Source organism: Notechis scutatus, chromosome 2, assembly GCF_049901735.1.
Source record: "Notechis scutatus isolate UNSWTSFEM ecotype Mainland chromosome 2, rNotScu1.2, whole genome shotgun sequence".
NCBI classification, from domain to species: Eukaryota; Metazoa; Chordata; class Lepidosauria; order Squamata; family Elapidae; genus Notechis; species Notechis scutatus.
Window position 1 is genome coordinate 9930806 of NC_142010.1, and position 64327 is coordinate 9995132.

Genomic DNA, 64327 nt, shown 5'->3' on the forward strand with positions numbered 1-64327 from the left:
TCTCATGTATTCAAAACTATGTTTATTCTTATACCTGTATCTTGTAAGCAATTGACAAATTAAATAAATACTAAATACTAAAAATAAAAGAAAGCATGTTTTGCATACTTCATTTATTATCTTGATTCAAAATGGGAACCTCAGAAGATTCTTGACTGACTTGATAATAAAGCTAAAATCTACTTCAAATAGAAACCAAAATATATCAAGATTAATGTGTGACTCTTTACATACATCCTAAAACTCTCTCTCTCTCTTTTTTGACAATGGTTACCATGAAGATACCCTCTTAAGAACATTTGGAGCCAGGTTTTCCTCAGTGGCCCATCTCCAACGAATGAACCTCCTCTGTGATTACTCTTCTTATTGCTGTTATCCAAATTATATTGATTTAGTTGTTGTCTTGGTACTAATTCTCCAAAGACTTTTCTGGAAGCTTTCAGATTTGACAGAGACAGATATAAATATCTATGTTTTCACCTAGGTTTCACACAAAAGCATTGAGGGCTGAGGCCATGGCATTGGAAATCCATGGGTGCACATATCAGTCCAGAGAGAAAAAGTGAGGCTGAGATCATCTTCAGGGAAGGCAGAAAAGTGAAGACTTGGCTAAATTTTGTCTGAAATACAAAAGCTTTCTTCCACAACATCTTGCTTTTTATTTGAATTACATACAGGATTAAAGATTCCACCAGGAACACAAATCATGTTGCTATTTCAGTTACTTCTATGGGCCCAGGAAATCTGGGGAATGCTTAAGAACAAATGCCTCTTTACTCTACAGAGGGATGTGGTGGATCCAAAGAATCATTACAGGCTAGGAGAGCTTTCCATTGGTGGCATCATCTCTGCAACTCAGGCTCATTTTGAAAGATTACATTTCAAAAGCTCTCCTTTGACACAGGTATTGGAGTAAGTCAATCTTCCAGCATTGCATTAGAGCTACTTCATTTTTGATTTATTCAAAAGTTCCAGCAGATAGATTTCCTTGTCACCTTTGGGGATCTATTTTAGATCCTGCATCTGATGAGGAGTCTCCTTTGAAATTCTGTAGTGGAATCTTCCAGCAGGAATTGGCTGGTTTTCTTGACTATGAAGAACAAACAGCCATTCTCTCCTTAGCATCCTTGGAGCAGTGATGGATTGTGGTAGCCTTGTAAGCCATATTTTATTTGGAAGCTTCAAGGGTGCCACATTTAGTGCCTGGGAATTTGGGAGGGGGGGTTTCATAGAGAGGTAGAAGATTAGACTCAACAACATTCTTCTCATAAAGTTAAGGACAAGTTACCCTGCACCTGGAGAAGAGTGTCTGGAGGAATGTCTCCAGTTGGGACGATGGTTGATTGGACCATGTGATGGACTGGTGGTGCAGGGGATGGAACTTTGATTTTCAATTGGAAAGAGAAATCCCGGAACTCTCACATTCGGGTTATCTCAGATGTGCCAATATGACTTCTTTAATTTTTTTTTTACTTTGATGAACTTTGTTTCTGAGTACTGCACAAAATGGGCAGTTTTGTTGGAATGCTGACAGACTGTGGAGAGAGAGGAAAGGATGGTCCCCCAATCCTTCCTTCCTTCCCCCAATCAAGGCATCAACATAACCCATAAATGCAAGAATGCTATATTTTCCCTCCACTGAAAATGTGACAGTATCCTCCTTTTGGGGGGGGGAGGGGGCTCTTACATTCACTAGTAATATGATTTTTTAAAAAAATCAGAATGTATTATTTCATTGAGTTTGCTTGTCTGTGATTCTGATACCAAGTGCTTTACTCTCATTGATTTAATGTAGATTTAATGATTTAAATGTAGATGAAGTCTCCAGTCAAAAGCTTTCAACATAACTTTTCTTTGCTAAGACTCACAGCATCCCATTCTCTTTGTGAGTTTGTATCTGCATGTGCAGTTAATGATTATGTATACAGAGAAACAGGTCAAACAACTCCAATGTTAAATGCTGGATAATTTATTTAGAGAGAAAAGAGAGAATGTTTAAAGTCAGCCTGAAATCGTATATCAACTGCAAGGACAACCTCAAAAATAAGCCAAAGCTAATAATAAATAGATTCCTTTAGACATCAGTTGCACTAAGAAACTTAAAACAAAATCTCTCTATATAAAAATGGATGTGTGTGTGTGTGTGTGTGTGTGTGTGTGTGTGTGTGTGTGTTTCAGATTTATGCTGGAAGTGTTCCAGCATAACTCTGAAACACTTCGAGCAATTTCAACCAAATTTGGTATACAGATGACTTATCCTCTGGAAACAAATACTATGGGGGTAAGACACCCCTAACAACTCTCGGGGGGGGGGGTGCCTTAAAAACAATGGACTTGCCATGGTAACTCAAGAGAGCCTTGAGAGACAGTACAATACTATGAGGTCCAACTAAAGAATAAGAAAGATAGAGCTATGCAGTAGTGAGATTCAAATTTGTTTACTACTGGTTCTCTGGGCATGGCTTGGTGGACGTGGCAGGGGAAGGATACTGTAAAATCTCCAGTCATAGGTGCTATTTACCGGTTCTCTGAACTACTCAATATTTCCTCTACTGGTTCTCCAGAATTGGTCAGGACCTACTGAATACCACCTCTGGAGCTACTACATCTAGAGCTTCACAGACATGTGAGTCCCAACTACAGGATTTTCCTGTCTAATACAGGATTGGGGTAAATAAATACCCGCGCAATGCCAGGTTATCAGCTAGTGCAGTATAAATTGAAAGAATCCCAGAAATTCAATATGTGAAAGATCTAGTGAAGACTCTTAGTCTTCTTAGGATAGATAAAAGAATCCATTTAATGCCATATGTCATTAAATGCCCAAATCCTTAGAAAATCCTTAATAATATCAAACCTAGAATATGGCATCCAGTTTTGGTCACCATGTTACAAAAATGATGCTGAGACTTTGAAAAAGAGCAACTCAGATAATGAAACGCCTGGAGAGTACGGTTGCAGGAATTGGGTATGGCCTGCCTTGAGAAAAGAAGGACTAGGTGTGATAGTAGCAGTCTTCCACTATTTGAGGGGCTGCCACAAAGAAAAGGGGGTCAACTTATTTTCCAAAGCACCAGAAGACAAGACAAGCAAGATGGAAACTAATTAAGGAGAGAAGCAACCTGGAATTAGAGAGAAACTTTCTGAGGACGATTAACCAGTGAAACAGATTGCTTTCAGAAGTTGTGGGTGCTTCATTACTGGAAGTTTTTAAAAAAAGACTGGACAGTCCCTTGTCTGAAATGGTATAGGGTCTCCAGCTTGAGCAGGGGGGGTAGACTAGAAAACCTCCAAGGTCCCTTCGAGCTCTATTCTGATTGAAATCTTGCTCAACCTGTCACTTATTCATGTAGTGCTGTTGAAATATAATTTGTTAGGTTTTATTATTTGATTTATTATTTATTTGATAGGGAGGCTCAGCCAATCTCATTTTACACATCTTGTACTCCGACAATAAAGGTTTAGATTTGAATTTGAAGTAGTACATGTTAATTTATGTGTTCATGCCATTTTTTTCAAGATTGCTATAATCAATTCAGATTGATTCTTAGGCAAAGATAATTAGAAATATATTTCTAAAAAGGCGTCAAATAAAATATTCTTTTCATTGTATGTTTAATATATTATCTTTGCAGGATGCAATTGACAGAATACTGGAAAATACTATCCTTTGTTTTAGCCATCAGAATATCAACTGGGATTCCCATATCTTACCCAACCTCACCCTAGGCTACAATATCTATGAAAATTATTTCGATTCAGGAAAGACTTCGGATGCTTTGCTGGACCTGCTCTCAGATGGGGAGGCCAATGTCCCCAACTACATTTGTGGGAGGCAGAGAAACACAGTGGCTGTTCTTGAAGGGGCTGAAACCAGCGTCTCCATCCAGATATCATCCATATTGGGCACCTACAAAATCCCACAGGTGAGTCTTTGTTGGAAAGACCAGTTTTTATAGATGATAGATAGATAGATAGATAGATAGATAGATAGATAGATAGATAGATAGATAGATAGATAGATAGATAGGTGGGTGGGTGGGTGGAGGGAGGGAGGGAGGGAGAGAGAGATGATAGAGAGATGATAGATAGATAGATAGATAGATAGATAGATAGATAGATAGATAGATAGATAGATAGATAGATAATTCTTCATTGGTCAAGTATAATTGGACACAAGGAATTTGTCTTGGTGCAAATACTCTCAATGTACATAAAGAAAAGATACATTCATTAAGAATCAAGAATCATAACGTACAACACTTAATGATAGTCACAGGGTACAATCAACAATCAAATCATACTAGGAAACAGTCAATAAAAATAGTTAGCATACAAGCAAAAGGTTACAGTCAGACAGTCATAAGTGGGAGGAGAAGGTGAAAGGAAGGATGCATTACTATTACTATTATTAATAGTAATAGTAATGCAGACTTAGTAAATAGTTTGACAGTGTTGAGGGAATTATTTGTTTAGTAGAGTGATGGCGTTTGGGAAAAACTGTCCTTGTGTCTAGTTGTTCTGGTGTGCAGTGCCCTACAACGTCGTTTTGAGAGAAGGAGTTGAAACAGTTTATGTCTGGGATGTGAGGGATCTGTAAATATTTTCACAGCCCTCTTTTTGACTCGTGCAGTATACAGGTCCTCAATGGAAGGCAGTTTAAAATTTTTGAGAAGGCTTGTTTCGCAAGGACTAGGAATTAATGCTGTAGTAGTAAATTAATCAGTATTCAATTTGAGGGGAGAATATGTGTATAATGTGTTTTTAATACTTCGATTGTTTTGTGTTCTTTTTTGTCTTCTCAGGCTTTATTAAGTTTGTTTTGAATAAAAAATAAAAGCATATGGAAGAAAAAAAAGATTTGGTGCCTTACATCTGCCATAGCTTTTAGATTAAAATACCACTTTTCTTTCCTTTTCAGATTAGTTACAATTTTGTTTCCCAGATTCTGATGGATAAAACTGGGTTTTCTTTCTTCTACCCAATGCTCCCTGCTGAAGGATTCCAGTACTCAGGGGTAGTCAAGCTTCTCCTCCATTTCAGGTGGACATTGGTTGGTCTGCTTGCTCCAGACACTGACCAGGGGCAGAAATTCATGAACACTTTGACTTTAATGCTGATAAGGAGTGGCATTTGTCCAGTTATATCGCATATCTTTACACCAACTATTCAAAAAATATCCATAAAGTTTCATGAGTATCACAAATGGAAGCAAGTGAACACCTTTCTTTATGCTGCAGAGTTGAATTCAATCAGTGCAGGAATAGCAATTCTATATCAGGTAGGGACAGGGTGACTCAGTGGCGAAGACGCTGAGCTTGTTGATCAGAAAGGTCAGCAGTTAGGTGGTTCAAATCCCTAGCACCACATAACAGAGTGAGCTCCTGTTACTTGTCCCACTTCTGCCAACCTAGCAGTTCGAAAGCATGTAAAAATGCAAGTAAAAAAATAGGGACCACTTTGGTGGGAAGGTAACAGCGTTCTGTGTGTCTTAGGCATTTAGTCATGCTGGCCACATGACCATGGAGATGTCTTCAGACAGCACTGGCTCTTTGGCTTTGTAATAGAGATGAGTACCGCACCCTAGATCCAGAAATGACTAGCATGAATGTGTGAGGGGAACCTTTACCTTTACCTTACATTAACACAGTCTTGCAAGTCTGAAAGCACAAATCTCCTGCTTTCTTTTACAGCCTGAGAATTTAGGGGGCATCGCTTCTGAATCTTTTTATGTTCCAATTACATGACTGTGGGCTTTAACCTTTCTTATATGCTCATTCCTAGGCATCAACATCTTTCTGATATACTATTGCATGCCCATCCTGGTATCTCCAGACCTATATTAATGTTAGAGGATCACCTGTTTCTTTTGAATTGGTATACAAGGTTTTGGGCATGGACTTTTGTAGCATTTTTTTCATGATCTCTCAGATTCCAGATAGGTCTTTAATTTATTCAGGTAATGCAAATGTTTCAACTTCCATCTAGAGTTCTGCATGGCCACCACTCCATTCTCTTCCTTCCATCCACCAGAAGAGAGGAAGGTGGAGCTGTCCTGTTCTGTACAGGAAATTACAAATTAAGAAAAACTAGATTAATTTGATGTACCACAGAGGAAGGCCCAAAGTTGCAGATCAGTTTGTTTGCCCTTTACTTCCGTACCACCTTAGATGATAAGATAGGATAGGGTAGGGTAGGGTAGGGTAGGGTAGGACCAGACCAGACCAGACCAGACAAAGAACCCAGGAACACATTCACAAGTCTGCACCTTGCTCAATAGTAGTAACTGTGAGATGGATCTTGGAGTCCTAGTGGACAACATTTAAATATGAGCCAGCCATGTGCTGCATCTGCCAAAAAAGCCACAATCACGTGAAGTGTTAATACCACTTTAAAATGCCTTGGTAAGGCCACACTTGGATCCAGTTTTGGTCACCATGAGGTAAAAAAGATGCTGAGACTCTAGAAAGAGTGCAAAGAAGATTAATAAAGATGGTTAAGGGATGGAGGCTAAAACATGTAGAGAATGGGTATGTCTAGTTTAATGAAAAGAAGGACTAGGGGAGACATGATAGCCGACTTCCAATATCTCAGGGGCTGCCACAAAGAAGAGGGAGTCAAACTATTCCCCAAAGCACCTGAGGGCAGGAGAAGAAGCAATGGGTGGAAACTAATCAAGGAGAGAAGCAACTTAGAACTAAGGAGAAATTTCCTGACAGAACAATTAATCAATGGAACAGCTTGCCTCCAGAAGTTGTGGATGCTCCAACTCTGGAAGTTTTGAAGAAGAGATTGGATAACCATTTGTCAGAAATGGTATAGGGTTTCCTGCCTAAGCAGGGGGTTGGACTAGAAGACCTCCAAGGTGCCTTCCAACTCTATTATTCTATTCTATTCTAAGTTATATATCAGTATATTAAGAGGTAATTTGAGTTCTCCCATTTTCTGCTTTTTTCCAGCTTCATCCCTTCCTTGGAAACTCTGAGTTTTATAATAGATCCATAGCTGGAGTCTCTCTGGATGAGAAGGGATATCTGACAGCAGATCTGGACATTGCTGACTGGCTGTTTCTCAACAGGTCAATTTACAGAATGATGTTTGGCAGCCTAGAAAAACAGGGATCCCTGGATTTCAACTTTATGGTTAATCAAAAGAGTTTGGAAGAGATGCAGAAGCTGAACAAGGTGAGGAATATTCTCCAAGAGGTATGATAAAATATTTGCTTTGATATCAAAGAGTCTGTGAGAAAACATTCTTAACTATTTCAGTAGATTATTTACAAGTCTTTTGTGAAGGCATGTACATTTGCCCCAGTGTAGGTGTGAGTGTTAGACCTTATCCAGTTTGCTCTCTCAAGAAAGCAGGGCTTATGGCTCCATTTAGTTAAAGTAAGGGAACTTTTATTGAAAGAAACTGGTTGCAGTAAAGTCAGGCAAAAATCTGGTGTTCCCATGCAAAGTACAAAGTTATTCTTTCCAACTCCCAATCCCTCCCACCATGATCAGCCCCTGGCCAGCGAATTGTGATGCCAGTATGATGTTTTGAGAAACTCTGAGGTTTGAAACTAGTAGCATTCTATTCTCAGGGAAAACAGCCTTGAAGATCCTGGTACAAGCCGGTTTGGTGATCTGGTCTTTTTCTGTTGTCATTTCCCCCTCCCCATTTCCCACCGTTAGCTACACAAGTGTGGATTGCCCCAAATGCCTCCCTCCTCCATTCCCTTTGATGGCAGGAACCCAGAAAGATGCCACATCAATGATGGAAAGCCTAACAGTGAGTTTATTTCCCCAAAAGAAAAAAGAAGTATTGAACTATACCTTGAGAAATATAGAATGTAAATTTAGATAAAACAAAAAACTACAGAAAAAAAACAGAAAAAACAATTACTACCTACCTGCCTTCCATCGAGGACCTGTATACTGCAGGAGTCAAAAAGAGGGCTGTGAAAATATTTACAGACCCCTCACATCCCAGACATAAACTGTTTCAACTCCTTCCCTCAAAACGACACTATAGAGCACTGCACACCAGAACAACTAGACACAGGACAGTTTTTCCCCGAATGCCATCACTCTGCTAAACAAATAATTCCCTCAACCCTGTTCAACTATTACAAAGTCTGTACTACTATTACTGTTAATCTTCTCATCACTCCTTATCACACACCCACTTGTGACTGTATGACTGTAACTTTGTCGCTTGTATCCTTACAATTTATATTGACTGTTTCCTAGTATGAATTGATTGTTGATTGTACCCTATGACTATCATTAAGTGTTGTACATTATGATTCTTGATTCTTAATGAATGTATCTTTTCTTTATGTACACTGAGAGTATTTACACCAAGACAAATTCCTTGTGTGTCCAATCACACTTGGCCAATAAAGTATTCTATTCTATTCTATTCTATTCTATTCTATTCTATTCTATTCTATTCTATTCTATTCTATTCTATTCTATTAGAACCTAAACCAAATAAGGAAATGTACAAAAATTAGAAAGAAAGAAGAAAGGGGAAGCAACATTCAAACAAGCAGATTGATGATATCTTTATATAGGTTTCACATTTAGAAAAGCAGACCCTTGAACTGAAGATCCCCAAGCCCTTTCTCTTTCACCCCTTTCTGGAAATTAAATTATAACTCATTTTCTGGATGGTCTTCCTCCCTCTGCTCAGCCCCTGCCTCCATCCAGGTGTGTGGAAAGCTGCTGTCCTGGATTCATGAAGGTGGAACAGGAAGGGAGGCCTATCTGCTGCTATGACTATCTTCTCTGCACAGAAGGAACCATCTCCACCATGAAAGGTGGGTGGCACTTTCAAATAATGTTTCAAATTCATTTCTATTCTCCACATTTCCCTTAAAAATCAGAAGTTCCCATAAGTCTTCAGAATGCCTGTCCAATAAGAAGCGATAGGATAGCTGTCCTTTCAAAATGATCAAACTTGGAAGAGACCATTGAGGCCATGAATTCACTCCCTTTCTCATTTGAGGAAGCCAAATTAAGCTTCTTTAACAATTGGAAGACAAGATAACTCTTAAACAGGATATTTTAGCATTATAGCTTTAAAGTAGATGTTATTCTTGCCTTTTTTCAGACACAGAAGAATACAACAAATGTCCAGAAAATCAACATCCAAACAAAAACCAAACTCGCTGTATCCCCAAGATTAGGTCTTTCCTATCTTATCAAGAACAATTGGGCATTGCCTTGACTTCCATTGCTCTGTTCCTCTCTTTGATCACATGCTTTATCTTGGGAACCTTCATTAAGTTCCAAGAAACTCCCATAGTCAAAGCCAACAATCGGGACCTCTCTTATATCCTTCTGGTTTGTCTCCTGCTTTCCTTCTTCACCTCCTTCTTGTTCATTGGTCAGCCAAGGAGACTCACCTGCCTTCTTCGACAAACAGCCTTCAGCATCATCTTCTCTGTTGCCATTTCTTCTGTCTTGGCCAAAACCATCACAGTGGTGCTGGCCTTCTGGGCCACAAAACCAGGGAATAATGTTCAGAGATGGCTGGGAAAGGGTTTTACCAACTCCATTATCCTTTCATGCTCTGGTCTCCAAGTTGTCTTTTGCAGCATCTGGCTGGCTGCTTTCCCCCCTTTACCTGAGACAGATATGCATTCACAATTTGCAAAAATCATTCTACAGTGCAGTGAAGGCTCTGTCGCCATGTTTTATGGGGCCCTTGGCTACATGGGCTTCCTGGCTGCCGTCTGCTTTACAGTGGCTTTCCTGGCCAGGAATCTGCCTGGGTCTTTCAACGAAGCCAAGCTGATCACTTTCAGCATGCTGGTCTTCTGCAGTGTCTGGGTGTTCTTCCTGCCCACCTATCTGAGCACCAAAGGGAAATACATGGTGGCTGTGCAGGTCTTCTCCATCTTGATCTCCAATGCTGGGTTGCTGGGGTGCATCTTCATCCCCAAGTGCTACATTATCATTCTGAGACCAGACCTGAATACAAAAGAACATGTGATGTCAAAATAAAATAGAAAAATGAGTTTTTATGGGTAGGTATGTTATAAAATATCAGTTACTAATTCAGGCCAAAAAAAAATCACCTTTTAATGTTCCTCCCATCAACCCTACCCAGGAAAGTCAGTATTTTCCCTTTTCTTTTCTTTTTTGCAACTGAGTGATCAGAAAAGTACATGAATGGCTATGAATGCTTATCATGGTGCTAGAGCCAGTTTCAATACATGGATGGATTGGAGCTTTGCCTGCAAACAGTGAATCAAATATTGATGCCCTTTCAGGACCCTCCATGCCAGCACTGATGGCTCTTCTGCCAACAGGTTTGCAAAAGAGGAAGAACCCCATAAGCTTGAAAGTCTTGTGCCCTATCAAAGTGCATTATCAGTAAGTCAATCAATCAATCAGAATACTACTGGAAGGGACCTTGGAGGTCTTCTAGTCTAACCCTCTGCATAAGCAGGAGATCCTACACCATTTCAGACAAGTGGCCTTCCAGTCTCTTCTTAAAAGCCTCCAGTGATGAAGCACCCACAACTTCTGAAGGCAAGTCGTTCCATTGGTTAATTGTCCTCACTGATAGGAAGAAGTTGCTTCTCTCCTTGATTAGTTTCCATCCATTGTTTTGTGTCCTGCCCTCTGATTCTTTGGAAAATAAATTGTTCCCCTCCTCTTTGTGGCAGCCCCATAAATATTGGAATACTGTTATCATATCCACCCACCAGTCCTTCTTTTCTCCAGACTAGCCAAACCCAAATCCTGCAACCGTTCTTCATATATTTTAGTCTCCAGTCCTTTTAATCATCTTAATTGCTCTTCTTTGCACTTTTGCCAAAGACTTAACAACTTATTTTGTAGTGTGGTGACCAAAACTGGATGCAGTATTCCAGGTGTGGTCTTACCAAGGCAGTAGTAACACTTCACGTGATTTTGATTCTATGCCTCTGTTTATACAACCAGCGCTTTTGGGCTGCCACCGCACACTGCTATTTCATATTTAAGTGATCATCCACTAGGACTCTGAGGTCCCTCTCACAGTTACTGTTTTTGAGCCATGTTTCACCTAATCTGTATTTGTACTTTTGGTTTTTCCTGCCCAGGTGTAAAACCTTGCTTTTTTCCACATTAAATTTAAAATTGCAGAATTCTGTTCCAGTGTGCTCTGTACTGACAACTGAATCAGGATTTGATAGCAACATGGTGCTTGAGATTCTTTCCATCTCCAGATCATTAATCTGCTCTGAATTAAAAGATGCTCATGGTTGTCAAGGAGGCCACAAGCCTCTGGTCCTTTTCAAATCTATCATGGAAATTGAATGTCTCTGGCAGAAACCAGCTGCAGCAGTCAATGAAAGGATATCACTTAGCAGTCAGTCAGCTATTATATATCAATAGAATCCTCAGCACAGGCTAACATGTTCATACACACACTCTTGATCTCAAGTGTTTCAATGGTATGTAGAGATGCTTCCTAGGGAAAGGTCAGATAAGAGGCAGCCTGGCCCGTAGCTGCAAAAGTGCGTTGAGCAAGAATTTCAAAAGCAATCCTTAGATTCTCAGCCTGTAAAGGTGATGGCAGGGGAATTGTATTTTCAGAAAACAGCAAGTTTCTGTTAATGTAGCTTTATTATAAACTAGATCTAGGTTAGTTAGTTAGTTAGTTAATAGAATTAAAGTAGAGTATAATAATAAAATACAGTTAGTTTTTATGTTTCCGGTCTGATCTCTCTGGATAAATAATTTCATGGACTGCAAAAATCTACAAAAAAGGAAATCCTAGAACAAGACTGACCAAACATATCACTCAAAGCCAAGATTACCAAACCAAGTCTGTCATATTTCACTGTTTAACTAATGTAATCAGTTTGTCAAAAAAAATGATATAAGAGTTGTTTAGCATGATCTGTTTTTCAAAAATCTGTGTTGGGTTCTGGTTATAAATTTGCTTGTTCTAGGTGTTCAGATAACAGATAATCAGAGTTGGAAGGGACTTTGTAAGTCATCTAGTCCAATCCCCCCACCCAAGTAGGAGACCCTACACCATTTCTGACAAATGGCAGTCCAATCTCTTTTTGAAAGTCTCAAGTGATGACGCTCCCACAACTTCCAAGGGCAAAGCTGTTCCATTGGTTGATTGTTCTCATTGTCAGAAAGTTTCTCCTTATTTCCAGGTTAAATCTCTTCTTGTTCTGTTTCCATCCATTATTCCTTGTCTGGCCTACAGGTGCTTTAGAAAATAGCTTGACCCCTTCCTCTCTGTGGCAGCCCCCCAAATATTGGAACACTGCTATCATGTCTCCCCTGGTCTTTCTCTTTACTAGACTAGCCAAGCCTAGTTCTGTAACTGTTCTTTACATGTTTTAGTCTCCAGTCCCCTAATCATCCTGGTTGCTCTTCTCTGTACTCTTTCTAGAGTCTCAACATCTTTTTTGTAATGTGGTGACCAAAACTGGATGCAGCACTCTAGGTGTGGTCTTACTAAGGCTTTATAGAGTGGTATTAATACCTCCTTTGATCTTGATTGTATCCCTCTGTTAATGCAACTTAGGATTGCATTGGCTTTTTTGGCTGCTGCTGCACACTGCTGGCTCATATTTAGCTGGTTGTCCACTAAGACTCCAAGATCCCTCTCACAGTTACTGCCATTGAGCTTAAGAACTGCAGTGATTCATTTAACAACAGGGGCAAGAAAAGTCTTAAAATGGGACAACATTCACTTAACAACTATATCTAATTTAGCAACAGAATTTTTGGGCTCAATTGTGGTCATAAATCGAGGACTACCTATACATCCAGATCAATGTGTGACTGTTCACACACAATTGCTAACACTCTGTCTTGCTACTGGTTTTCATAATGACATTTTCTTAGAAAAGTTTGGAGTCAAGTTCTCCTCTCTCTCACTCAGTGATGCCTCTCCAAAGTTTGGAGCCCACCTGTGACTTCTCTCCCCGTGTGTCCAAATGTTGTCATATCTGAATTACAATGATTTAGTGATTGTCTTGGTGCTAATTCTCAAGAGTCTTTTCTGCAACCTTTCAAAAGGTTTGCAACAACAGCTCATTCACATGTTTTCACCTGGATTTCACACAAGAACCTTGTGGGCTGTCATTGGAAAATGGTGGATGCATAAATGTGTCTGGAGAGAAAGAGAAGCTTGTGATGATTTAGTGCAGGCAAGAAGATTTTTTTTCCCTGTCTATAAAAGAAGCCTTGGTTGATTTCTGCCTGAAATGAAAGCTTTCTTCCATCTCTTCTTCTCGCTCTTCATTGAAATCACCTACAAGACTGGAGGAGTCACCAGAAACACCAGTTATGCAGCTGCTTCTCTTGTTCTTGTGGACCCAGAGAATTTTAGGGATGCTCCAAGCCAAATGCCCCCTGACTCTGCCGAGGAATGAGGTTGACCCAAATAATCATTACAAGCCAGGAGACCTTTCCATTGATTGCATAATCTCTGCAACGAAGGCTTTGTTTCAAATATTAAATTTCCAAATATCTCCTAGAACACCAATATTCTCGTAAGTCCATTTTCTTGTGCTGCACTAAAGCAACTTTATTTCTTACTTAGTTCAACAATTCTAGCAGGCACTTAATCCGTTGGGATCAGTGGTGGGATTCTACCGGTTCAGCCCGGTTCGGCCAAACTAGTAGCTCCGATTATCAGCTGCTGGGTCCTTCCACCCACTCCGACTCTTATGCTGACCTTTATTTCCCCGTTTTCAAGCTTAGCTGCTTCATGAAGCACAGCAGATTCCCATGCATCAGCTGTTTAACACAAAGGGAGATTGCAGGATTGCAGGAGAAGGTCAGTAGAAAACACTCTGTGCGTGTGTGAAGCACATGCTCACCAAACTGGTTGCTACACTGGTTGAATCACACCCCTGGTTGGGATCTATTTTAGCTTGAGCACACAATGCATCTGTCTCCTTTGAAATTCTCAAGTACATACATGTAGCCGAGATTTTCTCTTTTTCTTAACTTTCAAGAACAAACAGGCCCTTTTCCTTGACATTCTCCTCAAAGGAGAATTGGATAGTTCCTCTCTTCTAGCACCCCCTTCCCCCATGAAAGGATTCAAAAATGTAGGAATTCTATATATTTTTCCTTACACTGAAAATGCAATTCCCACTTCTGGAAATTAGAAGTTCCCACTTCTGTTTTTGGATCTTATGTTCATTGAACAAATATCAGGTTAGAACTTGTTATTTCATTGAGTTTCCATGTTGGGTGATTTCCATTTTAAAATAATACCAAATCCCCTAATCCTATAATGATTTAAATGTAAATCAATTCTCCAAAGACTTTTGACAGCAGTCATCAAAATGCAAACTGTGCAGGAATCAATAATTTATTGGTTTTGTTAAGAGTCATAATTCCTCATTCTCTATGTAAGTGTGTGTCCAATTGTGCACTTAATGATGTTATATTTAATATAAAAATAGGTCAAAACAACTACAATGTTAAATACTGGAAAAAGATAACTACAGAGAAAAGAATGAAAATATTCATTCGTCAGTCTGTACTCTTAGACCAAATGCAAGAATACTGACAACTTCAACAATAAGCCAAAGCTAATAGCAAAACCATTCCTTTAGATATAAAGTGCACTGAGTATCTTCAAATGAAATTGAAATAATCCAAGAGCTTTATTAAAATATGAGTGAAATCTGGGGAGATCTCTTTGCCTTCTTAAAATAGGTGGAACAATCTACCCAGATGTCACCAACTGCTGAAACCTGCTCAGCTATCACACGTCTGGTTAGTACTTTTGAAATAAATTGCATTAACAGAGGGATACAATCAAGATCAAGTGAGGTACTAATACCACTCTATAAACGAAAGCCTTAGTAATACCACACCTAGAGTACTGCATCCAGTTGTGGTCACCACACTATAAAAAAGATGTTGAGACTCTAGAAAAAGTGCAGAGAAGAAAAACCAGGATGATTAGGGGACTGGAGACTAAAACATATGAAGAACGGTTAAAGGAACTGGGCATGGCTAGTCCAGTGAAGAGAAGGACCAAGGGGGAGACATGATAGCAGTGTTCCAATATTGGGGGGGGCCTGCCACATAGGGGGTCAAGCTATTTTCTAAAGCACCCAAAGGCCAGACAAGGAATAATGGATGGAGACTGATCAAGGAGAGATTCAACCTAGAAACAAGACATTTTCTGATAGTGGGAACAATCAACCAATGGAACAGAAGTTGCCTTCAGAAGTTGTGGGAGCTTCATCACTTGAGACTTTCAAGAAGAGATTGGACTGCCGTTTGTCAGAAATGATGTAGGGTCTCCTGCTTGGGTGGGGGGTTTGACTAGATGACCTACAAGGTCTCTTCCAACTCTGTTAATCTGTAATCAGATATTTTATTAATGTAATGTGGTTTTTTATTATTTATGGATTACATTTTTTTCAGAATTGCACCAACCCTTTCAACAGAATTCTTTGGCTAAGGCGGTTTTGAATTATTTTGATAAACAGAGATGAAATATAATGCTCTTTTTGTGATTACTGTATGTTTAATACCTTTTCTATGCAGGATGTCATCACCAAAATACTGGAAAATGCTATCCTTCCTTTTTGCTATCCAGGAGATCAACCAGGATTCCCATCACTTACCCAACATCACCCTGGGCTACAATGTCTATGAAAATTATTTCAATGCAGAAAAGACTTCAGATGCTTTGCTGGACCTGCTTTCAGACGGGGAGGCCAATGTCCCCAACTACAGTTGTGGGAGGCAGAGAAACACAGTGGCTGTTCTTGAAGGTACTGAAACAGGCTTCTCCATCCAGATATCATCCATGTTGGGCACCTACAAAATCCCACAGGTGAGTCTTTGCAGAGAAGATTTTAATCATGTGGCTTTCAATCAGAGATCCTCCATCTGTAAATGAAGACCAGGTTTCATTGTGGGAACAATAAACCTATAGACTGATAGTTCAGGTTATTCAAAGAGAGGGAAAGAGTTAAACAAATATATCCCCTTTTACTAAACCTAAGGACATTCTCTTCTCCTAGGATAAGGAGGAATGAATGAGAAGAGAAGGAATGCATGAAGAAATAGGTGAATGGAGATGTCTTTACTGCAAAGAGTGGAACTAAGCCTAATCTACACACTCCCACACATCCTGGACGTAAACTGTTTCAACTTCTACCCTCAAAACAACGCTATAGGGCACTACACACCAGAACAACTAGACACAAGGACAGTTTTTTCTCAAATGTCATCACTCTGCTGAACAAATATTGCCTTCAACACTGTCAAACTATTGTTTTTAATATTTATTCAATAATTTTAAAAAAACATTATCACACTATTTAGTAAGACTGTATTACTATTATTCTTCTCATCCTTCCTATTACCTATCTCTTCCAACTTATAACCTTAACCATGTTGTTTGTATCTTTACAATTTATATTGTTTTATTGTTTCCTAGTATGATTTGATTGCTTATTAGTATCCTATGACTATCACTAAGTGTTGTATCTTATGATCCTTGATGAATGTATTTTATTTTTTTCTTTATGTACATTGAGAGCATATGCACCAAAGACAAATTCCTTGTGTGTTCAATCACACTTGGCCAATAACAAATTCTATTCTATTCTTCTATTCTATGCAGCCTTAAGGATTACAAAGCTAATTTCATTCCAGCATTCCTAATTTCCTTGTGCTGTCATCTGTCTGGGTGTAAAAGATCTGGTCACATATATAACAAATTGCTAGTGATTTGGTCTTAATTTTTTGTTGACACACAAAGCTAACTCTGTTGCTGTTAGAAGTATAATTCTATTATAAGCCTTCATTAGGGACAGAATTGGAATGTTACACTTTGTCTCATATGGGTCTCAGATAACATAACACTTTTCCTTCCTTTTCAGATTAGTTACAATTTTGTTTCCCAGATTCTGAGGGATAAAACTGTGTTTCCTTTCTTCTACCCGATGCTCCCTGCTGAAGGATTCCAATATTCAGGGATGGTCAACCTGCTCCTCCATTTCAGGTGGACTTTGGTTGGTCTGCTTGCTCCAGACACTGAGAAGGGGCAGAAATTCATGACAATCTTGACTTCCATGCTGATAAGGAGTGGCGTTTGTCCAGTTATATCGCATATCTTTACACCAACTTTTCAAAATATCTTTAAAAATTTGCATATATATCACCGTTGGAGGCAAGTGAATGTCATTCTTTTTTTGGTCGAGATTGAATCGGTTGGCATTGGATTGACCATTCTACACCTGGCCCATGAAAGAATTAAGGAACCTGTTGCAGGAAAAGTCCTGATAACAACAGTAGTCTGGGACTTTAGCACTTATTTGTCTGAAGAAAAACTTTATTTCCAATTTGTTCACAGTATTCTTTCTTTTCCTTTGAAGACAAATCAAATGACAAAGTATGGTGGGTTTAGGCCATTTTATTCTTTCATGGAAGGCTTTGCAGAAAAATCCTTTATGTGCTCATACACCAAGGATGCCTTTTCTGTGAAATTCTGGAGACGGTGCAGAGAGAGAGAAGAATTACAGACTCTGTCCCAGGAAAAGATGGATCAGATTCTATGTCTGGACAATTATTTCATTTACAGCACCATCTGGGCTGTGGCCCGGGCCTTACATGCAGCCTATTTGTCCAGGTCCAAGAGGACAAAGATGGAAGGTAGTAAAAGCTTGGAAACTTCAAGACTGAAGGCTTGGCAGGTATTTCTTTTCTGTTACATCCATCCCTCCTGTAGCCAAGAATCCATTTTGTAATGTTAAGAACTGGGGAGCTGTTTTGAAAATATCATATATTATGAGTACAATAAATTAACTGAATTCTTGCTTGAGAAGGGATGTCAACTGGAACACTTCAGAGGTCTCTTCCAACTCTAATATTCTATGTTCTATGAATGAAGTCCAAAATAACCTTGTCTTGATTTTGTAATATAAGGGATATATATATAAAAGTATAGCTCGATACCTGTGCTTCGCTATGAAACTATGTGGTTGGGCTTAGTTTTGGGGGAGGAAAATAAGGGGGCGGGGGAAATTCTGCCTCTGCCTACCAGCATCCATTGGTATTTATCTGGCTAGCATCCTGTCAGTATGTGAGAGATTTGAAAGCTGTTTGGAAACTGAAGCAGTATTTGCTGTGTGAGCAAGCAGGAGACAGCAAGGAGCGTGGCTTAGTTCAACTGTTCTGTACTAAAGCTTCTTGCTGCTGTGAAACTAAAACTGAAAAGGAAACTCCTCTCCTCTGCTTGTGTTTTGCATTTGGATAGATTTCTTTTCAGGTGGGGAGGAGGAGTAAAACTCCTTAGCATCAGAGCATGTTAATAATAATATACGAAATACTAATGCTCTGATGGTCATTTCGAAAAATCCTTTCTGAGTGAGCACCTAGAAGCCAAGAGGAACATATGTGCCAAATTTCAAGTTTGTAGGCTTTTATGGTTCTGGAGATTCTGTGATGATGCGTGAGTGGTATTTCGCTTTTATAGATATAGAAGATGAGATAGGCTTCGAAGTTTCATGACAAACCTCCCAAACTGGAAAGGGCAAGAAGTAGATAATACAGTGATTCCAGAAACCAATTGTATTTTTCATGGCAATAATTACAGGATCCAGAATCTCTGTGAAATTATTTCTCTTCACGGTGCTTGTTCAATTCATATACAGTATTTTTAAACAATAAGTTGGTAAGGGTTACATTCAGTATCGATTAATTGTCCTTTTTCCACACAGACGTTTGGGCATGTCTAAACTTTCTCATATTTTCCTTCCATTCCAGCTTCATCCCTTCCTTGGAAATTCTGAATTTTATAATAAATCCATAGAAGGAGTATATCTGGATGAGAAAGGAGAACTAACAGTAGACCTGGACATTGTTAATTGGCTATATCACAACAGGTCAATTAAGAAACTGATGTTTGGCAGCCTAGAAAAACAAGGATCCCTAGATTTCAAGTTCATGGTCGATCCAAAGGTTATAGCGGAAATCAATAAGCTGAAAAAGGTGGAGAAAATCATTTAACTTTTTGTGAATCTCTTACCAACAGGTTTGCTTTCTTGGGTCACAGAGTGATTTTGAATGTCATTTACATCCTCCATGAGAAGCAACACATTTGTTGGGTAGATATCAAGCTCTCTTTAAGAAATATATATATTTGTCTGTTTAAGGAAACTATTCTCTAGTCATCTCAAAGCAAGGAATGTTTGACCCAGGGTAGGTTTGGTTTCTTTCCCCAAGGAAAAAAGTGCATTAAACATTATCTTTAGCAATGTAACATGTAAATTTAGAACATAAACTAAAATGGACATGTACAGAATATTAGAGAAAAAGAATGGAGGCAATGTGCAAACAAGCACATTTCTGAGTTCTTTGTATAAGCTTTAGATTTAGCAAAGCTAAATATAAGCAGGAGATCACCAAATTCTCCCTCTTATGCTCCCTTCTGGAAATTAAATCATAAATAATTTCCTGGTCTTCCTTCCTTTGTTCAGCCCCTGCCTCCTTCCAGGTGTGTGGAAAGCTGCCATCCCGGATTCATGAAGGTGGCTCAAGAAGGGAGGCCCATGTGCTGCTACGACTGTCTTCCCTGTGCAGAAGGAACCATCTCCACCATGGAAGGTGGGTGACACCAGAGGAAAGGGGAAACTTTCCTTTCTAGGAAGACCACGTACCTCAAAAAATTTCCATGAAGGCATTTTGATAAGCTTTTTATCAATTCACATCTAATATGCATATTTTTTTCTCTACTAAATGATAAGAGGTTTAACTCTGGAGGTTAAAGTGGGAACAGAACATAAAAACAATTGGAGAAAAAAAATCTTAGCTTCACCAGGGAGTTGACCTCTCCTATCCTTTGTCTTAATCGATGCTCACTCAGCCCGCCTGCCTGATGCTCGCCCCTTAATGTATTTCTTTTCTTTTCCCTCCTGACAATCACCTATTTATACGATCAGCTGTGGTGGGATTCCCCTAGCTTGTCTTATTGCTTCACCCAGGAGGCTCCCCTGTGGCCCAGAAGGCCCCAAAACAGAGCGAGGGGGGAGTGCTGCATTCCCCCTCCAGGCTCCATTTTTTTCCTTCCTGAGCCCCAGGGGAGCTTCCTGGGAGAAAAAACTCCCCCCAGGAGGCTTGCCTGAGACCAGAAGGCCCAAGAAACGAGTGGGGGGTTGGCTGCAAAAAAGCAAACAAAAAAAGCAAAAAAGCCACGCCCACCCAGTCACGCCCACCCAGTCACAGCCACACCCACCTAGCCATGCCCACAGAACCGGTAGTAAAAAGTTTTGAATCCCACCACTGGTCTTCTTCGCACTTTTCATGTTTCACATTATTATGCACCCCATTTCCCATAAAAGTTAGAGGTTCCAGGGCATCCTGTCATGTATTAGATCAGAGGCAAGCAACCATTATTCTGCCTATAATACAGGAATCCACCCAAAAAAGGTTTGTCTTCAATTTGGAACAGACAGATAAGGCTCCATGGAAGCCGACCTCAACCTTTTTGGACACAGGAACCATTTTGTGCAAGACAAATTTTACATGGACCAGGGGAGAGAGAAACACACAACTGCTGGCAGCCCAGTCAACATTGCAATAGGGGAAGTTAGCACATAGCTTTAAAGTAAATGTTACTCTTATGCTTTTTTAGATGCAGAAAAATGCAGCAAATGTCCACCAGATCAACGTCCAAACAACAACCGAGATCACTGTATCCCCAAAACAAAGACTTTCCTATCCTATCAAGAAAAATTAGGCATCATCTTGACTTCCATTGCCTTGTTCCTCACTTTAATCACATTCTTGGTCTTGGGAATCTTCATTAAATTCCAAGAAACTCCTATAGTCAAAGCCAACAATCGGGACCTCTCTTATATCCTTCTGATTTGTCTCCTGATTTCCTTCTTTACCCCCTTCTTGTTCATTGGCCAGCCAAGGAGAGTCACCTGCCTTCTTCGACAAATGACATTCAGCATCATCTTCTCTGCTGCCATTTCTTCTGTCTTGGCCAAAACCATCACAGTGGTGCTGGCTTTCTTGGCCACAAAACCAGGGAATAACATGCAGAGATGGCTGGGAAAGGGTTTTACCAACTCCATTATCCTTTCATGCTCTGGTCTCCAAGTTGTCTTCTGCAGCATCTGGCTGGCTGCTTTCCCCCCTTTCCCTGAGACTGACATGCATTCACAATCTGCAGAAATCATTCTACAGTGCAATGAAGGCTCTGTCACCATGTTTTATGGGGCCCTTGGCTACATGGGCTTCCTGGCTGCCATCTGCTTCACTGTGGCTTTCCTGGCCAGGAATCTGCCTGGGGCCTTCAACGAAGCCAAGCTGATCACCTTCAGCATGCTGGTCTTCTGCAGTGTCTGGGTGTCCTTCTTGCCCACCTACCTGAGCACCAAAGGGAAATACATGGTGGCTGTGCAGGTCTTCTCCATCCTGGCCTCCAATGCTGGACTTCTTGGCTGCATCTTCATGCCCAAGTGTTTCATTATTTTCCTAAGACCTGACCTCAATACAAAAGAATATGTAATGTCAAAATAAAATAGAAATGTGAGTTTTAGATAGGTATATTTACAAATATCAGTTAACAGTTCTGAAAAGTAACTACTGACATTTTTAATTTCCCACTCCAAGGTCCCCCTACAGAAAGCCAAGTTTATTTCAAGTCATGGTAGAAAAAGACTTCAGGTACTCCTCAACTTGCAACAGTTCATTTAGTGATTGCTCAAAGTTACAACTTTGAAAAAAGTCATAACTTTTTTAGCACCGAAAAAGTTACTTGCGGCCAATTTTCATACTAATGAACATTGCATCATCCCTATGGTCATATGATCAAAAATCATATGCTTGGCAAATGAGTGGTTTTTATTATAGTTGCAATGTCCAGGGTCATTGGAATAATTTTTTTGACCTTCTGACAGGCAAAGTCAATGAGGAAGCCAGATTCACTTAATAACCATGTTACTAACTTAACATCTGCAGCAAGAAAGGTTTAATATAGGGCAAAACTCAAATGAAAACAAATGTTCCACTTAGCTACATAATTTTTTTGGCTCAATTGTGGTCATAAGTTGAAGGCTGCTTGTATTGTTTGTTTTAATAAATATGAGTCAGGTTGCAAAGCACGGATGGATTGGATCCCATCTAGATCTTTGCCTGTAAACTCAGCTGACAGTGAATGAAGCACTGATGCCAATTCAGATCCTTCTCCTGATTACTCTCTGGTCAACATGGGCACCAAGAAGAAAGGAAGAACTCCCTAGTCTGAGAGTCCCATCAAAATGATAAGTTGCAAGATTCTGGTCCATGGTGCTTTCTATATACAACTGAATTGTGATAGAATAGAATAGAATTCTTTTATTGGCCAAGTTTGATTGGACACACAAGGAATTTGTCTTGGCGCAAATGCTCTCAGTGAACATAAAAGAAAAGAGTCAAGAATCATAAGGTACAACACTTAATAATAGTCATAGGGTACAATAAGCAATCAAATCATATTAGGAAATAGTCAATATAAATCGTAAGGATACAAGCGACAAACCTACATTCATACAGTCACAAGTGGATGATATAGCAACATGGTGGTTGGAATCCCTTCCAACTCTGGAGTGTGACATCTGCTCTGAGAGAAAGAAGAGGTTTAATGTACATCTGGCTTGATGTGTCTGGCCTGAGATTTCCTGAGAGAAGCTCATAGTTACCAAGGAGGCCACATACTCCTGGTCTTCATTAGATATCCTTATGAAGTTCCCCTGCAGAAACCAGCTCCAGAAGCCTGAGAAAGGATACCATGAGCATCCAGGCAGTTTTTTTACTAATACGATACTCAGTTTGTCTCTACATCCAAGACTAACATGTTGATACACACACCCTGGAGCTCGTGTCATATAATGGGATATAGATTGTTTCAAAAAATGTGACATACTGGATATGGTTATTTGGGGTTTAAATCTTTTGCTTGTTAGCTATTTTCTCTATCCTAATTATTAAATATCTAAATGATTATTATCTAATTGTGTAATTGATTTTTCTTTTCATAAGGGAAACTAACTCTATTAGGTTAAGTTGTAGTGTTTTTATATTAGGATGTTAGGATTATTTTATATTTGTGAATAACTTTTGAGTTGAAATGTGGAATGTTTATCTGAGTAGATAAACGTTCCACATTTTGTAGAGTTGATACCTCTGGAATGGTTAGTATTTGGGATGGATTGAGCATTGGAACTTATCTCTCTATCTAATTCCCTTCTCCCAATTTTGGAGTCACAGTCCCAAGCTCTCCTACCATCACCAGGACCATTTTGGCATTTGGTTTCCACATCATCTTTTGTTCCTCCTTCTTCAGGCCCTGATATTTCTCCAGCTTCTCATACTTTTTCCTGATGTTGCAGCACTACATCTATCACCACTGTTGTTTTCTGGTCCATGCCTACTAACATAATGTCTGGTTGATTTGCTAGTACTTGCCTGTCTATCTGCATCTGGAGATTATTATAATAGCTAGCTAGCTAGTGAGATAGATAGATAGATGATATAGATAGATAGATAGATAGATAGATAGATAGATAGATAGATAGATAGATAGACAGACAATGTCTATGTGTGTATATAACCTGTAAATGGGTTCTTGCCTATACAGTTGCAAAAATATGAGATGTAGAAAGTTGATTGAACCTTTTGTTGACAAATAGATATTTACAGTATTTCATTTGTTTCTTACTAAGAAATGGGTTATTGAATAAGAGCTTTATATTATTAATTAAGACAGGTGAAGAGATTATGAAAATGTTGGAATGTATTCAGGATAAGAAGCTGCTTTTTTCACATTTTTCTTCTTTCTTTTCCTTTTTTTGGATTCTGTAGCTTCTATTGTTGTTCTTTTTAAAATTGTTATTTTTTCTTTTAAAAATCTTAATAAAATTATTAAAAGAAAGGAAAAAAGAATCATTTTTATTAGAATTTCATTCTGTAGCTTTCTAACAATTACAATTGTTTCAAGGAATTCTATAATTCCATTGTATTTAGATCCCAATACTATCAATCCAACCAAAGATGCTATTTATGTACATTCCAAAGTTGCCCAAATTGGAAAATTAATCCCAACTGTTGGCTTCCACTATTTCATATTTGATAATAGGTAACCTTAATGATATAGTTCCAGATTTAATAAACCAAATTCCCCCTCATTAATTGATCACTGCATTTTCTGTAAAGAAATCAATAGAAATAGCATTTAGATTTATATACCACTCCATAGTGTTTTACAGCTCTGTCTGAGCAGTTTACAGAGCCAGCATATTGTGTCCAAAAGTCTAGGTTCTCATTTTACCAACTCCAGAAGGACGGAAGACTGAGTCAACCTTGAGCTGATCAGGATTGAAGTCCAGGCTGTGGGCAGAGTTAACCTGCAATCCTGCATTCTCAGCACTGCGCCACCATGACTCTTATGCTTGGAATTCAAGAACCTCCTAAAAACCTTCTATGCAAAATGATAATTTTCTAGAAATGTTTTTCAAAATGACAGCCAGATCCCATCCCCTGTTGAGCATAATAACCAAATGCCTGCCAACAGAGAAATAATCACTTGCAATTTTCCTGTTGGGACAGCCCATGAACTCATCTTGCCAAAGAGATTCTCTCAGTCTAACTTTCTGGGATCCAAGAAGCTGAGAACCAAAGGAAAGACCTTGCCCCAAGCCCATGCCCCATCTTGACTCCAGATGCTCCAGATGCTCCAGATTAAGCATGGTGTGTTTCCTCACCCACTTGTACATTTTCACCCTGGATTGCACTAGTGTTGGTATAGTGGTGGTGACTACCCAGTATGTGCTGATTATGAGGTCTGGATGGGGATGGCAAGTTGATCTCAGCCCTATCTGAAATTGAGTGTCTCTAGATTTGGGATAGCCTGGTGCTGGAGCTGATTCATCAATAACTCTGGATAAGGTAGTTCTTCCACACACCAAAATGGTATACAATATTTTTAAAGAAAACAGGAAAGAAGAAACATCATTTGCAAACTGTATGGGACACAACCAGGGTTAGGCTTCAAATTTTTTAGCAAGTGGCTCTCTGCCCTAACAACTGGCTAGGTGGACGTGGCTGTGTGGGCGTGACCAACTCAACACCACTCCCACCCAGTCACATGATCCCCCCAGCCATGCCTATCCAGGGTTTTGTTGCTCCTGGTGTTTTTGTGGGAAATGGACCCCCCCTCTCTCTCTCTCCCTCCCCCCCTCCCCCCCTCTCATTCTGTTTATCCTCTTTTTCCACCCCCTCTTCCTCTCTTTTTTTCTTTTTCTTTCTTTCTTCTTTTCTTTCTCCCTTCTCTCTCATTTATTTCCCTCTCTCATTCTCTCCCTCCAGCTCTCTCATTTCTCTCCCCCTTCTCTCTTTCTCATTTGTTTCTAAATATTTTCAAACGCAGTGCTACAAGGAAGGGCTTGGCACAGAGTTTCTGAGGTGCACAGGCAGATCTTCATGCTGCTGCAATGAACAAACAAATTGTTTCCTGCAAAAGCCCCCTCCCCTTTTGCTCCTCTTTTAATCCCTATGGGAGGGGCCATTCACCGTTCACATGTGACCTTACTTCTATGTCAACCCTTAGTTCGTAATTGTTCTTTTCTTTTGACAGCTCTGCGCATGCGCAGGCTGGGAACTGGCTCCAGCTGCTCTTCTGCCTCACTGCTGTCCAACTCCAAAGGCAGCTGATAACTGCCAGACTGCCCTGGCCCCATCCCTGCCTCTGACGCAGAATCCTTGACTTAGCCTTCCTCAGCCTCCAGGAATGGCCCATGTTCCTCCCCAACCTCCTCACTGTCTGACTCTGCTGCCAGCTCCACTAGCCGCCAGTGGGCCACAACAATGGAAGAGGCTCCTTGCCAAGCAAAGGAGTAACTATCTTAATTGAACAGATCTGGCTAAAGCCTGATTTAAGAGGCACCCTTGATCCAAGTTCTTCCTTGGAAACAACTGTGTGATCTCTTAACAGATAACAGATAATCAGAGTTGGAAGGGACCTTGTAGGTCATCTAGTCCAAACCCCCCCCCCCACCCAAGTGGGAGACCCTACACCATTTCTGACAAATGGCAGTCCAATCTCTTCTTGAAGGTCTCAAGTGATGGTGCTCCCACAACTTCCGAGGGCAACTTCTGTTCCATTGGTTGATTGTTCTCACTGTCAGAAAGTTTCTCCTTATTTCCAGATTAAATCTCTCCTTGTTCAGTTTCCATCCATTATTCCTTGTCTGGCCTACAGGCGCTTTAGAAAATAGATTGACCCCTTCTTCTCTGTGACAGCCTCTCAAATATTGGAAGACCTCTATCATGTCTCCCCTGGTCCTTCTCTTCACTAGACTAGCCATGGCCAGTTCCAGTTCTTGTTCTGGTGTGACATTTCTGTGAGTCTTGTTTGGGTGACAGACCTTGAAACACTGATATTGGGAATGAAAAATCCTTAGACTTGGCTCTCTGAACTTGGGACTGTGTTTTTACTACTCTTTTGTGCATTGCTGTTGAAAGTGTCAACTCGCGAAGCATCCCTCACCTGCTCTCGAGTTGCCATAGGCAAGGGAGATGGGGAATCGAACCTCGCAGCTGCCTCAAGGAACTGGCATTTCAGTCAAAACAAAGCACATTCCAGCTGGGCACATCAAGGTTATCTCCACAGAAACCCACAGTGGCCAGAGGGAGTGACTTCTACAATCTGTGAAATTGCTTCGTTGGACAATTTGACTGATGACACATCTTGGGAGGAGGGAGAAACAGGGTCAGAGCCAAAGCATGAATTAAGTGAGGTCAGAATTCGCTAAATTGTTTCCAGAGAGATTTACAAGCGGCGAATGGGATTTTAAAAGGAAAAGTTTTTTTTTCTTTCTTTTCACTCTCCTTCCTAACGTGACAGCGAATGGAACCATAAGAGAAATTGGAAAACCCGCATTGGAGGTAATTAAATGCTAAAGGGATAAGGATTTCTGAACATTTTTTTTAAAAAACCTTTTTTGCTGTGAGTGGGAAGGGAGAGGGGGGAAAAATTGGAGCAGAATTTGAAAATAAGGAGAAGATTGCCTAGAATTTTAAAGAGTTATTAAACATTAACAAGACTTCTAAAAGATATATTTTAAATGGAACTTTGTGACTAAACAGTAACCCCAGAAAGAGAAAGTGAAGAAAGGAGAAAGTATTAAAAGAAATAGCTTATTTGGATTGTTTGGTGATTTTGGAACTTCTGAGAACTATCTTTGATTAAAAGCACTTGGGTGGTTGTTTGGAAAAACTTTTTCTCTCTACAATGGCATCACTTGTGGATGAATTGAAATTTGAATACCAAAAATACAAAAAAGAAGAACAAGAAGGGAAGGATTTTCTTGGCACTCTCTTTCAATTTTTAGAAATGGCGGTTTGTACTTATGAAAAGCTGACTGCACAACAGGATGACTGGGATAAAGAAGAAGCCATTTTTGATGAACAAGTGACTCTATTTGGGGAAGGAAAGGAGAAAGAAGAAAAGGAAAAGGGGACTTTAAGACTTGGAAAAACAACCAAAAAAGAGAAAAATAAGGTGAAAAGTGGATACTATGTTAGAAAACAACAGAAAGGAGGAAAGCAGAAGAAGAAAAGGGAGGTGGAGAGACAAGGGGGTAAAAAGGGCAAGGAGAAGAATAAGCAAGGGAGAAAGGAAAGGATGAGAAGCATCAATGGTGGGGAGCAAGATGCAAAGAAACAAAATTCTTTTAGAGATAATGGGTAAACTTTATTGAAAAAGGGATTCTGGAAAGGTACATAAGATTATATTTTTATATTTGTATTTAGAAATAATCTTAGAAAATTAGAAACAATATGTAATTTAAAATGTGATAAAACATTTAGTGTAATTTAGTGAAATTTTTGTGAAGAAAAAGAAAGCAATGAAATAAATGAGAGAATTGAAGTAGGAAAAGGGGGAACATTTTAACGAAATAATGATTTAAAATATGTGATGTGGGGGGGAAAATAACTATGGAAAGCATAAGTGTTCCCATAAAGGTATGACATTTAATTGGAAAATAATGTGTAAAGTGTTTAAGATATAAATGAATATCAATATTAATGATTAGATTGTGTAACTTTAGTGAAATTTTTTGTGAAGAAAAAGAAGGCAATGAAATAAATGAGAGATTTGAATTAGGAGAAGGGGGAACATTTTAATGAAATAATGATTTAAAATATGTTATGTGGGGGGGAAATAATTATGGAAAACAGAAGTGTTCCCATAAAAGTATGATATTCAACTGAAAAGTAACGTGTAAAGTGTTTAAGATATAAATGAATACTAATATTAATGATTAGATTTGTATTGGCATTGATAGTTGTTTTAACTACATTATATACTTATTTAAAAAAAAAAAATTCTTTCTCATAAAAAATATTGTATAATTCTAGAATGTACCAAACAGAATCCCAATGTAAGCTATGTATTATATTAAGTATTATAAATGTAGGGGAAAGAGATAAAGGTGTCATACTCCAATTAGTGTACAGGATAAGTTTTGTTTAAAGAAGAAAGATAAATGGATAGCTGGAAACAGAACAGACAAAGAATAATAAATATTATGATTTGAATTGAGATGAGATAAATAAAATAAAACTAAGAAAGTCTAAAAGAGATGAGAAGCTATATAGAAAATTGAAAATGGTAATAAGATATGGAATGGTATATAAAATGAATATGAATTTGAATTTGTGTCTGTACAAAGAGTTGTAACCCGGGACTAAGCAACTTTCAGAAAAGATGTTTTAGTTTTATGTTTCTATGTTTTGTGTTTTTGTGTGTTTATGCTTGATTGAGTTAATAAAACCTTGGAGGAATGTTAGAAGAGGATAATTGAGAATAAAAGATAGAAGAGAATAAAACAAGTCAGATGAAAATATAAGTATAACGAATAAAAACATATAAAATAGATAAATATAGAAAAGAAATATAATTGAATAAAAGTAAAGGGAGAAATAATGAGAAATTTGAAAGGATATGTATGTGTTTATAAGGAAATGTGTCAATGCTGCATAAAATAATGTTTTATTTGCTTTGTTAAAATTTACAAATAACTTTCAGAAAAGAGGTTTTATGTTCTTATGTTTTATGTTTTGTTTGTCTTTAAAAACTAATAAAATTTGTTTAAAAAAAAAAAAAGAAAGAAAGTGAAATTCCCCAGGGAAGCTTTCTTTCCATGGAAGCCTGTTTTGGTTTACCTTTCTTTGTATGCCACTGATCTACTAAGAGTTGATAAAATTGCTCATCTCGCCTAGCAACTATGTGACTTTGAACTCAGAGACCAAAATAGCCGATGCAGAGTACTTGCCAGAAACTGGACAAAGGGGGATATTCTTACCATATTGAAATAAAGATAACAGATAATCAGAGTTAGAAGGGACTTTGTATGTCATCTAGTCCACCCCCTGCCCAAGCAGGAGACCCTACACCATTTCTGACAGATGGGAGTCCAATCTCTTATTGAAAGTCTCAAGTGATGGCGCTCCTACACTTATTAGTTATTTAGTCACTTCTTATTGCTCAATAGAGAAAAATAGACTGATTAGATATGAATTGTTAAATGCCTATTAAAATGCCCTGAAAGAAAATGCTGTATGCCATGCTGCCTCTTTGACCATTCCCAGCATCTCTTTGCATCATCTCCCAGGGTCATTTCACATACCATTACATCATATGAGTTCCAAGGTGCATGTATCAATATATTAGTCTGGGAAGTAGAAACAAATTGAGTATCCTACTGGTATAGCCTCTGTCCTACACATTGGCAAAAAAAAATCAGAACACGAAATACAAGTTAGGCAGAAGCGATCTCGTAGACAACCCTCACTCTGTCAAGGACCTAGGAGTACTCATCTCTAAACCTCAGAGCTGTAACAGCATTGCCAAAAAGGCATTAACAATCGTTAACTTTATTTTGCGAAGCTTCTTCTCCAACAACATTGAATTGTTAACTAGGGCATATAAAACCTTTGCCAGACCAATTCTTGAATACAGCTCGTCCGCCTGGAACCTGCACTGTATATCGGACATTAACACAATTGAGCAGTTCAGAGGTATTTCTCAAGAGAAGTACTCCACTCCTCCACTCACAATAGAATTCCCTATGCTTCCAGGCGTGAAATTTTGGGCATGGACAATCTAGAACTGTGCCGCCTACAGTCCAATCTAAGCATAGTTCACAAAATTGTCTGCTATAATGTCCTGCCTGTCAATGACTTCTTCAGCTTCAGCCTCAATAATACACGGGAAAACAACCAATACAAACTCAAGGTAAACTGCTCCAAACTCGATTGCACAAAATATAACTTCAGCAACAGAGTGGTCCATCCCTGGAACACCCTACCTGACTCCATTGTTACAGCCGCAACCTCTCACAGCTTCAACCTCAAACTGCCTACTGTGTACCTCATCCCATTCCTAAGAGGTCCTTAAAAGGGGCATGCATAAAAGTGCACCAGCATGCCTACCGTGTTTCTCCAACAATACGGCCTCCACCAATAGGAAGCCCCAGCATGATTTATTGGCATAAAATCAAATTAAGCCCCTCCCCCCCCAAATTAAGGCCCATATTAAACATGCGAAATGGGGGAATGGCGGGGGCTTGCCATTAGGAAGTACTTTGTTGCATGCCCGGATATGGTGCTGCCTGCGTTGGTGGAGCACTTCATATCGGGAGACCTTCCGCCACCGTTAATTTCCCTTCTCCCTTGCTACCGTGGCGTTACAGCAACGCCACGGCGTTTGGCGCAGCCACGTGCAGCCAGTCAGGGCTCCTCCTGCAACCGGAGCCCTGAGGAGACACTGGCTTCAGGCGCTCCTGTGGCCGCCTTCCCTTGCCTTCGATGGTAAAGTGAATTATTTTAAAAACCTCCGCTCATCCTATCAGGGCCGTGCGAGCTGAGCAGAGCCGGGAAAGCAAGCCGCGGGTGTTTCCTGATTCTGCCCAGCCCACACGGCTCTGCCGCGCCCTGGCGGGATGAGCGGAGGTTTTAAAATAATTCACTTTACCTTCAAGGCAAAGGGAAGGCGGCCACAGGAGCGCCTGGCCAAGTATACCAACAACAAAAGGCAAATCCTCAAGGTGGGCTGGAGGGAGGTGGCTACGTGCCCCCGGGCTGCTTCAATGCAAGGTCCTGACTTGCAGCATCCTGCCGTTGCCGCCGTCCCTTCGCTGCCGCCTCCTCCCTCTCGACTGCGAAACTCGTGTGCTTCGCCAAACGCTCCGAGCGAGGCGAGCTCTTTCATACATAGAGAGAGAGGGAAAGACGCCGGCGTGCTCCGAGAGGCTGGCTCTTTTCTCTAGCCGAGGCTGACAGGAAGTGCCTCCAGGGCCGTGGCAGGCAAGCCGCGGGTGTTTCCTGGTTCTGCCCAGCGCGCACGGCTCTGCCACGGCCCTGGCGGGATGAGTGGAGGCCCGGCAGGGAGGCACTCGTTGCCTTGGTGACATTTCGGTGCCTCCGCCGCCTCCTCGCCCATCACAGGTGGCGGTGGCGGCGAAGCGGCGGCGCTTCACTGAGGGAAAAAGAAGACAGCGCAGCCACCTTGCTTGCTTTCCCACCTGCCCGCCCCAGATGGCCTCAGGAGCGGCGGCAGTGGCAGCAGGCGCGCACACTCCTGCCGGCGAAGGGAGGAGAGGCGAGGAAAGAGAAGGGAGTGCGGCAGCAGCGGCTGTCACAGTATCGTCTCATAGCGGGGCAAGGCTGGCAAGCTGAGGTGGCCGCATCAGAGAGCGTCACTGCCAACCCCGTCGTGAGGATAAAGGAGCGGGATAGAGATTCAGTCAGATGTCAGCCTCGGCTAGAGAAAAGAGCCAGCCTCTCGGAGCACGCCGGCGTCTTTCCCTCTCTATGTATGAAAGAGCTCGCCTCGCTCGGAGCGTTTGGCGGCACACGAGTTTCGCAGTCGGAGAGGGAGGAGGCGGCAGCGAAAGGACGCGCGCAACGGCAGGATGCTGCAAGTCAGGACCTTGCATTGAAGCAGCCGGGGCACGTAGCCACCTCCCTCCAGCCCACCTTGAGGATTTGCCTTTTGTTGTTGGTATACTTGGCTTCAGGCGCTCCTGTGGCGCTTCCTTGCCTTGAGGTAAAGTGAATTATTTTAAAACCTCCGCTCATCCGCCAGGTTGCGGCAGAGCCGTGTGGGGCTGGGCAGAACCAGGAAACACCCGCGGCTTGCTTTCCCGGCTCTGCTCAGCTCGCACGGCCCTGATAGGATGAGCGGAGGTTTTTAAAATAATTCACTTTACCATCAAGGCAAAGGGAAGGCGGCTACAGGAGCGCCTGAAGCAAGTGTCTCCTCAGGGCTCCGGTTGCAGGGAGGAGCCCTGACTGGCTGCACGTGGCTGCGCCAAACGCCGCGGTGTTGCTGTAACGCTACGGCAGCAAGGAGAAGGGAAATTAACGGTGGCGGAAGGTCTCCCCAACATCCAAGCTGTCGCCGCCCGCCCACCCGAGGAATGCAAGGGGGGATTAAGTCACCTCGAAAAGACGGCTTAGCCGGTTTTTCGAGGGTCAAAAAAAATAAGGCCCGGCCTTATTATGTGAGAAACACGGTACCACCCCGTCTTATTGTCCCCATTTATCTGTATTTACTTCCCTTGTTCTTGTTTATGTTCGTATTTATACTTGTTATCTTGCACATGTTTGACAAACAAATAAAACAAAACAAAATAAAATAAAATAAAATAAAATAAAATAAAATAAAATAAAATAATAATAAAATAAAATAAAATAAAATAAAATAAAATAAAATAAAATAAAATAAAATAAAATAAAATAAAATAAAATAAAATAAAATAAAATAAAATAAAATAAAATAAAATAAAATAAAATAAAATAAAATAAAATAAAATAAAATAAAAAAAATAAAATAAAATAAAATAAAATAAAATATAAATAAAATAATAAAATAAAATAAAATAAAATAAAATAAAATAATAAAATAAAATAAAATAAAATAAAATAAAATAAAATAAAATATAAAATAATAAAATAAAATAAAATAAAATAAAAATAAAATAAAATAATAAAATAAAATAATAAAATAAAATAAAATAAAATAAAATAAAATAAAAAAATAAAATAAAATAATAAAATAAAATAAAATAAAATAAAATAAAATAAAATAAAATAAAATAAAATAAAATAAAATAAAATAAAATAAAATAAAATAAAATAAAATAAAAAATAAAATAAAATAAAATAAAATAAAATAATAATAAAATAAAATAAAATAAAATAAAAAAAAAAATAAAATAAAATAAAATAAAATAAAATAAAATAAAATAAAATAAAATAAAATAAAATACCAACTATCTGGACACCCAATAGTATCCTTTCACAGATTTCTGGAGCTGGTTTCTGCAGGGAAACTTCATAAGGAGATCTAATAAAGACCAGGAGTTTGTGGCTTCCTTGGCAACTATGAGCTTCTCTCAGGAAATCTCAGGCCACACACATCAAGCTAGATGTACATTAAACCTCTTCTTTCTCTCAGAGCAGATGTCACACTCCAGAGTTGGAAGGGATTCCCACTGTATAGTGAGATCACAATTCAGTTGCAAATAGAAAGCACCTTGGACCATAATCTTGCAACTTATCATTTTTTTGGGACTCACAGACTAGGGAGTTCTTCCTTTCTTCTTGGTGCCCATGTTGACCAGAGAGTAATCAGGAGAAGGATCTGAATTGGCATCAGTGCTTCATTCACTGTCAGCTGAGTTTACAGGCAAAGATCTAGGTGGGATCCAGTCCATCCGTGCCTTGCAACCTGACTCATATTTATTAAAACAAACAATACAAGCAGCCTTCAACTTATGACCACAATTGAGCCAAAAAAATTATGTAGCTAAGTGGAACATTTGTTTTCATTTAAGTTTTGCCCTATATTAAACCTTTCTTGCTGCAGATGTTAAGTTAGTAACATGGTTATTAAGTGAATCTGGCTTCCTCATTGACTTTGCCTGTCAGAAGGTCACAAAAGTTATTCTAATGACCCTGGACATTGCAACTATAATAAAAACCACTCATTTGTCAAGCATATGATTTTTGATCATGTGACCATAGGGATGATGCAATGTTCATTAGTATGAAAATTGGCCGCAAGTAACTTTTTCGGTGCTAAAAAAGTTATGACTTTTTTCAAAGTTGTAACTTTGAACAGTCACTAAATGAACTGTTGCAAGTTGAGGAGTACCTGAAGTCTTTTTCTACCATGACTTGAAATAAACTTGGCTTTCTGTAGGGGGACCTTGGAGTGGGAAATTAAAAATGTCAGTAGTTACTTTTCAGAACTGTTAACTGATATTTGTAAATATACCTATCTAAAACTCACAATTCTATTTTATTTTGACATTACATATTCTTTTGTATTGAGGTCAGGTCTTAGGAAAATAATGAAACACTTGGGCATGAAGATGCAGCCAAGAAGTCCAGCGTTGGAGGCCAGGATGGAGAAGACCTGCACAGCCACCATGTATTTCCCTTTGGTGCTCAGGTAGGTGGGCAAAAAGGACACCCAGACACTGCAGAAGACCAGCATGCTGAAGGTGATCAACTTGGCTTCATTGAAAGACCCAGGCAGATTCCTGGCCAGGAAAGCCACCGTGAAGCAGATGGCAGCCAGGAAGCCCATGTAGCCAAGGGCACCATAGAACATGGCAACAGAGCCTTCATTGCACTGTAGAATGATTTCTTCAGATTGTGAATGCATGTCAGTCTCAGGGAATGGAGGGAAAACACCTAACCAGATGCTGCAGAGAACAACTTGGAAGCCACTGCAAGAGAGGATAATGGAGTTGGCCAAACTCTTTCCCAGCCATCTCTGAACATTATTCCCTGGTTTTGTGGCCCAGAAGGCCAGCACTACTGTGATTGTTTTGGCCAAGACAGAAGAAATGGCAGCAGAGAAGATGATGCTGAATGCCGTTTGTCGAAGAAGGCAGGTGACTCTTCTTGGCTGGCCAATGAACAAGAAGGGGGTGAAGAAGGAAAGCAGGAGACAAATCAGAAGGATATAAGAGAGGTCCCGATTGTTGGCTTTGACTATAGGAGTTTCTTGGAATTTAATGAAGATTCCCAAGACCAAGAATGTGATTGAAGTTAGGAACAAGGCATTGGAAGTCAAGATGATTCCTAATTTTTCTTGATAGGATAGGAAAGTCTTTGTTTTGGGGATACAGTGATCTCGGTTGTTGTTTGGATGTTGATCTGGTGGACATTTTCTGCATTTTTCTGCATCTAAAAAAGAGCAAGAATAACATTTAACTTAAAGCTACATGCTGACTTCCCCTATTGAAATGTTGACTGGGCTGCCAGCAGTTGTGTGTTCCTCTCTCCCCTGGTCCATGGAAAATTTGTCTTGCACAAAATGGTTCCTGTGTCCAAAAAGGTTGAGGTCGGCTTCCATGGAACCTTATCTATCTGTTCCAAATGGAAGACAAACATTCTGCGGGAGATTCCTGTATTATAGGCAGAATAATGGTTGCTTGCCTCTGATCTAATACATGCCAGGATGCCCTGGAACCTCTCACTTTTATGGGAAATGGGGTGCATAATAATGTGAAACATGAAAAGTGTGATGAAGACAAAGGATAAGAGAGGTCAACTCCCTGGTGAAGCTAAGATATTTTTGCTCCAATTGTTTTTATATTCTGTTCCCACTTTAACCTCCAGAGCTAAAACTTTAATCATTTGGTAGAGAAAAAAATATGCATATTAGATGTGAATTGCTAAGAAGCTTATCAAAATGCCTTCATGGAAATTTTTTGAGGTACGTGGTCTTCCTAGAAAGAAAAGTTTCCCCTTTCCTCTGGTGTCACCCACCTTCCATGGTGGAGATGGTTCCTTCTGCACAGGGAAGACAGTCATAGCAGCACATGGGCCTCCCTTCCTGAGCCACCTTCATGAATCCAGGATGGCAGCTTTCCCCACACCTGGAAGGAGGCAGGGGCTGAACAAAGGAAGGAAGACCAGGAAATGATTTATGATTTAATTTCCAGAAGGGGGCATAAGAGAGAGAATTTGGTGATCTCATGCTTATATTTAACTTTGCTAAATCTAAAGCTTATACAAAGGGCTCAGAAATATGCTTGTTTGCACATTGCCTCCATCCTTTTTTTTCTAATATTCTGTATATGTCTATTTTAGTTTATGTTCTAAATTTACATGTTATATTGTTAAAGATAATGTTTAATGCATTATTTTCCTTGGGGAAAGAAACCAAACCTACCCTGGGTCAAACATTGCACACTTCTGAGATGACTAGTGAATAGTTTCCTTAAATAGATAAATATATATTTCTTAAAGAGAGCTTGATATCTACACAACAAATGTGTTGCTTCTCATGGAGGATATAAATGGCATTCAAAATCACTCTGTGACCCAAGAAAGCAATCCTGTTGGTAAGAGATTCACAAAAAGTGAAATAATTATTTTCTCCACCTTGTTCAGCTTATTGATTTCCACTATAACCTTTGGATCGACCATGAACTTGAAATCTAGGGATCCTTGTTTTTCTAGGCTGCCAAACATCAGTTTCCTAATTGACCTGTTGTGATATAGCCAATTAACAATGTCCAGGTCTACTGTTAGTTCTCCCTTCTCATCCAGATATACTCCTTCTATGGATTTATTATAAAATTCAGAGTTTCCAAGGAAGGGATGAAGCTGGAATGGAAGAAAAAAAATGAGAAGTTTAGATAAGATGTCCAAATGTTTGTGGAAAGACCTCTTTTCAGGAGACAATCATTCAACATTCAATTGTAATCCCTACCAATTTAATATTTAAATATATATAAACTGGACAAACATGTGATAGAGACACAACTTTGTAGAGTTTCTGGATTCTGTAATTATTCCTTTTTGAAAACCAATTTAAAAAGAGAATATGTTTTTAAAGAAAGGAAAGAGTGGAGGGAATGGAAAAAGGAGAGAAATGGAAAGTTGGAATTCAATTGCCCCAAAGGTGTTTTTTTCAAGAGGCATCTGGACTTCAAGACATTTTGCTTCTCTCATCCAAGAAGCTTCTTCAGCTCTGATTGGATGGTGGCAATGGAAGAATTTATACTCCTTGGAGACAGCTGGTCATTTTCATTCTTTTAGCGAGTTGATAAGGTCACTAACCTACTTTATATATACTTTATCAATACATAGACCACATGACTTCAAGGAATATAAATATAAATCCTTCCATTCTCCAATATTCTCCACCATTCACTCAGAACTGAAGAGGCTTCTTAGTTGAGAAGCAAAATGTCTTCTAGCCAAACAAGAAAGTCCACTTGCCTTTTGAAAGAAAGCAGTTTGGGACAACCATGGCCTGGATGACTGAGAATCTCCACAGACATTTGGAATTATTATTTTTTCTACTCAGGATAAATGATGTTTTTAGAATAGCTGCCCAGTTCTTACAATTAGCAAATGGATTCTTGGCTGCAAGTGTTCTGACCCAGGCTTTGTCAATTGTAATTAATCACAAACTTGTTTTAAAAACAAAACCTATTTTATTGCAACGCTGGGAATTATTTTCATTCTTAGCCAGAACTAATCTTAAGCAGTCCCCCACCTTCCAGTTCTGTGGAATGCTACCAAAACCAGAAGTATCCAATTAACTATAAAAGAAACCAACCGAAGTACAAGAAAAAAACAACCAAAGTACACAGAGCTTAAGAATGACTTGGAACCAATCAAACTACTTTGCTCCCTGCAAAGGTTTTGTCATTTAGGTCTGACTTTTATCCCTTATGGGAGTGGCAATCGCCTCTCAGCCTTACTCCTGAGTCGCCTCTTTAGTTTCAGCTGCTCTCGCCTTCTAGCAGCTCTGCGCATACGCACACTGAGAACAGGCTCCCCTGGTTTCTCTGCCTCACTGCTGCCAGACTCTGAAGGCTCCAAAGGCAGCACCCCACTCCCAGATGATCCTAGCCCTATCCCTGCATCAGATGCAGGACCCTCGTCTGAGTCCTGTCCAGACTCCCTTTCTTTCTCACTGTCCGATTCCACTGCTGTCTGCATCGGCTGCTGGTGAACCACAACAGCAGGAGAGGTGCAAGTAATAGAAAAGAAATACCTGCCAAGCCTTCAGTCTTGCAGATTCCAGGCTCTTAACCCTTTCCATCAATGTCCTTTTGAATCTCGATAAGTAGGCTACATGTAAGGCCTGTGCCACAGCCCAGATGGTGTTGTAAATAAAATGATTGTCTAGACACAGGATCCGATCCACCACATGTTGCGGCACAACCTCAATGTCTTCTCTCTCTCTGCATCGTCTCCAGACTTTCACAGAAAAGGCATCTTTGGTGTAGGAGCACTTGAAGGATTTTTCCCCAAAACGTCTAATGGAATAGTAAAACTGAATGTGCCCATCATACTTTGTCATTTGTTTTGTCTTCAAAAGAAAGGAAAGAAGGTTTTGGATGAATTCAGAGGGAAATTCTTGCTCCGCGAAAAAAAGTTGTAAGTCCCACAGCACTGTTGTCACCAGGACTTTTCCTGCAAACATTTCCATATTTTGATGTACTAGATATAGAAGTGTTATTCCTGTGCCGATTGAATCAAACTCTGCAGCATAAAGAAAAGTGTTAACTTGTCTCCAGTGCTGATATAGAGGAATATCTATTGACATCTCAAAGGAAGTTGGCAAAAATGTCTGCAAAATAACTGGACAAATGCCATTCCTGATCAGCATGGAAGTCAACGTTGTCATGAATTTCTGCCCCTGGTCAGTGTCCGGAGCAAGCAGCCCAACCAAAGTCCATCTGAAATGGAGGAGCAGCTTGACCATTCCTGAATACTGGAATCCTTCAGCAGGGAGCATTGGGTAGAAGAAGGGAAAGTGAATTTTATCTATCAGAATCTGAGAAACAAAACTGTAACTAATCTGAAAAGGAAGGAAAAGTGGTATTTTATCTGAGACCCATAAGAGATAAAATGTAAGATACCAATTCTGTCCCTAATGAAGAGTTAGTTCCATTCCTTGCAATAAAGATGTCAGCGTCCCAACCAGTGGTGGGATTCAAATTTTTTTACTACCGGTTCTGTGGGCATGGCTTGGGGGACTTGGCAGGAAAAGGATACTGTAAAATCTCCACTCAGAGGTGGTATTCGTCTGTTCTCCAAACTACTCAAAATTTCCACTATCAGTTCTCCAGAACTGGTCAGAACCTGCTGAATACCACCTCTGGTCCCAACTAACCAACTCCAAACCACTAAACTCCGAGACAAACATTTCCTCAAAGTTCCATTTTATTAGAGTTGTTGTCATGTTGGCACATCTGGGAAAACCCGAATCTGAGAGTTCTGGGTTTTCCCTTCCCAAAACAAAAATCAAAGATCCATCCCCTGTATCCATTAGTCCATCACATGGCCCAATCAAATCTTCATCCCAACTGGAGACATCCCTTCAGACACTCGTCTCCAGGTGCAGGGCAACTTGTCCTTGACTCTCTGAGAAAGAATGTTGTTGTGTCCAATCTTCCACCTCTCTATGAAATCCCCCTTACCAAATTCCCAGGCACTAAATGTGGCAACCTCGAAGCTTCCAAGTAAAAAATGGCTTCCAAGGCTGACAAAAGACTTCTCTATTTCATGCATTGCTTCTGTCCCCATTCACTTCTTGATAGGATAATGTTTTATCCCAGAAAAAGCATGTCAAATCGGGATTGGCATTCATAATGAGAGGGATATGATTGTTCTACTCCTTCATTTCAAAGAACTTGAACCATCAACCTTAAGCCCTACCATTTCCATAGTAAAACTTCTCTTTATTTGCCAGGAAGGATCTCTGATTGATTTTACTGGTCTTCCCAGCAAATACTCACCTGTGGGATTTTGTAGGTCTCTAACATGGATGATATCTGGATGGAGAAGCCTGTTTCAGTACCTTCAAGAACAGCCACTGTGTTTCTCTGTTTTCCACAACTGTAGTTGGGAACATTGGCCTCCCCAACTGAAAGCAGGTCCAGTAAAGCATCTGACGTTTTTCCTGCACTGAAATAATTTTCATAGATACTGTAACCCAGGGTGATGTTGGGTAAGGTATGGGAATTCTGGTTGATCTCCTGGATGGCAAAAATGAAGGATAGGATTTTCCAGTATTGTGCTCCTTTTATTCTGTACAGATAAGTTATTACACGTACAGTAATCAATCAAAAGGATTTTTTTGTTTAATTTCATAAAAAAAACACTTAACGTCTTAGTTCAAGCATTCTGAATAGGTTAGAGTAAACCTGAAAAATGTAACATAAAAATGATAACCTTTAACCATCTATTGTGGACCTCACCCCATTCCTAAGAGGTCTGTAGGGAGCATGCATAAGCGCATCAATGTGCCTACTGTCCCTGTCCTAATGTCTCCCTTTTATTTGTACCCATTTCATGTAATCATAATCACAGATAACAGATAATCAGAGTTGGAAGGGACCTTGTAGGTCATCTAGTCCAACGCCCCGCCCAAGCGGGAGACCCTACACCATTTCTGACAAATGGCAGTCCAATCTCTTATTGAAAGTCTCAAGTGATGAAGCTCCCACAACTTCCGAGGGCAACTTCTGTTCCATGGGTTGATTGTTCTCACTGTCAGAAAGTTTCTCCTTATTTCCAGGTTAAATCTCTCCTTGTTCAGTTTCCATCCATTATTCCTTGTCTGGCCTACAGGCGCTTTAGAAGATAGCTTGACCCCTTCCTCCTCTCTGTAGCAGCCCCTCAAATATTGGAAGACTGCTATCATGTCTCCCCTGGTCCTTCTCTTCACTAGACTAGCCAAGCCCAGTTCCTGCAACCGTTCATCGTATAATCACGTTCTAATTATATCTGTTATCTAATACATGCTTGACAAATAGAATAAACAAATATAAAGAAAGAAAGAAAGAAAGAAAGAAAGAAAGAAAGAAAGAAAGAAAGAAAGAAAGAAAGAAAGAAAGATTGACATACCTCAATACTTGAGTCAAAGGAGGTTCTTTGAAAGTTAATATTTGGAAAAAAGCCAAGGTTGCGGGGACAATGCCACCAATGGAAAACTCTCCTTGCCTGTAGTGATTCTTTGGGTACACCTCATCCCTCTGCAGAGTCAGGGGGCACTTGGCTTGGTGCACTGCCCAGACTCCTTGAGTCCAAAGAAGCAGGAGAAGCAGCAAAATGATGCATTGTTGATGAGAGTCTCTAGTCCTACATGTGGCTTGAACAAATAGCAAGAAAAGATGGAAGAAAGTTTTCTTATTTCCAATAAAATGCAGCCAAGATTGCATTTTTGAAGCAGAGAGAAGGGGGGGAAAAACCCTCTCCCTGCTTGCCCTTAAAATCCTCCAAAGCGTCTCTCTCTCCAATCCCATTTATGCACCCACAGGTTTCCAGTGCCCTGGTCCACAGGGCGTTTGTGTGAAATCAAAGCAAAAATATATTATTGAGATGTTTGAGTCAACATTTCCAAGAGGTTGCAGCAAAATCTCTAGAGAATGATCAGCAAGACAACTTAAATTAGTATAATTTGGATAATGGCAACCAGGAGAGACATCACAGATGTTTTAAGCTGAGCCATTGAGATGGGAAAATTTGGCTCCAAATTTTCTCTCTAAGAAAATGTATTTATGCAAAACACAGTCAAGAGCGAGTGTTAGCATGAGTGTAAACAGTGGCCACCTTGATCTGGATGTAATTGGCCACGATTTCTGGTGAACTTCAGCTACCGTGTCAAGTAACTCAAGGATTTTATTTATTTATTTATTTATTTATTTATTTATTTATTTTATTTTATTTGTTTGTCAAACTGTCTGGGCTCCGGCAGTTACCCCCATTTAAATCATGAGTCTCTAGACTAACTTCCAAAACTTAAAGAAGATTTATTAGGAGTAAACATGCCGGCACTGCCTGGGTGTAGCCAACTCTGAGACACATAATTCATTGTCACCCTTGACCCTGGTTTTCCCCCACCCCCTGGGTGTATCACAATTCATATTCTCCAATGGGACACATCCACAGCCAAGAGTCATCAACCATACCCTACAGCCAGAAACCTTGGGCACCCAGAAACCATCCCCAAAAGAATATATACTGTCAAAATACAGTAGAAAAGATAGTTTGGGGAAGACATAGACCTAAATATCAGTTAATAATTCTGGTCTTCCTTTGACACTATAATATTTCCTTCCCCTCAAGAAATCCCTCAAGCAAATTGATTTATCCCAAGTTGTGTTTAAAAAGACTATCACTTGTTAATAAATATGATTTCCCCTTTTCTCTTTACAATGAAGTGTATAGAAAGCATGTGAATTAGTGTGAGTGCTAGTCAGGTTGCAAGGGATGGATATTTGAGGCTCTTCTACAAAGATGAGGGAGCAACCTATTTTCCAAAGCACTAGAAGGCAAGACAAAAAACAATGGATGGAAACTCCCGATAATCAAGGAGAGAAGCAACTTAGAACTAAGGTGATTGGACAGCCATTTGTAGCATACAGGGTAGGAAGGGACCTTGGAGATCTTCAACTTCAACTCTCCTGCTCAAGCAGGACAGCCTCTACCATTCTGAACAAACGGCTGTCCAATCTCTTCTTAAACACCTCTGGAAATGGCGTGCTCACAACTTCTGAAGGTAAACTATACCACTGATTAATTGTTCTAACTATCAGGAAATTTCTCTTTAATTCTAAGTTGCTTCTCTCCTTGATTAGTTTCCACCCATTGCTTATTTTCCTGCCCTCAGGTGTTTTGGAGAATAGCTTGACTTTCTTTACTTTGTGGCAACCTTTGAGATATCGGAAGACTGCTATCATGTCCCCCCCTTGTTCTTTCTTTTGTTAAACTAGACATTTACTGTTAAGTTCGGTCGGTGGGTCCCAAGGATAGGCGAGGCATGGGTAGTGAACAACAGCTCTTTATTTAGTAGATAGAATCTGAGACAAAACCCCAGCGCGCGGCAGCTCTTCTTATAGAGCTGGCCGTGGCTAGGCAGCCAATGACAACTGTTTGAGTTTGCCACGCTTGCTATTAGCCAATCGCGGCAAACCCTGTAAGAGCCAATCAGTAATGTTCAAGCCGTCCAATCACGATCCGGCTTGTCTGGACCAATAGGAACACAGGGTTACAAGCCTGCTAATATGGAACACCCCTCCCCTCTTGGTTCCGTCCAAGGGGCGGGGTAACGTAGTCACGTAAGTAGGCGGGTCTTCAGACCTGCCTACTTGACTTGCGCTGTTCATAATGTCTCTGGTCGTCGTCGGGTTCGGACAGGCTCCACGTCGCTCTCAAACCTCTCGCTGGAACCACCTGGAATGGTGAGCCGGGCCTATAGCTGTGACTCCCGCTTGGTGTATCTGGGTTGGTCGAGTCGCTCGCTCCGTTGCTCCCGCCTGGACTCTCTGGGCTGGTTGAGCTAGTCCGGCTGCTACTTCCAGGTGAAGCACCCGTCTGCCTCGGTTCCCTGTTTGCAGGTGAGTATTGCTGGATTAATGTTTGATTTTTATTTAATGTGTGTGGGGGGTGTTCTGCTTGCACAGATACCGGTTCTTTTTCTTTCTTTTTTTTTAAACAAATTTTATTAATTTTAAAGACAAACAAATCATCATTAACCATTACATACTTCAACCTTTTTCCATTATAAATTTTACAAGTCAAATAAAACCTTATTTTATACAATATAATTCTATTTTAAACCATTTCCATATGAGCATACAAATACCTCTTATCCAATTTCTCTTTACTTCTCTTTACTCTTATTCAATTTCACTATTATTATTTCATCTATTTCTTTCTGACTTGGTTACCATTATTCTCATTCTATATTTCTGCAAGGTTTTATTAATTCTCCCAGAAACATAAACACACAACACACAAACATATAAAAAATCTTTTAGGAAAGTAACTTGGCCCCAGGTACCTCTCTCTACATGGACTTCAATTATATTCATGCTCATCTTACATGTCATTACCTATTTTATTTACCATTCTATATCTTCTATATTAGCTTCTCCACACATTTCACTCTTCTTAATTCTATCTTATTTAATCCATCTTAATTTGAGTCATTATATTTGTATCTTTTGTCCATTCTTTATTATCCCTCTGTCTCATTCCTTATAATAAAAAAAAAGAATTTCTCCTGAAATCACTAATCAGAGTATGATGCCTTTCTATCTTCCCCCTAAATTAATTAGATTAACATTTAAAATAACACCTAATACCCAATCTGATTCTGCTTGGTACATTCTATCTACTAATTATTATTTTTTTAATAAAAGAAAAATAATACATCCAAAATGATTAAATACATAGTTAAATAATAGATCTAAATATTGAATCTTATAACATTCCCATTGCCTTTTCCAAAGACAAATGCTACTATAATAATTTTATAATAACATCAATACCATAGTCATATTAAACTCTTTAATTAAAACTCAATATTCTAAACATTCCCTTTAATATTTTATTAAATTTTAAAATCAATCATTACTAAACATTTCAACATTTTAATCTCTTATTAACTCTTAAACCATTCTAATTTTCTATTTCTAATACAAATGCTACAATACCATCTTATGTACCTTGCAAAATCTTTTTAAAGAAATTGTACTTTACCCTTTGTCCCTAAAAAGATTCCTCTTTTCCCATCTGATTTCAAAACTTTGTGGCTTTTCTCCACCTTTTCCCTTTCTTTCTTCCCCCACCAGACCATTCTACCCCCCCTTCTCCTAGCCTCTGCCTTACTGGCTTCCCTTCTCTGTTGTATTCCTTTTTTCTTTTGTTTACTATCATTATATTGATTTTGCACCTTATTTTTCTCTTTCTTGAGTGTTTTTTTAAATCTTAAGTCCTTCATTTTCCTTCCTTTCTTTCTTCCTTCTTTCTTAGTTAAATTTTGAAATTCATTAAAGATGGCTTCTTCTTCTGCTGCTGCTGCTGCTGCTGCCTCCATCTGTTGTAGTGTTTGTTGATAGTTAGCAAGCGCCATTTCTAAAAAAAGGAAGGCTTCTTTCACACCATCTTTGCCATCTGTTTTTGTTTGCTCATATTCTTTTCTCAGTTCCTCAGCAAAAAAAGCCATTATAAATCTTTTCTTTTCTTTTTTTTTCCCCCTCTTTCTTCTTGCACCAACCAAGATATTTCAAAAAAATAGAACAATCCCAAAGTCCTCAATCAATCCAAGCCAAGACAAAGTTCTCACTTTCTCTTCCTGGGGTAGTATCAATCAAAAAAAAGAAAGTCCAAATCTGTATCTTAAAGCCTTATTGGAATATATTTCAGTCTTCAAATCCTTAAGGCATCTCCTCCAACAAAATCTTAACATATAAATATATTTTTTGTCCTCTCCCTTCCCACTTATCACATAAAGCTAGTTTTTACCTGAAAAATACAGGTTTCTCAGTATCCACTTATTGATTCCATAGGGAAGGAGAGTAAACTTTCCTTTCAGCACCTCAAAATTGCCGCTTATTTTCTCTTCTGGAAAGAATCATTCAAAAAGCCATAATTTCCAGGAATTGTGTTAAATATGTCTTAGAGTCCTGGGTCAACCAAGAAAACTTTCACTCTCAAAGGCTTTCTCCTCTTCCTCCTGCGCATTCTTACCCAGCTGCCGGCTTCTTTGTGGCGGCCATTGCAGACCGCCGCTGCAACGTCTTGGGAAAAGGGGGTTCTGCCGGCCAGGGAGGGGGTCTGCAACACCCCCAAACCCCTCTCCGGATCCCCCCTATCTTCAGCCGCCCCTGCAGGGCAGCCTTAGCTCCAAACCCGTCCGGATCGGAGCACCAAAAACGGCTAGCGCAGCAGGGATCGCGCAGTATTGCGAATACCTGCCGCTTGCGAAGCCGACAAACCGGAAGTCCAGATACCGGTTCTTTTTCTAAGTTTGAGGTTTCCCCCCCCCCCCTCTGATTTCTTGGTTAGAGTCTGTGAGGGGAAAAATGGCCAGTCTAGATCGTAGCTGGTCAATGTGCCGTTTCCAGCTCCTACCGTCGGTGGTCTGGAGCTGGTAGGAGCGGGGGCCGGTGACTTGGGTGATCTTTGCCGGTAGCCATAGTGGGTCCCCGGTAAAGTTTTTAGCGAAGACAGTGTCTCCCACATTGAAAGCTCGGTGTCGGCTTGTAGATCCAGGGGGTTTCTCTGGAGTGTAAGTAGGGTGCAAACGGTCTAGAGGTGACCGGAGTCTTCTGCCCATGAGCAATTCCGCTGGGCATTTGTTCGTGGTGGAGTTGGGTGTGATGTGTTGTATTAAGAGCATTTTGCTGATTTTTTCATGGATGTTGCCATGTTCAATTTTTTGGATAGTTTTCTTTGTGAACTGAACCATGCGTTCAGCCCGCCCATTCGCCGCCGGGTGAGCGGGCAATGTCAATGCGTGTCGGATGCCACGGTCTGCCAAGTATTGCTCAAACGCCAATGCAGTAAATTGAGGTCCATTGTCAGATACTATCACATCTGGCATACCATGCGTGGCGAAAAGTTTCTTCAATTTTTTGATGACGGCTTCTGTGGTGGTTGTCTTCATTTTGCTAACTTCGAGCCAATTCAAATAGGCATCAACAGTGATTAAAAAGGTATGTCCTTTGGTTGGCCCCACGAAGTCAATATGGATTCACGACCAGGAGCCTCTGGGGGTTTCCCATTCCAGCGGTGGAGCTGCGGGGGGAGCCGAGCGGGTTTCTTGGCATCTGCTGCAACCGGCGACCCAAGTCTCTATTTGTTTGTCCATGCCTGGCCACCATGCGTAGCTTCTGGCCAGGGCTTTCATTCGTACTATGCCTGGGTGCCCGTCGTGTAGCATCTTTAGGACTTTTTTTTGTAATATTTCAGGTATAACCACCCGGTCTCCCCAAAGAATGCACCCTCTTTGTGAAAAAAGTTTGGTTTGCCGGTTTTTAAATGGTTTAAAGAGTTCATTTTTTTCGCTTTCCGGCCAACCCCTCTCCACCCAGCTGAGGACTCGTGCCAATCGTTTGTCCCTTTTTGTTTCACGGGCAATGTCTTGCGCTGTCAGTGGTGGCGTGGTTATTGTTTCTATTTGTAAAATAGATAAGGTGGGTGCTGGGTCGTCTAGGATATCTGGTAGGGGGGATCGGCTTAAAGCATCAGCGTGCGAGATGGTCTTGCCGGGCCGGTGTGCTAAATGGTAATTATAAGCAGCAAGAAATTCAGACCATCTTGTCATCCTAGATGACAGGATGTTTGGAGTGGGTTTGTTCCCTGCCAAAATACCTAGTAGGGGTTTGTGGTCCGTAATAATTGAAAAGGTCCTACCATAAATGTATTAGTGGAATCTTTTCACTGTGGAGACGATGGCTAGGGCTTCTTTGTCCAGCTGGCTGTAGTTCCTCTCTGGCTTGGACAGGGTTCTGGAGAAGAATGCGATGGGGGCCTCTTCGCCGTTCGGCAAGGTGTGGCTTAGTATTGCCCCGACACCAAAAGGTGATGCGTCACATGTGACAGTCAGCGGCAGGGTTTCATTATACTGAATAAGGACTGTGTCGGAAGTTAAGAGATTTTTTATTTGTTGGAAAGCACGTTCCTCTCGCCTTCCCCAGATCCAGGATGCCATTTTATCCAAGAGTCTATGCAAAGGTTCCACGACAGTCGCCTTCTGGGGTAGGAAAACATTATAGAAATTAATGAGTCCGAGGAATGCTTGGAGCTCCGTTTTATTTTTTGGTCTAGGGGCTTCTTTGATGGCTTTTAATTTTTTGTCAGTAGGGTGAATTCCATGCTTGTCTAGGAGGTATCCTAGGAATTCAACCCTTTCAGTACATAGCTGGCACTTCTCTTTTTTTACCTTGAGGCCGGAGTCTTTAAATTTCTGTAAAACCGCTCTAAGCCGTTTCTCCAGTTGTTTTTTATTGGGGGCTGCTATTAGAACGTCATCGAAATAGGGTACGACTCCTTTAATTCCCTGCAGTAGTCTTTCCATTAGGCTTTGGAAAATCCCTGGTGCGACGCTGACTCCAAATTGGAGTCGGTTGCATTTAAATGCCCCTCGATGTGTCACAATTGTTTGTGCCTCGGCGGTTTCAGCATCGACCGGCAGTTGCTGATAGGCTTGTGTCAGATCAAGCTTCGCAAAGATTCTGCCACCCCCCAGTGAGTGCAGGAGATGTTGGACTACTGGCACAGGGTAGGCACTCTGCTGCAGTGCGTGGTTGAGGGTGGCCTTGTAGTCTCCACAAATTCTCAGGGAGCCATCTGGTTTGATGGGGGGTGACAATGGGTGTCTCCCAACGGGCATGGTCGATGGGCTCTAATACACCTTGCGCTATGAGCTTATTTAATTGCTCGTCAATCTTAGGCTTGAGTGCAAATGGCACTCGGCGCGGCTTGAGGCGGATGGGAGCGATGTCTGGGCTAAGACTGAACCACTGTAATCCGAGTAAGCTGGGGCGGTCCTTTTCCACAATTGTGAGTGGTAGGACGTTGGTGCGGTTTTTGAAGGCGATCTTGAAATGCCCAATGCCAGCTACCGGGATGCGGTTCCCTTGGTAGTCCTTCAAGATCAATTTCTGGTCGCTTAGTTCCTGGCGGCGTATGCTAGGTATTAGATGCTTTATGGTGTGCCAGGAGACCATGGAGAGATATGAGCCAGAGTCTACCTCCATGGTGCATGGTTGGTCTTCGATAGCAACCTCGATGCGTACCTTCCTTGCATCTATTGGTGAAGAATGGGCGATGATAACTGGTTGGTGTGTTTCTTCTCTGCACGGTGCCTCATTGAATCTTTTATTTTGGCTATCCCGGCTCCAACGGCTGTCAGTCTGGCGGTCCCGGTTTTTGGTGGGGGTGCCATCTTGTCTTCTCGGGCTGTTGCCTCGACGCCGGGGGCTGAAATTTCTTCTATTTCAGCATACTTTAGCGATATGCCCCCGCTTCTCACAATGTCGGCAAACGGCGTCCAGGAACTTGCATTCGGAACGTGGGTGATTTCCTCCACAGCTGGCACATTGGTACCCTGACTTACGACCCCGCCGGTCTCGTCGATCGCGTTCTGACTGAAGTCGGTGAATTTCTTCTTTTTCACTGTCAGAAAGGGATTCGGTGTCGCCATGGTGTGCGGTGGTTGCAAGTCTTTCTGGTGTGGTAGTCGCCTCGCTGGTCAGTTGACGGTCAGTTCCATTTGAATGCCGCATTCTGGCCGCTGATTTGCGGGTAGCTTCGGCCACAGTTGCCTCGGCTATGGCGTCGGCGAGGGAGATGTCACCCTTGGCCATCAGTCTGCTTTGGAGAGCTGGGTCTTTCAGGCCGAGAATGACCCGGTCGTGCATGGCCTCATCTAAGTTGGCGAATCCGCACAAACCTCCAAGGTCCCTCAGGTCGGCCACGAATTCACCGATGCTTTCGCCCTCACGCTGGTCTTTTTGATAAAAATCATGCCTTCAGATAAGAGTCGGTACGGCCAGAGCATAGTGGTTTCAGAGGATGGGAGCTAGGTTGTCCCAATCCATTGTTTTGACATCTGCGGGCTTTGCTAGTGCTTTAGCCATTTTAAAAACAGCGGGCCCGCAGTGCGTCAGAAAAACCACCCGTTTCTTGCTGCCAGTGGCGTCTTTCAAGTTGTTGGATTCCAAGAACATTTGGAAATGATCAATGTAGGACTCCCAGTCCTCGCTGGCTGGGTTGGATGGTGCGGGCGGCATGGTGCTGCTGGCCATTTCGCTGGTCGTCTTGGCGCCGTTTGCCACGTGCTGGTTAGTCTCATTGTCTCAGTATCCCACCCTCGTCGCCAGTGTTAAGTTCGGTCGGTGGGTCCCAAGGATAGGCGAGGCATGGGTAGTGAACAACAGCTCTTTATTTAGTAGATAGAATCTGAGACAAAACCCCAGCGCGTGGCAGCTCTTCTTATAGAGCTGGCCGCGGCTAGGCAGCCAATGACAACTGTTTGAGTTTGCCGTGCTTGCTATTAGCCAATCACGGCAAACCCTGTAAGAGCCAATCAGTAACGTTCAAGCCGTCCAATCACGATCCGGCTTGTCTGGACCAATAGGAATGCGGGGTTACAAGCCTGCTAATATGGAACAGTTACACCCTATGGTTTACTTCCACCTTCTCAAGGAAAAAATTTCCCCCCTTCAATATAGAATAATTGTTCTTAAAACTGGGAGGAGGCAAACAGGAGAACTGGAAGCCAAAACTATTGATCAAATAGAATAAATTCTTGGGAGATTTGCTGTGGGTTGGTTACTTCCAGAAAAGAAGTAAAAGAAAAAAGGAAGGTAGGTGGTTCCAATACTTGAGTTATTGTCCTTATTCCAAAGAGGACCAACTGTGAATGTAACACAGATGCTTCCTTCACTGATTTAACAATAAAGTCCAGCACAAATAGAGACCAACTTTATCCAGAACAATGTGTGATTACTTATGTTGGAAGAAATGTCCATCTGGGTTAAGTTCCAAGTGGGGAAAAAGACACTGGAAACATGGAGGCTGTTTGGAAAGATGGTTTAATGGTGGACAGGACCACATGCCTTGGAGCTCTTGGGTGAAGAAAAAGGGAAGAGATGCTATGAGTCCCTGGGTTTTATACCCTCTCTGGGCTTTGAACTTCCTGGAGCACAGGAAGTGTATTCTGATTGGTTGTTGTCAGAGATCATAGCTAGCTTTTAAGTTGTCTTGGGTGCTACATTTGGTTGAAACTTAGTGGGTGGTGCAATGAAGGGCAATTAAATGATTCTGCCTGAAGAAGTTAGATCTTTGTTACGTAGAATAGACTGGCCCAGGCCTTAATGGCCCATTAACAAAGGTGGGATGGAGTTGAGTTTCTGCCTCTCTGAGTTTCTACTTAACAGATAACAGATAATCAGAGTTGGAAGGGACTTTGTAGGTCATCTAGTCCAACCCCCTGCCCAAGGGGAGACCCTACACCATTTCTGACAAATGGCAGTCCAATCTCTTATTGAAAATCTCAACTGATGGCACTCCCACAACTTCCAAGGGCAAGCTGTTCCATTGGTTGATTGCTCTCACTGTCAGAAAGTTTCTCCTTATTTCCAGGTTAAATCTCTCCTTGTTCAGTTTCCATCCATTATTCCTTGTCTGGACTTCTCTTTTAGGGGAAATATTCTGCCTTTTTAATATATCATAAAATATTTCATTTTACTAGGGGAGGGCTGGGTTTGAACTTCCAACACTTACACACCTGCCAACACCCCCTCTTGATGCTGGTTTTGCACCAAGACAACTTCTTACAGAAATCTGGAGTCCAGGTCCCCTGTCTCACTCAGCGGCTCATCTCCAAAGGTGTGGAGCCTCATCTGTAATTTCTCTCCCCATTGGTCATTATCCAGATTATAGTGATTCAATTGTTGTCTTGGTGCTAATTCTCTAGAAATGTGTCAGAAGATTTGATACAGATACCTCAATAACAGGTTTCCACTTTAATTTCACACAAAAGCCTTGTGGACTGGTGTCATGGCACTGGAAATCTGTGGGTGCATAAATAATTCTAGAGAGAAAGAAAGGGGCAATTGGGGATGTATTTTTCCCTTCTAATGAGGTTCAGAAATGAAGCTTTGTCCGGTTTCTGTGTGAAATAAAAAAGCTTTCTCCTGACTCTTTTTCTCACTCTTTGTATAATTCACGTATGAGGTGGAGGCTCTATCAGAAACACGTTATGTTGATGCTGTTTCTGCTGCTTCTTTTATGGGTTCAGGGGGTCGGAGGGCTGCTGAAAGCCAAATGCCCCCTGACTCTGGAGATGGATGAGGTGGCCCCAAGGAATCATTACAAGCTGGGAGAGCTTTCCATTGGTGGCATCATCTCTGAAAGTCAGGGTTTTTTCCGAATAATAAGTTTTGAAAAATATCCTTTGACTCAGTTATCAGGGTAAGTCTATCTTCTAGCACTACATTAGAGCAACCTTGTTTCTGACTTATTTCAACAGTTCCACTGTGCCATTTCTTCTTTTGGTCTATTATAGCCCCCACAGATGATAAGCCTTCTTTGAAATTTTCAGGTGTTTTCTTGAAAATTTTCTTTCCTTCTTGGATTTGAAGAATGAACATCCACTTTGGTTGACATAAACTGTGGCTAGAGAGGAGAAAGTGGATACTCCCTTGTACACCTCCCTTACCCCATAAAGAATACAACACAGACCCCAAAATAAAAGAATGCTATATTTTTCCCTCTCCCTTTTGTTTCTGGTTTTTACATTCATCAATAATATTTAAAAAATCCCAGATCAGAATTTATTATTCAATTGCCTTGTCGTACATTCCTATTTTAAGGTGATGTTCTTTAATCTTATAATAATTGAAATTAAGACCAGTGGTGGGATTCAAATAAGTTAACAACTGGTTCTCTACCCTAATGATTTCTTCCAACAACCAGTTCACCAAACTGCTCAGTAAGTTAACAACTGGTTCTGCTGAAGTGGTGCGAACTGGCTGAATCCCACCACTGATTAAGACTCCTGTCAAAGACTTTTCACATCAAAATTCAAATGTATGCAGGAAACAATATTTTATTGGCTTTGCGGAGTGTCACAGCTCCTCATTATCTGTGTGGATTTGTGTCTGAGTGTGCACTTCATGATTTTACATTTATTATAAAGTCAAGCAATCCAAATATTAAATATTGGAAAACATTACTAGAGAGAAAAATATATATAAGTGAATCAGAAATCTTAGACCAATTCCAAGGATATTGACAACATCAAGAATGCGAAAGCTAATTATAAATAGATTCCCTTATACTTAAATTGCACCGAGTATCCTAAAATCAAAAACATATTGAATGAATCCCAGAGTTTCATTAAAATATGTCATATATCTTGGGAGATGCCTTAGCTTCCTTGAGAGAGATGGAACAATCCATCCACATATCTCATCAAATGCTTTACAGCTTCTCAGCAGTCACACCCCTGATTTGTGCTATGAACTATAATCAGATATATTTTGTTAATATAGTTTACAATTTTTTAATTACTTGTAGGTTACATTTGTTTCTGCACTGCTCTAATCAGAGTAATTTCTAGGCTGATGCAGATTAGATGTATTTTGGTAAAGAGTATTTTGATTACTGTATGCTAAATACATTATCCCTGCAGGGTAATGCAATCAAAATACTGGAAGATGCTATCCTTCCTTTTTGCTATCCAGGAGATCAACCAGGATTCCAGTCTCTTACCCAACATCACCCTGGGCTACAATATTTATGAAAATTATTTCCATCCAGAAAAGACTTCTGATGCTTTGCTGGACCTGCTTTCAGACGGGGAGGCCAATGTCCCCAACTACAGTTGTGGGAGGCAGAGAAACACAGTGGCTGTTCTTGAAGGGGCTGAGACTGGCTTCTCCATCCAGATATCATCTATGTTGGGCACCTACAAAATGCCACAGGTGAGTCTTTGCTAGAAAAACCAGTTACAATGAATGAGAGATCCTTCCTTGTGTTGTCCCCAATTTGGGTCTGAGCCTGGTGGCGAAGCCGATAATGGTTGCAGGTTTTCTGATTGCTTTTTATTGGAGTACCCCAAGGAAAAGGGCTCCTGGCCAAAATGCCAAGAACCAAGAACAAAAGATTAAGTAAGTTTTATACATTTTCACTAAAAGAGAAGGAAGGTAAAGGCAGGATTAATAAGAAATATCATCTAATAAACATTTTAGTAATAATTCTACAATTTGTTCTATTGGTCTCCAGCTGTCCCTATTCCTAAGCCTTGGCTAATGAATGCCTCAGGAGCAGTGATGGTATTCGACCGGTTCTGCACGGTTCTGGAGAGCCAGTAGCAGCGATGATCAGTAGAGACTGAACCGGTTCTCTTCGCTGCTCTGTGGTTGGCCCACCCACCCACCTGGGCTCCCATACTCACTTTTATGGCCAGAATTCAAAGTGCAGCTGCTTTGCACGGCACAGAATAGCGCCACACAGCGGCTGCTGCAGTGACCACCATCGTGCAGGATTGCAGGAGGCAAGTTAGAATGCTTCTGCGACTGAGCAAAGTGTGTGTTTGGCACACGCGTGCACGCAAAATGTGTGCATGCGCGCAAAGAGCGGCCACCAAGCCACGCCCACCAAACTGGTGGCAACTTTATTTGAATACCACCACTGCTCAGGAGTTATCTAATACACATTTTATTTGCTTCAAGCAGTGGTGGGATTCAAATACTTTAACAACTGGTTCTCTGCCCTAATGACTTATTCCAACAACAAGTTCACCAAACTGCTCAGAAACTTTACAATTGGTTCTCCCGAAGTGGTGTGAACTGGCTGAATCCCACCACTGGCTCCAAGCCATCTCTATTCCTAACTTCTAGCTGAGGTCTGCAAGTTGCCTACCTCTTCCTTACTTCTATCAGCTTTCTAACTACCCAGAATGGCTACAAACTTTACACGTGCATATTTCCTGTGGATAAGCAGTCTTTGTTCTTGCCAGACAGACTTCCCAATTACAAGCTTCCTGATTTACTTTCAAGTGTGTGTCATGACCTGGCTTTATTTTAGAAGATGGCCAATCACTTGTTTATGAAGACCAGGATTTTATCATGGAAATAGAAAACCTTAAGGAGGATGGATCTGATGATCCAAAAGGAGGGAAGGAGTAAAGTAAACATATCTGCTCTCGTTGTGGTCATGGTCCAGATGGGGGAACCTTTTCTGGGCTAAAAATTCTGTCAAGGAGCAAATGAGGAGGGACGTAATGCATAAAGTCATGACTGAGAAATAGGTCTTCACTGCAAAGAGTGGACTTAATCTTCAATAGGGACAGTGACTTACACCTTACATTTTGGTCTTATGGATCTCAGGTAAAGTACCCACTTTTCCTTCCTTTTCAGATTAATTACAATTTTGTTTCCCAAATTCTGACGGATAAAACTGGGTTTCCTTTCTTCTACCCAATGCTCCCTGCTGAAGGATTCCAGTATTCAGGAATGGTCAAGCTGCTCCTCCATTTCAGGTGGACTTTGGTTGGGTTGCTTGCTCCGGACAGTGACCAGGGGCAGAAATTCATGAAAACATTGACTTCCATGCTGGAAAGAAATGGCATTTGCCCCATTATATCACAGGCTTTTTCACCAAGTCTTGATAATTTTATAGAATTTCGTGAGTATCACAACTGGATCAAAGTGAACGTGTCTCTTTATGCTGCAGAGACTGGTACAATCACCACAGGAATATCACTTCTGTATCTGTTACATAAAAGGATTATGAAATCTCCTGCAGGAAAAGTCCTAGTGACAACAGTACTCTGGGATTTAAGCACTTATTTGAAAAAGAATGGAATTCTTTACCTAAACATCCATAGCATTTTTTCCTTTGTTTTTAAGTCAAATCAAGTGATGAAGCATGGTGGGTATAATCAGTTTGATGCTTTCATGAGAAGCTTAGCAGGTAAATCCTTTCTGTGCTCCTACACCAAGGAAGACTTTTCCGTGAAAGTCTGGAGACGTTGCAGAGAGAGGGAAGAACTGCAGGCTTTGTCCCAGGAGGAGATGGATCCAATCCTGTGTCTGGACAACTATTTTATTTACAGCACCATCTGGGCTCTGGCACGGGCCTTACATGCAGCTGATTTGTCCAGATCCAGGAGGACAAAGATGAGAGACAATAACAGCTTGGAAACTTCAAGGCTGAAGGCTTGGCAGGTATTTCTTTTCTCTTCCATGTATCTCTCCTGCCATCACGAATCTCTTTTGTAATTGTAAGAGCTGGGCAGCTATTCTGACAAAGATAATTTATTCTGAATAAAGAAATCAATTTGAACTTTCCATTACTCTTCCTTTTGTGTTCCCTTCATTTCTCCCCTTTCTTTGGAACATACTCTTCTCCTAAATCTTCTAAATTTTCAAACAGAATGTTCTAGGGGTGGGAGACATGATAGACATCTTACAATATCACAGGGATTGTCACAGAGAAGAGAAAGTCAAGCTATTCTCCAAAGTACCTGAGAACAGGACAAGAAGCAATGGATGGAAACTGACAATGGTTTTGAAAGAGAATATTACTAGATCTTCACTGTTTAGCCATCTTTTTCAAATGATCAAATATCATTTGATGTCCCTTTTCCCTTTGCAAGCAGGAGTGGATTGGTCCAGAGAACAGGATCCATCAGATATCCTAATGTCAACTCGTAAAGCATTCCTGGCCTGCTCTTGAGTTGCCATAGGCAAAAGGGGGGAGAACTGATGGAGAAGCTTGGTTGCTCTGACCAGAAGCACATTCCACGGATTCCTTTCTCCAGAGTGCAAGGTGGAGAGATGTGTTTTCTATAGCCCACAAAAGTGCTCAGTTTGAGAATGTGATTTATGACACACCCTGGGAGGAGGGGGAAAACAGGGTCTTAGGCGGGCAGTAAATTACCTGGGGCAGAACCAACTGCACTTGGGAAAGTGCTGACAAGTTGCTCCTAATAAATAATTGGATTTCTTTTGAAACTTGGCTCAAGGCTCTTGAATTAATTAGGGCATCCATCGGAACCCTGACACCAAGTTCCCATAAGAGGGAATTATGGGTAAACTTGTAAATTTATTCTTGTTTTGAGGGCATGAAAGGTGGGCTGATGTTTTGGGCAGAAGGCACTCTCACAATTAACATGGCTCTATGTCTTGTATGGATGAACAAAAGGGATTGTGCAGTAGGAATGTACCACCTTTGTGTAACAGAACCAGATGGGTAGTGTGCCATGTCCCATTGTTTCTTCCATTCCAGCTTCATCCCTTCCTTGGAAACTCTGAGTTTTATAATAAATCCATAGCTGGAGTGTCTCTCGGTGAGAATGGAGTTCTGGCAGTGGACCTGGACATTGTCAACTGGCTGCTTCACAAAAGCACAGTTCACAGAATAATAATTGGAAGCCTAGAAAAACAAGGATCCCTGGATTTCAAGTTTATGTTGTATCCAAAGGATGTGGCAGAGATGGATAAGATGAACCAGGTGGGGGGAAAACCTTTATTTCAGTCTTGGTAAATCTCTTACCAATTGGATTGCTTTCTTGGGTCAGAGAGTGGCTTTGAATGTTTCCCAGAGAGGCAACAAATTCTTTCATTAGAAATGAAGCTGTCTATGAGAAGTATATCTTTCACAATTTAAGAAAACAATTCATAATTTTCTCTGAAGGGATGTGCATTTAAAACAGGGTAGGTCTGAATTCCTTTCCCTAAAGGAGAAAAATCCATTTACCTTTAGCAATTCATCATCATCATAGTTTTAACAACCCCATCATCCCTTGTGGGGTGGAGTCTGGGCAACTGAATGGAGCTAGCAGAGTATTTACTGGCCGGATGCCCTTCTTGTCCCCAATGCAGAGTTTTTGTTCAGCAGATATATTCTCATGTTGTCTACAATTTCACAGAGAGGCAACAAATTCTTTCATTAGAAACGAGGCTGCCTGTAAGAAATATATCCATAACAATTTAAGAAAACAATTCATAATTTTCTCTGAAGGGACATGCATTTGAAGCAGGGTAGGTCTGAATTCATTTCCCTAAAGGAGAAAAATCCATTTACCTTTAGCAATTCATCATCATCATTCTTTTAACAACTCCACAATCCCTTGCGGTGTGGAGTCTGGGCAACTGAATGGAGCTAGCAGTGTGCTTACTGGCCGGATGCCCTTCTTGTCACCAATGTGGAGTTTTGTTCAGCAGATATGTTCATTGTTCATTGTGACCAGACAAACAAATATCTGCCTTTACATAGGATTGAACACATTTACAGCAATCGAATATGTAAATTTACAGCCTAAACAAAAAATGGAAGTAGACCAAAAATGAGGAAGACAGAAGAAAAGGGAAGCAGCATGATTGTTGAGTTTTTTATATAGGCTTCCAATTTAGCAAAGCTGACTCTTGAAGTGGAGATCAACAATCTCTTTCTACTTTGCCCCTTGGTGGAAAATAAATTATAAATAATTTTCTGGATCGCCTTCCTCCCTCTGCCCAGACTCTCCCTCCTTCCAGGTGTGTGGAAAACTGTCGTCCTGGATTCATGAAGGTGGAACTGGAAGGGAAGCTCATCTGCTGCTATGATTGTCTTCCTTGTGCAGAAGGAAGCATCTCCACAATGGCAGGTGGGTGACATTAGAGGAAAGGGACAATCTTTCTAGTTATCTTTCTAGTCCTGTTGTTTTTAACAGGAATCAGCACAAAAGTACTCTTTTGGCCCATTCCCAAAGTCAGAGTTTTAGGGTCTCTTTATAGGAAAATTGCAGCTAGTTTAACCAGAGGAATAGATTCCTTTCAGTGGAATTAGTTTTGGAAGAGATCATAGAGACCATGAGACCATTTCTTTGCTCACTCCAAGAAGCTAAATTAAACTTCCTCAACAGCTTCCAACACTTGAACCAAGAATTTTAGCATTTACAAAAGAATAAGCTTTAAGGTAAATATTACTCTTGCTCTTTTTCAGACGTAGAAAAATGCAACAAATGTCCAGGAGATCAACATCCAAACAATAACCGAAATCGCTGTATCCCCAAGATTAAGACTTTCCTGTCCTATCAAGAAAAATTGGGCATTGCCTTGACTTCCATTGCCTTGTTCCTCTCTTTGATCACATGCTTTATCTTGGGAATCTTCATTAAATTCCAAGAAACTCCCATAGTCAAAGCCAACAATCGGGACCTCTCTTATATCCTTCTGGTTTGTCTCCTGCTTTCCTTCTTCACCCCCTTCTTGTTCATTGGTCAGCCAAGGAGAGTCACCTGCCTTCTACGACAAACGGCCTTCAGCATCATCTTCTCTGCTGCCATTTCTTCTGTCTTGGCCAAAACCATCACAGTGGTGCTGGCCTTCTGGGCCACAAAACCAGGGAATAATGTTCAGAGATGGCTGGGAAAGAGTTTGGCCAACTCCATTATCCTCTCTTGCAGTGGGTTCCAAGCTGTTCTCTGCAGCATCTGGTTAGCTGTTTTCCCTCCATTCTCTGAGTCTGACATGCATTCTCAATCTGCAGAAATTATTCTACAGTGCAATGAAGGCTCTGTTGCCATGTTTTATGGGGCCCTTGGCTACATGGGCTTCCAGGCTGCCATCTGCTTCACAGTGGCTTTCCTGGCCAGGAATCTGCCTGGGTCTTTCAATGAAGCCAAGCTTATTACGTTCAGCATGCTGATCTTCTGCAGTGTCTGGGTGTCCTTTGTGCCCACCTACCTGAGCACCAAAGGGAAGTACATGGTGGCTGTGCAGGTCTTCTCCATCTTGGCCTCCAATGCAGGACTTCTGGGTTGTATCTTTGTCCCCAAATGTTTCATTATTTTCCTAAGACCAGATTTAAATACAAAAGAATATGTGATGTCAAGATAAAATAGAAATGTGAGTTTTGGGTAGATATGCTCCAAAATATCAATTAATAATTCTTACAAGCAACTTTTGACATTTTAATATTTCTCCTCTGGGAGGAAAACAAATCCTTAGAGGAGTGGGACTGAATTAGCAAAATAGAAACATAGAATAGCAAGAGCAATTAGAATTATATACTGTTTCACAATGCTTTACAGCCCTCTCTAAGCAATTTACAGAGTCAGCCTATTGCCCCCAACAATCTGGGTCTTCATTTTACTGACCTCAGAAGAATGGAAGGCTGAGTCAACCTTGAGCCAGTGAGATTTGAACTGCCAAATTGCAGGCAGCCAGCAGGCAGAAGTAGCCTGCAGTACTGCATTAAGCACCACCGCAGCTCTTAAGAAGGACTATGTGCTATTTGGCACATAAGAAAAGAAATCTGCAATGTCTGATTTTCAAGGAGCTTTATCAGAATTTCTGTTGCAGTATAATGGACATGTTTCTCCCTAATAAGATAATATATATTTTATTGAAGACAGTAACAGTAGAAAGTTAGCAAAATATTTGTGATTTCCTAATTATGAATTTCTAAGCTTACATCATCTGTTATCTCTGCATACATATGACTGTATCATTTTCTTCTCTTTTCCAAAATGTATAAATATGAGTGCAACCCTTTGTCTGTAGGAATCCATCTCATTATTTTCAGATAGTAATTCCTCCAATGCACATTTTTTAATTTATAAGTATCACTTTAAGCCTTTTTGTGTTCCAAACTGTACCTATAAAAATTGAAAAGAAATTTGTTAATGACTTGAATACATTAACATTTAAATTTGTATGGCAAGGGAAAAAAAGCAAGGATAAAATTGAAAATGCTGCAAGAATCCAAAGAAAATGGAGGATTTGGATTCCCAGATTGGCTCTTATATTACCAAGCTTGTGTAATAACATGGTTAAAAGAATGGATAACCCTAAGGCAGAAGAGAGCGTTATATTTAGAAGGACATGACTTACAACTGGGATGGCATGCCTTTCTATGCAGTGGTGGGATTCAAAAAATTTTACTACCGGTTCTATGGGCATGGCTTGGTGGGCATGGCAGGGGAAGGATACTGTAAAATCTCCAGTCAGAGGTGGTATTTGCCGGTTCTCCAAACTACTCAAAATTTCCACTACCGGTTCTCCAGAACTGGTCAGAACCAGCTGAATACCACCTCTGTTTCTATGGTATGAGGGTGGGGAAATGGCATAGATACTTCCAAAATCACTATATAAGAAATTCACTAATATCTGTATGGGGAAAAATAAAACCTAAAATATATTGGAATGTTCTTATAAATCTTGCCATGACACCTGCAAGTTACAAAGGCACATTCCTTAGGTCTCAATTTGTCTACCAAACAGCCCATTCATCTTAAAACTGATCTTCCCCACAATTCAAAAGATTTTTCCTTTCCTGCTGCAAAGTGCAGCAGAGTAAACAGTTATATGCTCCCAATGGTGGGTTTCAAAAAAAAAATCCTACCAGTTTGGTGTGAGTGCGCGCTTTGCATGCACTTTGCGTGCATGCAGCATTTGCAACCCACCTTCTGATGCAAGCCCTGTGTGTGAAACAACTGATGCGTGGCAATCAGCTGTGCCTCGCGAAGCAGCTGAGGTTGAAAAGCAGGAAATAAAGGTGAGTATAGAACCAGGGTGAGTGAGACGGCCCAGCAGCTGATCATCTGAGTGAACCAGTTCACTCACCAATGATCCTCGGAGTTCAACCGGTTCAACTGAACCGTGTTGAACCGGTAGAATACAACTACTGTATGTGCCCCTAAATCTGCACATAATACACCTCTGCTTTGCAAACTGCATTGTTTACCAATTTGCTTCCAAGACCAATTCAAGGTGTTGCTAATAATCTATAAAGCCCTAACTGACATGGGAGCCAGGTTTTGGAGGGACTACTTCTCCCTATTGGCATCTACCCCCCCTCCATCAGGTTCTATAGAATAGGCTTGTTGTGGCTTGCATCCACTAGAGCAGGGGTGTCAAACTCCAGACTGCGGGGTGCTTAGATCTGGCCCACAGGGTCACTCTGGAAACAGCAATGGACTGGCCCACAGTGCCTCTGCCAGCAAAAACAGACCTCGCAAGGGCTGTGTGCAGCCCTCCAGAGCTCCATTTTTGCTGTCAGAGGTTGCAGGATGCCTTTGCAGCCAAAAACAGAGCTTGAGAGCCTGTTTTCACTGGCAGACCACTCAGGCCACCACAGGTGTCCCTGACACGAGTGACGACCTTTGCTGTTTCCAGAGTGACCCAGTGGCACAGGGGCTAAGATGCTGAGCTTGTCAATCAGAAAGGTCGGCAGTATGGCAGTTCGAATCCCTAGCACCGCATAACAGAGTGAGCTCCCATTACTTGTCCCAGCTTCTGTCAACCTAGCATTTCGAAAGCATGTAAAAATGCAAGTAGAAAAATAGGGACCACTTTGGTGGGAAGATAACAGCGTTCTGTGCTCCTTCGGTGTTTAGTCATGCCGGCCACATGATCATGGAGACATTTTCAGACAGCACTGGCTCTTCAGCTTTGTAACAGAGATGAACACCACCCCCTAGAGCTGGAAACGACTAGCATGTATGTGCAAGGGGAACCTGTACCTTTACTTTTTTAGGAGGAGGGTTTTTTCTGCTGCTTCTGCCACCATAAGAAACACCATTCTCCTCTCAAGATCAGGCTACACTGGCATTCCAGAACAGCCTGCAGCTTTATAATTTGGGCTGAAGATCAGAGAGTGGTGGGGAGCCCATAAAACAGTTGTACTGTTTGTGCATGTCTGGGTCTATGGGTGAGTTAAACAGATAACAGATAATCAGAGTTGGAAGGGACTTTGTAGGTCATCTAGTCCAACCCCCCTGCCCAAGCAGGAAGCCGTACACTATTTCTGACAAATGGCAGTCCAATATCTTCTTGGAAGTCTCAAGTGATGATGCTCCCACAACTTCTGAAGGCAAAGCTGTTCCATGGGTTGATTGTTCTCACTGTTCTCACTTATTTCCAGGTTAAATCTCTCCTTGTTCAGTTTCCATCCATTATTCCTTGTCTGGCCTTCGAGTGCTTTTGAAAATAGCTTGACCCCTTCCTCTCTGTAGCAGCCCCTCAAGTATTGGAAGACTGCTACCATGTCTCCCCTGGTCCTTCTCTTCACTAGACTAGCCAGGCCCAGTTCCTGTAACCGTTCTTCATATGTTTTAGTCTCCAATCATCCTGGTTGCTCTTTTCTATACTTTATTGTATGGCTTCCCGTTGTTTAACCATATTTATATGTCTGAGGGAATATTTTGGTATTCTTTATATTGTGATTGTAAGCCACCCAAATTTGAGATTAGTGGCTAAAGAAATGAACAAACTAAATAAAAATAAAATGCCTCAATTGCTGCATTAAGATAAATTACCCAACCTGAATAGAAATCTCCCAATAGTTTTCCATGCTACCACGGACCTCTGGAAATATGATGAATTGGAATTAACCTTTCCCCAAATTTAAAGAAAGCCCAGGAGAATTTTGTCAGATGTTGGCTCAGCTTCATAATCCCATCTGGTTTAGGTAGAAATTCTTATCAGAATTTCTAATCAGAATGTTGCTTTATTCATTCATTCATTTACATGACTTTATTGACCAAAGTTAGGGCTGAAAATCACTGGATGTTTGCCCTAGCCAAGATCTAGGATAAGATCCCAGTGTCATAGGAGAGATTTAAAAAACTTTTTGGAATATATTAAAGCCATGACCTCTTCCCAAATTAATTGGTCAAAAATGGAAAGATTGTAGAACACAAATAGAACACCTGGATTATGAGCCAGTTTCTGTACTACTCTCTATTGTCATTCTGGTAGTATCCAAGGGAAACAGGACACTGAATCTCAGCTACTAGGCAACATATTATGTTGTATACTAAATTGATGAAGTTCTACATCAGTGGTGGCTAACCTTTTTGGGCTCCTGTGCCAAAAATTGCACACATGCTTGTGTGGCAGCACCCAGAAGGCAATGCGCCCCCCCCCACTCCCCCTGCACATGTGCACACAATCCCCCCCTGCCAACGCCACCCCTTACCTTCACTGCACCTCACAGCTGATTTTTTTTGGTTGGTTTGAGGCCTTTTTCGGCCTCCCAGAGACTTGAAAAAAGCCTCTGCAGGATTTTCAGGAAGAATAATCGGCCCGTTTCGTCACTTCCGGTATTACAGGAAGTGACAAAACGGCCCTATTATTCAGCCTGAAAAGCCTGCAGAGGCTTTTTTCAAGGCTCTGGGAGGCCAAAAAAGGCCTCAAAGCAGCCAAAAGATCAGCTGTGAGGCATGCACATGCACAGTGAAGTAACTTTGCCTGCGGCTCATGTGCCGGCACAAATGGCTCTGTGTACCACGTGTGGCACACATGTCATAGGTTCGCCATCACGGTTCTAGAGGGTGGGATGTGGTTCTAGACACTTCAATGAAAGCAAGTAATTGCCTATCGGAGTATTTCGTGACAGAGAAAAAAAGAAGAGGCCAAGAGATTCAAGTTGACTGTGCAGATTCAACAACTGCATTTAAAAGGACAACTAAAACAGTGAAAGAAAAAGACTCCCAGCACAGTTTCTCAATTTTAAGCACAAAGAAAAAGGACTGAATATATTGAAATGCAGTACTTTATTTCTATTGGGTATTCAACAGGAAAACTAAAACAAAACAGAAATATGTTTGATTTTTAGGAACATACAGGTAGCAAACAATATTTCTGAAATTATTAATTGACATTTGGGGAAAGATGTGCCAAATTTTAATTTCTATTTTATTTTGACATCACATGTTCTTTTGTATTCAGATCTGGTCTTAGCAAAATAATGAAACATTTGGGCAAGAAGATGCAGCCCAGAAGTCCTGCACTGGAGGCCAAGATGGAGAAGACCTGCACGGCCACCATGTATTTTCCTTTGGTGCTCAGATAGGTAGGCATGAAGGATATCCAGACACTGCAGAAGACCAGCAGGCTGAAGGTAATAAGCTTGGCTTCGTTGAAAGACCCAGGCAGATTCCTGGCCAGGAAAGCCACTGTGAAGCAGATGACAGCCAGGAAGCCCATGTAGCCAAGGGCACCATA

At 40.9% G+C, this 64327-nt stretch overlaps 3 protein-coding genes across 3 annotated transcripts; 2 read left to right on the forward strand and 1 right to left on the reverse strand.

Moving 5' to 3' along the window:
• The first annotated feature begins 751 nt into the window (after positions 1–751).
• Positions 752–21518, forward strand: LOC113426397 (vomeronasal type-2 receptor 26-like). Its single transcript, XM_087954118.1, has 10 exons — positions 752–904; positions 3636–3926; positions 6960–7205; positions 7677–7773; positions 10265–10367; positions 15525–15816; positions 17366–17683; positions 18756–18980; positions 19469–19595; positions 20623–21518. Exons 1-10 carry the CDS (start codon positions 752–754, stop codon positions 21516–21518), a joined length of 2748 nt encoding a protein of 915 aa, XP_087810244.1.
• A 12829-nt stretch (positions 21519–34347) lies between these two features.
• On the reverse strand, positions 34348–46152 carry LOC148131733 (vomeronasal type-2 receptor 26-like). The gene is made up of 5 exons (XM_087954119.1): positions 45948–46152; positions 40935–41106; positions 39824–40115; positions 35829–35955; positions 34348–35243 (listed from the first exon to the last, which is right to left on the reverse strand). The coding sequence occupies exons 1-5, from the start codon at positions 46150–46152 to the stop codon at positions 34348–34350; spliced, it is 1692 nt and encodes a 563-aa protein (XP_087810245.1).
• A 2869-nt stretch (positions 46153–49021) lies between these two features.
• On the forward strand, positions 49022–59215 carry LOC113426387 (vomeronasal type-2 receptor 26-like). The gene is made up of 5 exons (XM_087954120.1): positions 49022–49081; positions 51625–51797; positions 53020–53311; positions 57855–57981; positions 58320–59215. Exons 1-5 carry the CDS (start codon positions 49022–49024, stop codon positions 59213–59215), a joined length of 1548 nt encoding a protein of 515 aa, XP_087810246.1.
• Positions 59216–64327: the final 5112 nt, after the last annotated feature.

Bases quoted from the DNA above. Each gene is read 5' to 3' on its own strand.
- LOC148131733 (XM_087954119.1), bottom strand. From the start codon at position 46,152: ATGGGCAGAAGACTCCGGTCACCTCTAGACCGTTTGCACCCTACTTAC. The intron at 41,107-45,947 runs GTAGGAGCTGGA...TTTGGACTCAAG, and splicing joins CCAGCTCCAGACCACCGACG to GAGTCTGGGCAGTGCACCAA. The intron at 40,116-40,934 runs GTATGTCAATCT...TTATCTGTACAG, and splicing joins CCTTTGACTCAAGTATTGAG to AATAAAAGGAGCACAATACT.
- LOC113426397 (XM_087954118.1), top strand. From the start codon at position 752: ATGCTTAAGAACAAATGCCTCTTTACTCTACAGAGGGATGTGGTGGAT. The intron at 905-3,635 runs GTATTGGAGTAA...TTATCTTTGCAG, and splicing joins AAAGCTCTCCTTTGACACAG to GATGCAATTGACAGAATACT. The intron at 7,206-7,676 runs GTATGATAAAAT...TCCCACCGTTAG, and splicing joins TGAGGAATATTCTCCAAGAG to CTACACAAGTGTGGATTGCC.
- LOC113426387 (XM_087954120.1), top strand. From the start codon at position 49,022: ATGGTGTGCGGTGGTTGCAAGTCTTTCTGGTGTGGTAGTCGCCTCGCT. The intron at 49,082-51,624 runs GTCAGTTCCATT...TTATGGGTTCAG, and splicing joins GCCTCGCTGGTCAGTTGACG to GGGGTCGGAGGGCTGCTGAA. The intron at 57,982-58,319 runs GTGGGTGACATT...GCTCTTTTTCAG, and splicing joins AAGCATCTCCACAATGGCAG to ACGTAGAAAAATGCAACAAA.